The sequence below is a fragment of the Hydractinia symbiolongicarpus genome, chromosome 14, assembly GCF_029227915.1.
Source record: "Hydractinia symbiolongicarpus strain clone_291-10 chromosome 14, HSymV2.1, whole genome shotgun sequence".
Taxonomy (NCBI): Eukaryota; Metazoa; Cnidaria; class Hydrozoa; order Anthoathecata; family Hydractiniidae; genus Hydractinia; species Hydractinia symbiolongicarpus.
The window spans coordinates 10,716,476-10,788,564 of NC_079888.1; the positions used below are offsets into that span (position 1 = coordinate 10,716,476).

Genomic DNA, 72,089 nt, shown 5'->3' on the forward strand with positions numbered 1-72,089 from the left:
ATATTTAAAATGTTTCAGCATAAAGCAATGTGTTTCTAAAAAATGTTAAAACATTGGATTACCACCAACTTGGGATCTTTATACTCCAAAGGTTTATCTCAAACTTTTTTTAATAACTTTTTATGTGTTTATAGTTACACCTTCAAATTTGGTGACTTTTCCTAACTTTTATTTAGCTTTATTTTCCAAAACATTTTTTAGAATTATGCTGAAGTGTTGCCATGGCAACACTTTTTTATGTTGAGTAAAATTCTAAAAAAAATTTTTTTGCTAAAAAATGTTTTTACATATTTTTAAAAGCTTTATATGACTTCTTAGTTTATATTGTTATCAGCTCCTCCCCAGCATTCCTCAATGGCCCCTAAAAGGCCCAGCAGGAATAGGGTTAAACGTCAATAGTTCTTGAAAAACGGATCTTTTTACCTTTATTGTTAAAATATAAAACTTTTGCACAAATATGACGTCATTTTTTATCCTAATGATGTCATTTAAATTTATTTTCTTACCTGAAATCAATTTTTTTTGATTCAGTGAATAAATCTATAAAGATATAAGGCCGTATCATTAGTAATGCTTGAGAAATTTAAATTTATTTTAAAATTTGGAAAATGGCTTATCTTAGGCACATGTGACGTCAAATCTGACCCCAAATGCAACCAACTGGTCCTTTTACAACAAAATTTATTGAAATTTATGCCAAGGACTCAAAATCTCAGTGACTTGGAATGGTTTTTTTGAACTGATAATTGACTTTCCCCTTCACAGTTCGAACTTATCGAGATCCAAGAAATAAAACTAAAATTAATTACAATCATAAGGAAACCAAAATTAAATCCTTCTTGCTTAAGGTATAAAACGTTTGAACAATCTTTTAGGCTTTTGGTAGGGATTTTCAAGAAAAAAACAATCACAAGCATTCAAAGAACAATTCCTTTCACTTTTGAAAGAAGTTACAAGCTTTTAAACGGATTTCAAACGAAACCGTAGCGTAGAAAAAAAACAGTTTTTTTATATCTTACGAAATTAAACTTGTAAAATACCTTTGACCTCAGGTGACTGCTGAGAGTGACACACAAGACGCGCTTTTATTATACTCCCCGCGGTCAGTTATTACAGCCTATAGTGCGCAACACTCGATATATAAAAGCGCGTTTTGGCAATTTCGCAGTACATGAAACGCGGGAAACAACTTCTTTTTGCGTCTTGCAACTTTGTTAAGATAGTAAACCTAAACACATCAACACCTAAGGCTGCAATGACGATGTCATTATTTACTACACGAACTTTTTGGGGTCGTGCCTTTAGTCGCCTGAGATGTTATATTTATTTAAAGAATATAGGTTTGCTAAGAATATACAACGTTTGTGTTATTTGTTTTTACCTGTTGCTGATTGAAGTTTTAATAAGAAATAAGAAAAATCAAAAATGGACAAAATCTTTAATTTTGGCTCACAGATAGGCGTACGGTGACCATAGATGTAAAGAAATGAGCAGGCTCAAAATTCCAGATAGTGAAGTATTAAATGGTGAGCCGAATTACTCAGGGTACAGCCGCACATATAAGCGTGTAGAATATTCCGACAACTGGTCGAGTTAGTGACTACGCGATAACTGACTCTTCTCTGAACTAAATGTAATAAAACTAATAATATAAATTGAAACTGTTTGATCAATATTATTATTATACAAAGGTGAATCATTAAGCAAAAAGACGTGCCATATGTTTTTAATTGCTGAAGGATATTGTTATTAATATTATCATCGGTGTTTTAAAGTTTTTGTTTTACATTATAAAAACAAGTCTTCAAAAAGAAAAACATATTTTAATGAGTTTTCCAAATTGGCTTTCCAGTATATAGAAGTATTATATAATCATTCGTTCGCTTAAGGAAAATTCGCAGAGGATTGGCCGTCGTATTAGTATTACTATTTTGTGCATCTTTGCCTGCCTGTCAAAACGAAGGGATAAAATTTACTTAGACCGGTGTTATTATTACGATATTATTGGCTCACAGACAGACAGAAAGCGAGTATCTCCATATTAATAATAGCCGTGTTTTGTCTGTTTGTCTGTCTGTCCGCAGAAGAAACGCAGTGTTACGGAAACACGTAATCCAATATATAAACAATACGGGCGACCCCGTGGTTTTTTTCACGGGTGACTGACTAGTTATGATATAGACTAGTCGTTAACCCGTACAAATATCCAAGAAAATCATTAAACAATATAGCACTTGCTAATTCGGCCAAAACACGACATTAACACGACATTACCCCGTGAGAGAAACAGACAAAGGGTATAGAGAGATATAAATATAAATAAATGTTAAAAAAATGTATATAAGAATCTGTAAAACGTTGTTTTACGAACTTCTAATGTTTTAAATTTTCTAACACTTTATACTTTAATTTTTTATTACTTGTCCACTTTTTTTTCATTTTATCCGTTGACTTGCTAATTAGTTGACTTGCCCATCACTTCGTATGAACACCTGTGTACTCCCCTTCAAATTTGCATCGAGTTAAAATGTGAATATCAAATAATAGTAAAGCTCTTACCTTCGCGATTTATCAGCAGGAAATTCCCATTTGAAAAAGTTAAGAAAACCGATGTGATGCGAATGCTGCGAGTCTTCAGTTTTTAATCTATCATAAATATAACGTACGGTTGTTGCAATTCAAGCGATCGAACAGGAGTGTGGTAGAGATTAAGATCTCGGTTGCTCCAAGGTTGCTTTAATTTGTGAGTTAGAGCATCGTGGAATACTGCCATAGTCGAAAATTTGCTTTTGAATCAATACAGTGCCGTAGGAAACAGGAAAGCAAGGTGAAGCGGCTAAGCCCTATCTTCTTCTAATAATGTTTAAAATAAAAGTGTTGTTTTCCCTCCCATTTTGACATACTGTATTTACATACTATATTTTTTTGAATTTCAATGCGTTTTTGTGCAATATAGATCTGTTAATTTTCAGAATGCACTCGTGGGGTCACTAAATCTTCCACCAAAAATACACTATTGCTTCCTACGACATGAATAAATATCTGCTCTGGGGTGTATTGCAGAATGACGTCTATTGTTTGGAAATCTAGAGCTAGTACAGTAACATTTCAACCAGAAAATATAAATATTGGATCAGAAAAGCAAAAGTATGAAGAGAATTTGTTATTCCTTAGATAAAACATTTTTGGAAGATTATAAAACCTTGAAAGTTAGGATAAGTCGTCAAATCTAAAATGTTACAATCGAAGTGTGAATTTATTCGATGCGATTTAATTTGGTCAAGAACTTTAATTTCTTGGACATTGTAACTTATTGACATAATACGCTTGTTTTTTGCGCATGATTCACGATCATCAGTTTTTCTTGCTATTGCATGGATTTTAGTTGTATCCCACTGCTTTAAAGGGTAAATATTTCCTCTCACTTGATAAGAGCGGGACAGCAATTGCAATAAAAAAAGTGATAAGCATTGTGAATAACTTGTTATAGATAAAAAGATAAAAAGAAGGATGAAATAAAACGCCTATTCTTCGTCAGCTTCTTCTTTTTTTTTCTTATAAATACACAACTTTAACATGAAATAAAATTTATTTCTTTTCCACTGGTTTGTGTAAACGGTAGAAATACGCTGGAATGCTTTCGCGTCGCTGTTCTTGTCGCTGCTTGAGGTATGATTCCACCATTTCGTAATTGCGAATATCTTGAAGCAGGTTAAGCACACGGTCGGTAAGTGTATCCAAATATTCACCTGTGCTGCTCTCTATTAATATATAATATTAATTAATAAATTTGTATTTCACTGCAGGCCACCATATTGTATATCTGCGTGACCACTTTTTTTATTGTTAGCACTTAATTTTCGTAACGCAACATAAAAAAGAACCAAAATAATAATGAAGAAAAAATTTCAAATAATAATAAAAAAATTACCAATCCCAAACACACCATAAGAGAAAGGATTCTTTTAAAAAAATCACATGACTGGTTAATGTTTTATTAACATTTTTGATCTTAATTTTGATTTAATGGATGATATTGTTTTTGGCTGCAGTTAGATAAACAGTGACATCTGTATATTGCGTGAGAGTACAAATACAATATTGCGTTGAGCTCCTTAGCCTAGAAAAACATTTGAATATTATTTCACGAATTGAGCATCAATTTTTGCAACTAAAAATAGTAACAGTTTGACCACACCTTGGTTTCATTTAAATCGATCAAAAACAACTTGCTCTTGTTTTTGTAAAAAATATTATTTTACTTACCGTAGGGTGGTTTCGCAAATATACCTGCAAAAAACAAAAAAAAATAAATAGATCAACAAACAAAAACAAAACAAACAAAAACAAACAAAACAAACAAACAATTAAGAAAACAAAATCAATAAAAAAACAATAAGGAATGTCCTCAACAAGCTAACAAGCAATATTTCACTTGAACTTACCGCAAATCAAACCAACAAAAATCGTGACCAGAATCAATTTTTCCATCATAAAAACTTAGTTCTTTGGGTGTTATAGTGTTGATATTTCTACTAATGTGAAATGAACTGTAACTAAAAACAAATTGAGCTGGACCCGTTTTTATAATCACCACGCTCCTTCACCGTGCTTTTATAATATTGCATGATAAAACTAAAACTATTTTTACGGAAGAGAACGGATAATATATTGCATGAAATATACAACAACGAAAAAGTCTGTAAAAACTAAATTAAAAATTAAGAGTTGATATATATTCTATTTTTAACGGTTTTCCGTTGTGTTTTTTATTGTGTTGAGCTTAATTAAAAATATTCTTCCCCTTTCATATCTGTATACTTCAAAGCAAATTTCCTCTAAATAAATTTTATTTCTTTTTCATATTTCCTTATTTTATTATATATATTGATCCGTTCTGGCACACCTTTTTGCCAAATTTTATGTTTAAATCGCATCTCAGCTTGTTAACATATATTTTGAACTCAATTTGTCAATTTGCGAATCGATTGTCATGAATTCCTTAAAAGCAAAAGCATGGTTTTGTCTTATCGCTAATGATTAGCTTTGAGATTTTATCAAGTTGAAGGAAAGAGACTTTCTTTGAAAAGAATATGACGGGTTGTAGTAAATTAATTTAAAAAAAGATTTGGATTGCATTGGCATAGCAGCTCTTTTCCATTTAAACGACGGTTGTCTTTATTTTTATTTATTAAGATTATTAACCCTGGTGAGCATCTTCCATTCTTATTATTAGCAAAGTTTTGTGTAGTCTAATCTTGATGGTAAGAATAAAAGAAATAGAAAGCCTTAAAGGAGAAGGCTTTACTGCGTCTGTTTTGTAAGGCAGAGTACATTATAGAAACAATCAGTACGTCCAAGGTTTTAAATACAGTGCAAGAATCTTATGAAAATTAAAATAAATAAATAAATAAATACAAAAAGGGGTTAGGAAAAGAACTTGAAATTTTGGACCAATATTTTCTTTTACAACTATATTCTATTTATTTGTATCAACAAAGTGTTAAATTCACTTTAATAATACTTGGTATCTGGAAGCCAATTCGAAAACCGGAGGTTTTGCAATCCAAAACGTTATTACAATCGCACCTATAATCATAGCAATAACCCCCGCCCAAGTAAATTTTATTACTTTGTGCTAAAAGCGGGTAAGGATGCACGAAAGAACGATTCGGTTAACATGTACGACGGGTGATCCCCTGTGACATTTCCACGCGCTAACAACCAGTTAAGGGATTAGGTTTTACGATGCATATAAATAAAAACGAAAAGAATTAATTAAATACGATATTTTAATTCCGTAACCAATAACAAAAGTAGATTCTAAAAACATATTTATCGTCAAAAAAATAAATAATTTTTCATTTTTTTTTTTGATATACATAAAAAAGTAGCTACGTTTCTAATTAAACATATATGAAAAAATTTAATAAAAAAATCACCGAAACGCAATTATTTATTAAATAAAAAAAATTATAACAAAATTTCAATACAAAAATATTCCTTTGCTTAAAATAACAACCCAGTTGCTGAAGTGTGGTACATTCTAACCAGAGAATGCACAATACAATAACATATATTATTAACCAATAAAAATATAAAAGATACCTTTACAATTAAATTATTACTTAAAAAATGTAAAAAAAAGTTCCTTTCATTGTGTTTCATTTTATTTTCGTTTTTTAACCATAATACGAATAATACGAAGGACGGGTTCGTCGAGGTTTGTAGTGGTTGCAGTTACAGTTGCAGCCAGAATAATCACCCTTGCGACATCCGCATCCTGCATTCCACGAATTATAATTTCCATAGTACGTATGACCACGGGCACATTTGCATTTACAATGACACTCGCATCGTTTCGGATTGGTGTACCAAGCTTTTTCTTTTTCTAAGGACGCCTTCTTCTTTTGTAAAGACGTTATCCAAGTTTGGAGAGTGAGGACATGCTTGTCACAAGTACAGAATCCCTTGAGCAATTTCATCACCGGATATTGCTTCTTGCATTCTGTCACGTGCGACTTGATTTTGTTGCTGCATGCGATATATCCTTGTTTCATCTTCAAGATCGCATTGATTTTACCTTGAACGTACTCAATAGCCTTTTGTAGTTTCACCACAATGGAATGTCCTATTTGTAAAATCAAATATATATAAAAATACAGAATTTAAATAGAATTTTTAAACAGAATTTTACACCAAAATTGCCAATCTAGGGATATATATCTAAGTAGGAAAAACGACTTACCAGAAAATTTATATTTGATATTTGTCAATGTCCACTGCAAGCATGGGTAGTTCAATGTTTTCAGATTACATGTGCATAATGGATCTAAAGAGAGATCATTTCGTTAGAAAAAATGCATTTATGGCAGAACAAGATATTTCTTATGAAGAGACTTTGTGTCGAAATATTTAACAACAACGCCTCGATTTTAATACTAGTTACTCTTTATAAGACAATGTTAAAACTTCATATCGGAATAAGTTAATAGGTTTGTAGAGAATCTATATTGTAATATACAAGTAAGAAATAATTATGCTAAAGCTTACCTGGCTTAACTATTATGGTTACTCTTGCATTCGGTTTGGATGATAATACTGGCAGTCCTTTGTCACTTGCTTTCACAATCAAGGTGTAGGTTTTGACAACGTCAGTGTGTATTACCTTTTTGAGTGAAACTTTACCAGTGATTGGGTTAACTTCGAACAAGCTCGTGTCACCACTGACTATCTTGTACACTATCATGCCAGCTCGTCCAGCGTCTTTGTCTGTAGCTTTTACTGTTACCAGTTGTGTTGTAACGGATGCGCCACTAGAGATTGTAACACTATACATACATGGCTTAAAAACTGGTCGATGTTCGTTGATGTTACAGATTTCGATCTTGGCATGTACGACAGCTTTATGCTTTCCATCAGAAACGATTACATCAAACGTGTATGTTGTTTTCTTTTCAAAGTCAATGGCACCAGACAGTTTGATGTGTCCTGAGTTATCAATTGAAAATGGGAAGTTTGAACCAGTTCCAGATAGGCTATAGCTCAGAGTACTATTAAGGTCAGCATCAAATGCAGTTATAGAAATGACAACTTTTCCTTGTTTTGCATTTTCACACACAACTCCAACTTCTGGCTGCACGACAGTTGGACCGTTATCGTTTTCATCTTCAACGCACACACTGATACTTGCTGAAACAACAAATGTTCCATCAGATACTTTAATTTCAAAACTGTAGTTATCGATGTTTTCACGATCAAACGAAGCTTTGGTTTTGACTTCTCCTGTGTTTGGATTGATACTAAATGGGACCGTATTAGGTGCAAGAGAGTAAGTAAGTGGATCGTTATCTTTGTCAACTGCATGAGCAGTAAAAACGTGTGTTCCAGCTGGTAGATTTTCCTTTACGCATAATTTAACTGGCATATCTGAGAACTCTGGTTTGGATACGGGTGTTACGTTGATTATGATGGATCCAATCGTGCTAAGAGAAGGTGTTCCTTTATCCGTGACGGTGATAATCAGAGTATATACATTTTGAACTGCAGCACTCAATCTCGATGACAACGTGATCTTTCCAGTATTCTAAATGTAAAATTTAACATGACATGAATTTCATGTGTCTATATGCATAAAAAAATTACTTTCTTAACAGATACCATACCATGTCTATGGAAAAGGCTTCATTAGTATTTCCACCGGTGATGGCATACATGATGACACCGTTATCGCCTTCGTCTGAATCACTGGCTATCACAGTGGTGATGGTATTACCCATAGCTGTATCATCACGTACAGAAATTGGATTCTGAGGTGTAATAGATGGAGGGTGGTTTGATGGAATAACATTGATGATGAAATTTTCAGTATCAGATAATGATGGATTTCCTTTATCGCTGACTTTAACTTTGAGTACATATTGAATTGTGGTTGCAGTGGTCAAGGCGGATTTAACGTAGATTTTCCCATCATTCTAAAGAAGTAAGTTGATTTAGAAACTTTGATTTTGTTAAAGCAAACATTTAAGTCGCAACAACATAATAAACTGAATAAAAACCTACCATGTCAATTCTAAACTCGTCACTTGACTCCGTCAATGCATACATGATCTGTCCATTTGTACCAATATCAGGATCAGAAGCAACAACATTCAGGACTACGTCATCAATCGGTGTGTTGTCCAAAATATCCTTTGCAGGTGCTTGTGTAATGACAGGCGATTGGTTGACATCATTAACAGTTATTTTAACGAAAATATCTGTAGATTTAGCTGGTTGACCTTTATCAGTAGCAGTAACAATTAAATTGTACATGTTAATGTCGGTGACGTCTAGCTTATCTGCAACTTTAATTTCACCGCTTGTCTAAAAATTTTAACAACAAAATTAATAAATAAAACCTAACATTGTATGATGTTTCTTAGATTGAATGATATTTTTTTTGATTGTGTATGGATTTTTATACGTCATAAAGTTAATTGTTCTTACCATATCAATAGTGAAGTCTAAAGCGCCATTTCCACTTTTAATGGTGTACATGATCATACCATTTGAACCTGAATCCTTATCTGTAGCTTCAACTGTCACAATGACAGTTTCGATAGGTGTTGTCTCTGGGATGTTGATAACGTAGCTTTCCTTTACGAATACAGGAGAGTTATCGTTATCGTCTTGGAGTGTGATTTTAACAATAGCATCTGGATTTGAATGTCTTGACGGTTGACCCTTGTCAGTTGCACGAACTGTTAGTGTATATGACGTTTGAGTTTCAAAATCCACTCTTTCCTTGACTGTAACCTTTCCGGTTTCCTAAAAGAACACGATTATTTCGATAAATACGCAAAATAATTGTCTTGATATCTCAATTGCATGCTTTGAACACTTACCATTTCGACATAGAACTTTGTAGCGTCTCCCGATATTATTTCGTACATGATTTCACCATTTTGACCGCTGTCTGTATCAGTTGCTTTGACTTTAGTTACCTCAGTACCAACCGCAACAGATTCTGAGAAAGTTGCGGCGTACATAATTGGTTCAAAAATAGGATCATTATCATTGACGTCAGTGACATAAATCTTAACGTCGACGACGGAATATTTTGCAGGTGTTCCTTTGTCTGTCGCTTTTACTTTTAGTGAATAAGAAGTTGTTGTTTCGAAATCAAGAGGGTTGATTAAATAAATCATACCACTGGTCTAAACAAAAACAAATAGGCTATCAGAAAATTATTAAAAAGAAAGTAATTGGAAATAGGGATGTCTTAAAAAGAGAGTTGTATATTTTTATGTTTATGTTCACTTACCATATCGATTTCAAATTTGCCTTCTTCGTTTCCAGCCGTAATTCTGTACATAATTTCCCTATTTTGTCCTTCGTCAGCATCACTAGCCTCCACACTAACTACAACTTGATTTGTTAAAGTATTTTCTGGAAGTGTTTCCTCGTACGAAAGGCTAGGGAATATTGGAGCGTTATCATTCTCATCGGTAACAGTGACGACAAATGTTGTAGTAACAGCAACCATTCCATCGTTAACTGAGACAGTTAGAGTGTAGGATGGTTTCATTTCACGATCAAGGTGTCCATTTGTTGATAAAACACCGGTTGATGGATTGATTTCAAATGGAACACTTGTTGTAATTAAAGAGAAAGTTAGCTTGTCACCGTCTGGATCAGTAGCTGTTATTGTTTTGACGGCTGTATCTTTACCGACACCTTCCGATACTTTCTCATCAAATGGCTCATTAGTGAATCTTGGTGGCACGTTAACATTGGTGACATATATGGTTACAATTGTGTTTGGTGACGATTGAAGTCCTTTAATATCGGTTGCTTTCACTTCCAATACATATTTTGGTGTACTTGCATCCAGGGGACTGGCAACAATTATATCGCCATTCTAAAAAGAAAATTTGTATTAAAGCACGCTTTTTATTGATTTGTTTTCAGAGAAAACAGATAAACTTTTGAATGACATACCTCGTCAATTCGGAAGTCAGGAATACCATCGCTGGTAGCATCAAGGTTTCCGCTCACAATCATGTATTTAAACAAGCTATTGTCACCGGAATCAGCGTCGTTAGCACTGACAGAAACCACGATTGTTGCTAAGGCCGTTGTTTCTGGTATTGTTTGTTTGTAACTCTGCTCAACAAAAACTGGTGCATTATCGTTGATATCAAGTATATTGACTGTAACTTGGATAGATGTTGATCGTGGTGGTTGACCTTTGTCCGAAATAGTAACTGTAAGTATGTATTGCTTTGTAGTTTCGTAATCTAATGTATTCTTGACTGTTATTTCTCCAGTGTTCTGAATAAAATAAATGTTTGTTATAGTAATTTTGCAGGTTACTTCTTAGCATGAACAATATGAAGTATTTAAAAACATACTTAGAATGTAAAAAATTCCTCTAATAATGCTAACGTTGCATAAAGTATCACAGGCCTACCTCATCGATGACGAATTTATCTTCTGTATTTCCTTTGGTAATCATAAACATCAACTCTTTATTAACACCTGAGTCGTCATCTGACGCAGTGACTTGAGTAACTTCCCCTCCTGGAGCAGGTCTGTTCTCAGGTATGGTAACAGTGATGTCTTGTGCTTCCGGGTCGTTGTCATTGACATCTTTGACATGAGCAAAAACTATACAGGTGGTGTGTAATGATGGTGTTCCCTTGTCAGTTACTTTGACAGTTAAAGTATAGGACGTCGTGTTTTCAAAATCTAATTCCTCAATCAAAGTTACTACACCACTTCCCTAGAATACGGAAGGTAACATGTTATAGTTTCAAGCCGAAAGATTAGTATTCACACTTTTGATATTTAAAAACAAGGCAGATTATTCTTACCATATTCATAGCGAACTTATTATCTTCATTTCCTGTCGTAAATTCATACATTAATTCAGCGTTGACTCCAGCATCTTCATCTTTAGCTTTGAGAGTAGCAAGAATTTCGCCTACTGCGCGATTCTCTGGAACGTCTTCAGAAACGTTACCACATACAGGAGCATTGTCATTTTTATCCTTGATAGTTATCATCACGACAGTCACTACTGTGTGTTTCCCGTCAGAAACAGCGACAGTAATGGTATATTTAGCGGTAGCTTCACGATCAATATCACCATTCGTCGTTATAACACCGGTTTCTTCATTAATAACAAATGGTACATTAGGAGTTGTTATGCTATATGTTAGTTTGTCATTGTCAGAGTCTGTGGCTATGATCGCTGTCACCACAGTGCCTTCGTTAACGTTTTCATAAATATCCGGATTGTATGGTTCTTCCTTTATTTTTGGTGCATTGTCATTAGCGTTGGTTACGGCGATTTTGACTGTTGCATCCGGATTTGAGTGCTTGGTTAGAGCACCTTTATCGGTAGCACGAACAGTAAGTTCGTAATAGGTCTTGCTTTCAAAATCTAGCGAATTCTTCAGCGTTACAACACCGTTTGTCTAAAATTATTAGAAGCACGGTACAAGTATGTAGGTTTACAATTCTAAGACGCAATCTAGGCCTTAACGGTGCTTTTACATCAATTATAAATCTGACTTAAACAAATTGAAGTACCTCTTCAATTGCAAATTTGTCGTCTTCATTACCAGCCGTGATGGTGTACATGATCATTCCGTTGGAACCACTATCAGTATCTGTAGCTTTTACTGTATCCACAACAAATCCAGATTCTTCACTTTCTGATACAGACTTTTCATACATTATCGGATTAAATACCGGAGCGTTATCATTCATGTCAGTAATCGTAATTGTAACAACTGCATCCGGATTAGAACTCTTTGGTTCATCTCCTTTGTCAGTTGCTTTAATTGTAAGGATGTATTGTGTTTTTTCTTCGTAATCTACTGTATTTTTGAAAGTAATTTCACCAGTCGTCTAAATAAAGGCAGGGAGAGAAATTTTAAACTGTGCTCAAAATCAATAAGTATTAATGGGAACTCACACCTTTTATACTCTTAAATAAAAAATAATAATATTTTGTCTAATTACCATATCAATTTCAAATTTATCGTCTGCATTTCCGTTGATAATGGTATACATGATTTGACCATTACTGGTACTGTCTTTGTCTGTGGCTGTCACTGTAACAACAGGTGTTCCTTTAGTAACATCTTCTGGGAAAATCTTGCTGTAAGTAGCAGGTTTAAAAACTGGCAGGTTGTCATTTATATCTGTAACAGTAATGTATACTTTTACATATGATGATTGTGGGGGGTTGCCTTTGTCGATAGCCATTACGGTCAGTTCATAAGATTGTGTTGTTTCGAAATCTAAAGCCTTGATCAACTTGATTTCGCCGTTTATCTAAGAGAAGTCAAAATAAAGATAATAACTCAATTTTCAAGCAATAACTGACGGAGAAAAGTGAAAAAATTAAGTCTAACGAACCATATCAATCTCAAATTTTTCTTCTTCGTTACCACCTGTGATACTAAACATAAATAATTTGTTATCGCCAATGTCTATATCTTTCGCTTCCACAGTAACTACAACTTGATCGGTAAGGGTGTCTTCAGGAAGTATTTTCTTGTAAGTAGGTTTCGTAAACATGGGTGCATTATCGTTAGCATCTTTTATTGTAAATACAACTGTCGTTGTTACGGTAGCCTCGCTGTCTGTTACGCTAACTGTGAAAGTATAAGAATCTGTTGTTTCTCGATCCAGTGGTTGAGAAACAGAGATTTCACCAGTAGTTGGGTTAATGTTAAAAGGAAGGTTAGGTGTTGTAATGGCGTATGTTAATGGTTGATCGTCAGCATCAGTTGCAGTAGCTGTTTGAACAACAGTGTTAACTGGCGTATTCTCCATTACGTCTTTATCGTATGGTAAGTTAATAAACTTTGGTGGAACATTAACGTTAGTGATCATGATAGTGACAGTGGCATGGGGCATTGATGTTAAGGAATTTGATCCTTTATCAGTAGCCGATATCTCTAAGACATATTTTGGCGTGTTGGCGTCAAGTTTACTTACGACCTTTATTTCCCCAGTGGTCTAAAATATGGAAAACAATAAGTTAGTACTAATACTATAGTCATAATGTTTATGCTTATGTTGAAAAGAAAATTTTTTGCAACTTACAGCGTCAATGGCAAAGTCATCCACATTATCATTGGTAGCATCTTTATTGCCACCCACAATTGCATACATTATCATACCATTTAAGCCGGAGTCTGCATCTTCAGCCTTGACTGTCACAACAACATCACTAATTGGGAACGTTTCTTGAATAGTTTGCATGTAAGTTGCTGGAACGAACATTGGCTTGTTATCGTTCTTGTCTTCTACGTCAACAGTAACAGTTATTGTAGTAGATTGGGATGGCGATCCTTTGTCTGTTATTTTTACAGTCAGTCTGTATTGTTTCACAGTTTCATAGTCGAGTTCTTTCACAACGATTATTTCGCCAGTTGTCTGAAAGTCAAACAAATATGAATAATAATATAAATTTATAAAAGAAAATACATTTTTTTTCTGTTTAGAAGTCCGTTCAAGTTCCTAAAGTTATACAGTGTAAAAACATAAAATTACTTACCATATTAATTTGGAAATGTCCATCATCGCCATTTGTGATTTCGTACATGATTTCAGCGTTGACACCTGAATCTTTATCAGAACCTGTTACGGTTGTGATTACTTCACCAGTTTTAATATCTTCTGGAACAGACTTAGTGAGATCTTCAGCTTCTGGTTTGTTATCATTTTCGTCTTTGACATTAATTGTTACTTTGCTGATCGTATCTTTTGGATTATTCCCTTTATCAGTTGTTTTAATCGTAAGAGTATAAGAGGTTGTTGTTTCAAAGTCAAGTTCTTTAAGTAAAGTAACTTCTCCGGTAACCTAGGAGGTAACGTAAATTAAACGTTTAAAACATATTGTAATTTTAGATAAGTTAACAAAGAATTGACAAGAAAAATGTCCTACCATGTTGATTGAAAATACTTCGTCTTCATTTCCTGCAATAATTTCGTACATAACCTCGCTGTTTACTCCAGCGTCTTCATCTGTAGCTTCAACGGTTACTACAACAGATTGCTTGGGTTGTCCTTCTGAAATAATTTTTGTAATATCTGGTACTACAGGTGCATTGTCATTTTCATCTTTAATTGTAACTGTGACAGTTGTTTCATCAGTGTTTTTGCCATCAGTTATAACCACTGTAAATGTATAGCTCTCTTTATGCTCTCTATCGATCATTGCTGTGGTGGTAACAACGCCTGTTTCGTGGTCGATTGTAAATGGAACATTCGGTGTTGTAATGTTAAAGTATAAAGTGTCACTATCGGCGTCGGTAGCTACGACAGTTATCACGGTGGTCCCTACTGGCACATTTTCTACAATTTCAGGTGCGTACGGCTCATTTTTAATTTCTGGTGTGTTATCGTTGCTATTTGTCACTGTAATTTTGATTGTCGCATCAGGATTGGAATATTGAGCTGGCATACCTTTGTCAGTAGCACGTACTTTGATTGTGTACATTTTTGTTGTCTCGAAGTCCAGTCGATTTTTCAAAGAAATCACTCCACTAATCTAAAACAACAACCAAAACGCAAATATTATTTCTGTGCAGAATATTTTTAAGTTAATCTTATGATTTTTTGTGCATATATCACAATGTGAAAATAGATTCATACTTGCACGGCATGTATGTAAATATATGGAACACTTAGATTTGCTACAATACCTCGTCAATTGTAAATTTGTCGTCTTCATTACCAGCTGTGATGGTGAACATAATCATTCCGTTTGTTCCACTATCAGCATCTGTCGCTTTTACTATATCTACAACAAATCCAGATTCTTCACTTTCTGATACAGACTTTTCATACATCATTGGATTAAATACCGGAGCGTTATCGTTCTCATCCGTGATTGTAATTTTTACAATAGCGTCTGGGTTTGAACTTCTTGGTTCCTTTCCTTTGTCTGTTGCTTTCACGATTAGCGTATACATTTGGGTAACTTCAAAGTCAACAGTATCGATAAATGTAATCACACCTGTGTTCTACAATTCAAAACACAATGTGTATTACTTTTCTAATAAACATACCATGCTTAATAATAATTTAAACGTACAATAAACCACTGTCATTATTTTATTATATAAGCTTACCATATCAATAGTAAATTTGTTTTCTTGGTTGCCACCAACAATAGTGTACATTATGTCTTTATTCTCACCATCATCAGCATCGGTAGCGACCACGGTGGCGCATACAGTTCCATTGATCACATTCTCGGAGAATGTGGCATTGTATACAGCTGGGTCAAAAACAGGATCATTATCGTTCACGTCCGTCACATAGATGTAGACATTGATGTCAGTCGATAATGGCGAAGCACCTTTGTCTGTCGCTGTTACAATTAGATTGTAGGATTTTGTTGTCTCGTAATCCAATTGGTTTCTTAGTGAAATTTCTCCGCTATTCTAAATGGCGAAAATGTCAAAATTATTACATCCGTGGTAAAATTGTGACCGTTAAAAAGGTACTACAGTGTTTATACTAACCATATTAATTTCAAATTTGTTTTCTGTGTTTCCGCCTGTAATTGTGTACATAATTTTGGAATTTTCGTTTTCATCGATATCAGTAGCTTCTACGGTTAAGAATACTTGATTCGTTAAATAATCCTCTGGCAAAGTTTTCTCATATGACGGCTGATTGAAGACGGGTTCATTATCATTAAAATCCAAAACACGAATAACGAATGTGTTACCAACGGTAGCTTCGCCGTCATTTACATTTACTGTAAGGGTATATTCAGGGTTATTTTCTCTGTCCAATGGTCCAGATGTTGTAAGTATTCCTGTTTCAGGATCAATGACAAATGGAGTACCCAACGTAGCCAATGTGAATGTTAGCTTGTCACCATCGATATCAGAAGCTGTGATGGTATTCACGACAGTCTTCGAGGGAGTATTTTCTGGAATAGCTTTATCAAATGGCGTGTTTGTAAAGTATGGAGGAATGTTCACGTTTGTGATCATAATTGTAACGAAGGCATTTACTTGCGATGTTTTGCCTGGAGTACCTGAGTCCATAGCGGCAATTTCAAGTATATATTTTGGAGTGCTAGCGTCAAGTGGACCGGCAACACTGATTTCACCTGTTACCTATGAGGAAAACACATGTATATTATAATACCCAATTTTTAGTCTGTGATCTAAGACGATAGCCGCGGGTAGGGACAGGAAACCACTCGTCAATTGCTCCAAAGGGTAACGACTAATTGTTTAAATTTTCATCTAAATGTATTAAAAAATCCAATGAGGGGAATAGAGAGAAATAAAAATACTTACTGGATTGATAACAAAGTCGTCGTTTCCATCATCGGTCGCATCCTTGTTTCCACTCACAATCTTGTACATTATGACAGCATTTGATCCAGAATCTTTATCGGTCGCTTTTACAGTTTCCACGATAGAATCTTTGGCTGTTGTTTCTAAGATAGTTTGCATGTAGGCGTCTGGATTAAATTTGGGGTAATTGTCATTGACATCTTCGATGTTTATTGTTACAGTACATGTTGTGGATTGCTGGGGATTTCCCTTATCAGAAACTGCTATTGTAAGAATATATTGTGTTGTCGTTTCATAATCGAGTGCCATTGCAACGGTGATTAATCCAGACGTCTAAACAAAAATATTGGTTAATTATTTTAATAAATCCGTCTTACATCTTATCACATCTTATTAATCCAAATAAATCTCTGATAGCGCTAACCTACCTCATGAATTACAAATTTGCCTTGACCCCCATTAGTAATAGAAAACATTACTTCTCCATTACTACCAGAGTCCGCATCTGTAGCCGTTACGGTAGTCACAACACCGTTTGGAGCTGTTCTATCTTCTGGAATAGATACTGTTTGATCGACACAGATGGGAGAATTGTCATTGACGTCAGTGATCGCAATATCCACTTTGCTTTTTGTAACCCTTGATGGGGTGCCTTTGTCAGCTGTGGTAATTTCAAGGGAATAGTGTTTCATGTTTTCAAAATCAAAAGGTGCAATTAATTTGATATTTCCATTGTTCTAAAGAAAATATATGTCAATACGTAAAAACAATTATTTTTATTACCTTTAGAATTAAATTTAAATCATGAATTGAACAATAAACATTACCATGTCTATTTCAAAGACTTTATCGTCATTTCCATTTGTTATACTGTACATGACTTGTCCATTCAAACCAGCATCTTTATCGGTTCCAACTACAGTTACAAGCATAGTGTTAACCGCTTGATCTTCTGGGAAAGATTCAGAAATGTCGGAAACTTCAGGAGAGTTGTCATTTTCATCATTAATTGTCACCATTACTACTGTTTCATCAGTGTTTTTACCATCGGATGCAACCACAGCAATAGAATATTTGTCTTTTGTTTCGCGGTCAATGTCACCAGTTGTGGTGATTTTACCAGTAGCAGTATCAATTGTAAATGGAACATTTGTTGATGTGATCGAAAAAACAATGTCATCACCATCAGTATCAGTTGCTACAATAGTTGTCACTGACTCTCCAATTGCGACATTTTCATTAATAGATGGATTGTAGGGTTCGTTTTGTATGACTGGTGGATGGTCGTTTGCGTTAGTTACGGACACTTTGACAGTTGCATCAGTGATTGAATGCCTAGCCGGTTGGCCTTTGTCTGTTGCACGTACTGTTAAGGTATGCATGGTTTGTGTTTCAAAATCAACTTGCTTGGCAAGCGAAATTAATCCGGTTGTCTGTGAGTAAAAAGATAGAAGAATATAAACATTAAATTTATTACATTAATATTTATAAATTAAACTATTTCTCTGCTATTAATATATTAAATATCTTGTTACCATGTATTATAATTAAAATAATGAACTAACCATGTCAATTGCAAATATCTCATTTTCATTCCCACTTGTAATGGAATACATAATCTGACCATTGCTTCCAGAGTCAATATCGGTGGCTGTAACAGTTACAGCTGCGTACCCAACATTCGCACTCTCCGAAATAGTAGTTGGGTACTTGACGGGATCAAATATTGGGTTGTTATCGTTAACATCGATAACATTTATAATAACAGTAACACTTGATGAAAGAGATGGATCGCCTTTATCTGTTGCTTCTACGTAAAGTGTATATTTTGTAACTGTTTCGTAGTCTAGAGTGCCGATCAGAATTATTTCTCCACTTGTCTGAAAATAAAATATTAGTTTTAAGACAATATTTAACTATTATTTCTAAGATAAATCTCAAGAGTATACGATGGAAGCAAAACTTATTTTTTGAGTCATTATTAAACAAAGATACGTACCATATCAATACCAAACTTTTTCTCTGCTCCACTCGCTATGCTGTACATAATCTTTGAATTATCGCCAATGTCTGCGTCTGTGGCTGTGACAGTCACAACTGTGGTCCCACTGGCAGTATCCTCTTTAATCGATTCCTCATATTGGTCAGGTTGGAAGACAGGATGGTTGTCATTTTCATCAGAAATTTTTACAACCACTGTTCCAGTTGTTAATCTTGGATTTTCGCCTTTATCAGTTACCTTTACAGTCAATGTGTAGGAGTCTTTTGTTTCACGATCCAGTGGTTTTGCCACGCTGATAACGCCTGTATCCTACACAAAAGAAAATTGGGTTTGACTAATCGAAAAACTAGGCGAGACAAAAGCTCTTTAATTTTTAATGCATCAAATATTATAAGAGAGCGACTTACCATGTTAATACTGAACTCTTCAGCATTGTTTCCATCTTCAATTGTGAACATAAATTTTCCATTGTCCCCAGAATCAGCATCGGTTGCTACTACGGTGACCACATCAGACCCAGTAGTACTTCCCTCGGATATCGTCTTCATGTAGTCACTTGGGTTTAATATTGGATCATTATCATTAATATCTGTAACCATAATATTGACAACGGCGTCGTTGGGTTCAGATGTTAAAGCCGGCGTACCTTTATCGGTAGCTCGAATAACAAGCTTGTATATTTTCACCATTTCAAAATCTAACGTTCCAATTAAAGATAATTCTCCAGTAGCCTAAAAACATTTCAGCTTCGTTATTCACCAAATTTTGAAATTAAAAAGAAAATGTATAAAAATATCCATACCATATCTAAGGAAAATTTCCCTTCTTCGTTTCCGAGTACAAAGGTGTACATAACATTTCCATTTTCACCAGAATCAGCATCTTTGGCATGAACAGTGGTTATTACTTTAGGTGTAGCATCTTCAGGAAGAGTTATATCATCTACTGGGTCAAAAATAGGTTTGTTGTCATTCACATCTGTCACAGTAATGGTCACAGTGGCTTTCTCGCTCATAGGTTCTGGACCCTTATCAGTTGCTTTTACCACAAGGGTATACTGAGTTGTTGTTTCAAAATCCAGATTGTTACGTATTGAGATAACACCAGTATTCTAAAACATAATAGAATAAATTAGGCAAGAGTAACACATCCTGATTGTAGATATACATTTATAGATGAAGTATTGAATTTTTGTTAGATAGTGCTAGCGTTATATACCTCATTAATTTTAAATTTCTCTTCAGCGTTGCCGTTCACTAACGAATACATAATCATTGAATTGCTACCAATATCACCATCTGTAGCTTTCACTGTTGTAATTTCCTCATTAACTGGCTTGTCCTCTGCAACAGTGACTTTGACATCCTTTACAGTAAACACTGGCGCATTATCATTGATGTCAGTAACAGTTACTGTTAATTCTTCTTGATCAGTTAACTTTCCATCTGATGCAGTAACGGTTATGGTGTAAGATGCAACATCCTCTCTATCCAGTCTCTTCGTTGTTGTGATCATGCCAGTTAAAGGTTCAATCAAAAATGGTCCATCTGAAATGGAGAAGACTATTGTGTCACCTGTGTCTCTGTCCGTGGCTTCTACTTTAAACACGTTGTATCCAGGAGCTTTTCCTTCTGGAATATTCACCATAGTTGGGAGGTTGGTAATGACTGGCGCGTGCTCATTTACATTCGATACTGTAATGGTAACAGTAGCGTTGGGATTGGATTGTAGTGATGGACTTCCTTTATCTGTTGCAAGTACTGTTAAGGTGTAAGACGAAGTACTTTCAAAGTCAAGATTTTGCGCCAAAAATATTTCGCCGGTTGTCTATAAACACAAAATATAGCTTTTATTCAATAGGTATTGTAAGAGTATTTCTTTATTGCTACGTATTATCCTTTTAGGACCATGTGTTCTGTTTTTTGACTGGCTAAGACACTATGTTCAAATTTTTCCCTCATTCAATATCACCACGCAAGTAAAACGTGGTAAAAGAAACAAGCCTTGGCGATAATCTTTTTTTCGTTATAGCGTCTTTTCACAACATGTGTTACTTTAGGCACCTGACAGGTGATTCGGGGGAACCAATCAAAATGCATGTTTCTTTTTCCCCTTAGATACAACAAGAAATAATATAGGAAATTAATTCACTACTTACAACATCGATTTCAAATATACTATTTATGTTTCCATCAACGATACTGTACACTATCTCTGCATTACTGCCTGTATCACCATCTGTTGCTGAAACTTTGATAATCAGTTCATTAACAAGAGTTGACTCAGATACTGTCTTTGTATATTGTTCTGGATTAAAAATAGGAGCATTGTTGTTATCATCAGTCAAAGTGATGACAACTGTGGCATCCATAGGTGAAGAATCTTGAACTGGGGTTCCTTTATCAGTTGCTCGTACTGTCAAGGTATATGATGATTTTGTGTTAAAGTCCAATGTTTTTGCAACTGTAATTTTACCTGTTACCTGAAACAATGTAACAAAATCAATTATACATCTTCACATTAAAAGTGTGAAAATTATCAAGAAGTATGTTTCTATTCCAATTGGTGTCAGGAAAATAACTTACTTCATCAACACTAAAATCTCCATTGTCGTCTCCAGATATAATAGAGTATACGATCATGCCAGCGTCTCCATTATCAGGGTCAGTAGCTGTAACAGTAACTACTTCACTTAAGACAGTGGTTAATTCTGGAATTACACTTGAGTATTCTTTTGGATCAAATACAGGTTTTTCATTGACATCAATAACGTTGATGGTAACAGTAGCATCATTCCCAGTTGTATCTAAACTAGGTGTTCCTTTGTCTGATGCTCGCACAGTGATGATATATTGTTTAACATTTTCAAAGTCTAATAGATTTTTCAAGGTGATTAATCCAGTAGTCTGAAACATAAGAACAAGATTTACATTGGCAACCGATCAACGAAGTTAATAATTAGTTATTGAGTTAAAGTTCGTCTTTTTTCTATTTTCTTATTAATTAACAGCTATACTTACAGTATCAATTGTGAACTTATCGCCATTGTTACCACTAACAATAGAATATTCGATCATTTTGTTAAGACCCGAATCGGGATCATTGGCAGTGACCATTATAACAGGTGATGAAGTTTTAGCATTTTCTGGAATGTCTTCTGTGAATGAAACGTGAGGAAAGACTGGCTTTTCATTGACATCAATAACATTAATTGTGACTTGGCCATGTGTTCCACTGGTGGTAAATCTTTTTGGTGTTCCTTTATCTGTTGCTCGTATGGTCAAAACATACTGTGGTGTTGTTTCGAAATTTAATGCCTTTACCAAGCTTATATCCCCAGTTTCCTGAGAGCAGAAATAATTTGTATTACTCACATGGCAGGTTTTATGTATTTACATAGTCCACAGAAAAAAAAGGCAAAATGTAGTAATGTAAAGAAAAAAAACACACCTGATTAATTTGGAATTTTTCTTCCAAGTTTCCATCAATTATTTCATATGTTACCATACCATTCAATCCGGAGTCTGGGTCAGACGCTGATACAGTAGCTACAATCGAATTAACTTCTTCATCTTCGGATACGTCGACAACTTTTGATGGAACAACAAAAGTTGGTGTATTGTCATTTACATCAAGAACGTTAACTATAACAGCAGCTGTGGAAGATCTACCACCATTATCAGTTGCAGTGATGTAAAACTCGTATTTTGTTTGAGTTTCATAATCTAACGGTAATTGACCAGGGTTTAGAGATTTTAATGTCAATTCACCATTTTGATCAATAGCAAATGGTAAGCCACTTGGAATCGAATACGTGACAACAGAGTCTGCGTCAGCGTCTGTAGCAGATACAGTAAGGACATGAAACGCTTCCTGTTGAGTTTCCAATACATTCTCTTCATAGGAAGCTGGATTGAACACAGGATCGTGTTCATTAACATTGGTTATTCCAATTTCAACCGACGTTTCGGAATAAAGTGATGGGATACCTTTGTCTGTTGCACGAATTTGTAAAGAATAATCTAGGTCTGTTTCAAAATCTAGTTGTTTGGCAATTTTTAATTCTCCGGTTACCTAAAAGAAAACATAGACAAATTTCGAAATTTCAAATAACACATTTTGCTGGTCAACTTAATTTTTGATGTTCTTACAAATGTAAATACCTTGTCAATTGTGAATACATCTATTCCACTACCCCCACTGATGGAGTACTCGACTAAATTATTGGGAGAAGTTCTGTCTCCATCAGTAGCCTCATATACTCCAAGTAAACTTCCAATCGGTTTATCTTCTTTAAGAAGTGGGAATGAACTCGGACCGGTGATAAACAGTGGTGATACATCATTAAGATCGTTGATATTTATGGTAATAGTAGTTTCAGCAAATAGCAAACCACGATCGGTGACTCTGGCTTTTAGCATGTACACAAACTGGGCCTCTGAATCAAAGGCCAGCTTTGAAGTGATAGTTCCAGTGGAGTCGATGGCAAATAAGTCATTGTGGTTGGTTAGTGAGAATACTAAAGCATCATCAGAATCACTATCTTCCACCTGTAACTTCACTATGTGAGCACTTGCAATATTCTCATCAATGTTGATAACATGTGGCCCTCCCACAAACTTTGGTGCGTGCAAGTTGACAAGAGCAACATTGATTTTGACATTGATTTCCTTATATAATGATCCAGGAAGTATTCCACGATCTTCAACTCTGATTACCATGTCGTAAACACTTTTTAGATTTGCATCGAGCGATGTCTTAACAGTTAAGATACCCGTTTTCTAAAGATAAAGAATATATTAGAGTACTGTATTATATCTAATTTCTAAACAAGTTTGCTATGGAGTGTATAAACTTACAGAGTCAATGGCAAACGCCCCTCCGTTGTTTCCAGACTGAATTGTGATGTCAAATACATTGTTTGGTGCTGTTTTATCTCCATCGTTTGCCTGTAATTGAGCGACGGCGTATCCAACAGCTACATCGTCATTAACATTGAACTCATATGGACCCGCAAGCACAAAATCGGGCTGCACATCATTTATGTCAGTCAATTTTATTTCCACGTTCGCTGTCACTTTGTGTTTGCCATCGCTTACTGTTACTTGAAACGTATGTTTTTCTTGTGTCTCGATATCGAGCTCTTTAGACACGTAGATTTGACCTAAATTTTTTTAATTTTAAATGTCAATCTCTATACATTTTGGGCTTTTAGCTAATAAAATAAAATTCTGATTATAACTTTCATTTTTACCTGAAGCAGAGTTGATACTAAACGAGAGACCAGCTGGAACTGAATAAGTCAGTGATTCTCCATCAGCATCGGTTGCCCGCACTTGCAATACACCTACGTTTAGAGCTGTTCCCTCTGAAATTGTCTGTGAATAAAATGATGAAGTAAAAACTGGTGAGTTGTCATTGACATTCCCTACGGAAACAGTCACTGTCGTAATGCCTTGAAGCGACGGTGTCCCTTCATCAATAACTTTTAGGAAAAGGGTGAAACTAGCTTCTTGCTCGAAGTCGATATCGGATGGATTATTAACAGAAATAACGCCGGTGGCCTAAAATATATATATAAAGTATTTTAAAGTTAGCGCAATAAAAAATGGCAGAAAAGTTAGCATATGATATGTACCAAAGACAAGTTAATAACCAGTTCAAAATGCTATTATTGTTTAATCTTACCGAATCAATTTTAAAAGCATCTTTATGATTCTGTAAAAATACAAATTTGACTTGATTGTTTGGCGATGTTGCATCTTCATCTTCGGCTTCTATTGAATTTTGGAGGACCAAAGTGTCACCTAATGCGGCATCCTCGCTTATGGAGGCTGAATACTGCGTTTGAGTAAACTTTGGAACCTTGTCGTTAACATCGGTAACAGTAATAGTTACTGTTGTGCTTACAGTATGTGCTCCTGCAGTTGCCTTTATTGTCAGAACATAAATAAATTGTGGACCTTCCCTGTCTATTGTACCAGTAAGGACCATTTGACCTGACGAGGCTCCAATAAAGAATGGCGATTCTTCTTCAATCTTGAAAGTAATAGCTTCACCATCGGGATCAGAAGCAGTAACAGTTAAAAAATTAAGCCCTTTTTGGAAGTTTTCAGGCATTTGATAAGAATACGGTCCGTTGATTGTCAGCTCCTCGTCGACATTGGTGATAGCAATGTTTATTGTAAGATAAGCGTACTGTTTTACGACACCTGAGTCGGTTGCTTTAATTTTCAAAGTGTAACTAGTCGTGGATTCGAAGTCAAATGAACTGATCAGGCTGATGTAACCAGTAGTCTAGAAAAATATTTCATCAAAAAATAGAGACTTGTTTTAACATTACTACAGAAAATTTACTGAAGAAAAGTAACTTACTTCATCAATGTCAAATTTATTTTCTTCATTACCAGAAAATATTGTGTATTTGATGATACTGTTTGATCCATCATCGATATCTGTCGCAATCGCATGATAAAGATTTCCTAAAGCTTGGTTTTCTGGAAAGTCGAGATTAATATCACTTTGTGGGAAAGCAGGTGGGTTATCATTTACGTCTAAAACGATGATGGTAATCTTAATATCGGCTGATACCTTTGGAGTTGGGCCTTTATCTGAAGCGAAAGCAATGAGTTCGTACTCAGCCGTTGTTTCTCTGTCAAGCTGAGCAATAAGATACAATCCACCAGAGTTCTCTAGCCGGAATCTGCCTTCGCTATTTCCTGACTTGATTGTGAACGCCAGCTTACCGTTGTCCCCGGAATCAGCGTCAGAAACTAATACATCAAGTACTTTAGTTGCGGGACTAAATACTTCATCTTCGCGAACTCTTATCAAGTATTCAACTTGTGTAGCAATAGGAGCATTGTCGTTAATGTCTGTAATGTTAACAGTAACTTTTATATCCTGAAAAAAGCCAGGAATAACGGTGTCTGTCAGACGAACCAAGAAAACATACTGTTGTACTAGTTCAAAATCTAAGGTTTGAGTGGTAGTGATTTTGCCATCAGAAGTTCCAACAGCAAATGGTACGTTAGTGTTTGGAGCCATAGTAAAGACAGGGACATTTAATTCCTCTGCTTCGAATGGAATAGTGTGGATATAGGTGCCAATTGGTGTGTCTTCTGGGATCGAGGTTTCAGTATCTTGAACTTTTGGTGCATTGACAGTGACAACTAAGTAAAGGGAAGGCAAATTATAAGTACATTTATTATTTGACTACACCTAATTTACACTGTTTACTGGCATTACACTGTTTACTGGTATAGACCAAGCAATGAAGTCAAAAAAAATTTCCCTTTTTTAAGGATTTTAGTGCTAAAAAATTTTTTCTGTGCTTTCTTAAGAAAAATTATATAAACTATCGAAGTCAATTTTGTGTCTGAGGGTCTATTGGAAAGTACGAAAAAAGGCGTCGTCTAATTCCAAGCTTCCAAGAAGTAAGCTTTGCTAGTAGAAGTTACTTGAGATATATAGTACTTGAGTTTTTTTACAAACAGGCTTTATACGTTTTGTTAAAATCAAAGAATTACCTTCGCAAACAGATTCTGTGACTTTTTCCAAAAACGTTGTGTCATTTAATGATGTGTATTTAGGTATGTAGTAATACAATTCTGGTGATGAAGCAAGTCCGGAAGATTCCACGTTGTTGGGTGGCGCTACATCTGCTTCAATACCAATGCTTACTACGCTGATGTTCAGTGCGTGAATTCTGTCTGCTTCAGCTTGCGGGGGGCTTCCTCTATTTGCTGGTCCGTCATTAGTGACAACAATCAATTTGACGGCATTTTCTCTAGCCCCTCGGCTTGTATCAAACAACATATCCTTTGCCACGATTAAACCAGCCTCGATGTTTGTAAGCTCTTCGGTGTCTCTACCAAACTGTATTGCCTTGGCTTTAAAGTTTTCAAAGCCAAAAACATCTAAGTTGCTTTCGCGCTTGGCAGTTGTTGCGTAACTGGCAACACCAAAACGTACTTGATCCTCGCTAATGTTAAAAGTTGCAGCAAGGTGGAGAGCAAAACCAATCAAAAAAGGGTAGTCCGCATCACCGACGGAACCTGATCGATCAAGTAATAACACAACGTCTGCTTCTCCTTTGCAGACTTGAATATCTGTCGAAGTAGCTAAAAAAAGAATACGAGAAGAAATGTCTAAAACAGATACAAAATGTCAAGAAATTTGCATTGGTGTGAAACTGCTATGCGGATGCACAGAGATGTGTTCCCTAAATTTTCGATGACTAGTTAAAAATGATATCAAAATTCAGTGGCACGCAAAATGCTTTAAATTTTAGATGAAGATTATTATGTTTTTGATTTGATTTGAAATGATATGTTGGAATAAAATAGATTACTTTTTAAAAAGATTTATCCTAAGCGCATTGGTGTAATTGCTTTGATCACTAATAATTAGTTACATGGATAGAAATAATAGACTTAATTAAATGGCACTCGTTTTAAATTAACACTAATTTTTCCTCTTGTTAAAGAATTGTGATTTCCTCTCTATTAATAGCCACTTTAATGAGAGATGAAATAAGTTTTTTATTATGACGCGTAAAGGGTGTTGTGGCAATGTCATGAGAGGTACCTTCAGAGGGTGTAAAAGGTTGTGGAGTTCAGGTTATTTTGGAAATTTGTATTTATTTTTCAAAGTACTATTAAAAATCTTGTTGGAATTTAATGCAATCATGTTGAGATTGGTCACACTTTCTGGTTATTGCTGTTTTTATTTTTCGAATCTTAAACAACAACAAAAAAAGAAACACTCAAAAGTTTGTTCATCTCGTTTAAAATCGGTAATCTTTCTTCTCTGTTGATATTTGCAGACGCGATATTGTATAACAAATTCCTTTAAGGTAATTAGGGGAATTTGTAAGCCACAAAAGACGAAAAACAACTTGTTAATTTTTTAAGTGATTGTGAAAGAATTACGAAATTTAATATTGAATGAGCCTGACTTGTCCCTTCTACATATCGCATTTGATGAAAATTATCAAAACGTCTGGATAGGAAAAAAGCATATTGTGCTTCAAGGTGAGAGCTAGCTATTTTTATCGCGTGTTGTGTTAAGCAAATTATAACTATAGTTTTGGCCTTGTAAGAATTTAGTAAAAACATTGAAGAATGGAAATTTAAATTAAGTAAATTAAATTAAATTAAGTAAAAACCAGTGACTCTAAATTGGTAAAAAGTACGTGAATAAATAAGTAACCCAAAAATGAAATATAGAATGCATCATATACAAGTCTATAACAAGAGTTATCCCAACACCCACCCACCCCTGCCTCCCCCAAAATAAAAAGACACTTACGAAAATTCGCCACTTGGTTGGCAGTGACTGTTCCAACCACCAACACCAGTTGGACATACATGAACATCGTCATACTCTCTAACTACGATCAGACATGCAAAAATTATCTTTTCCTTTTTTATTAAACTTTATATTTGTTGTAGAAACAACAGTCTCTTCTAAACAAGGACTTTTTATGAAGTGTACAGGTAAGATTTCCACACTCCTATATATACTAAGCGATCAGTTTGTTTCTAAGGAAGATAATGCAATTAAGACGGCTGATTATGACAAATTACACAACAGATGTAATTAGTTTTCTACAGTCTAATATAACGCAGTACGCCTTCGCATGAAGATATATTTTAAATTCAGCTTGTTTGTTTCGTAACGCATCCTCAATGACGCACCATTAAGGGGTCATAAAACTCCAGTTCTTTGTGCGCCTTTTAATAATTACCCCAGTGTTTTGTTGTTTTTCTATAGGTATAGTCACGAAGCAAATATGTGTTGTTATTTTTTGTGCTACATACGGAATAACACTAGTTTTTTGGCGGGGAATATTAATTTCCAGTATCTTAACAAATTTTTTCCGTTGTAAACAATTTCAGGTAGTTCTAACTACAAAGAGGAATGATGGTGCAGACTGTAGGAGCCTTCAGTGGGATGCTACCAGGATGATTTCTGGGGAAGTCTGCATTATGAAAATATGAAAAATACAGAAACATAACCTTTAAGTGAAACTAGCACCTACGATGAGGATTATGTTTAGCAAAGGATTTTATTTCGATGAACGCATTATGTAGATTTAATTTTCTTTTCTGATATATTATCTATTCAAGGTTATGCTCGTGATTTTTGTTTGGCCTAGGAACTGTACAAACAGCAAATATGATCTTATCTGTGATATAAGTTAAGCCATCAATCAAAACATTAATATCCGCCAAAAAGAACGTGTAAAATACACTTCACTGTAGATTACTTTCCTTTTGGGATGTGACTTCTCCTAAAATCACATCCCCTCATTATCTCTAATGTTTACTAAATATTCTAATTATGAACTACAAAGCGATGCGAACGACGCTAATTAACGCTGTTACGATTTCCCTTGTAAGTATTTTTTTAACAAACTGAATACAAACAAGAAAAACTTGTTGAACTTACTGAGCCCATTGTACGGTTTAATTCTCCTTCATGGGTTTTAATAGCAGCATAAGGGGTTGGTTCTTCGCTCAGAAACACTAAGTGTGCTCGCTAATTCCCTTTAATCCTTTCCTGCGGATATAAAAATGTTTGTCAAGTTAGATCATGCATTAAAATTTATTGTTATTTATTATTTTTATATATACTTTATCAAAATTCAATACATAAAACATTTGAATTTGGCAGATTTGTTGCCTTTAGAACCTCAAACACTTTGTTATCTAAGCTAGTTAAATTCTAAAGAGATTGGGCTAGTGACGCAAGGCAAAGGCGTTAGGCACTCAATTGTGACTAACTAGGTAGGAGGTAGCCCTTCATAAATCACCCGCTGCTAACGAAGGGAAAGGCTTTAATTAATCTCTCCTGGATACCACCTATAAGACAATTACCCTGAACTTCCATCATTAATACACAGGCAGTTGAAGTTATATTTGACAGCACTTTTTGTTCACAGGAAATACTTGTATTGCTAATTGACATCTTGAGTTCGCATTTTTACTCTACTGATACTGGTCGCTGATATTTCGGACACATTTTAAATGTGTTTTTTTGGTCTTTGAATACATTCTTTTTTCTTCGTTTGTTTAATTAGGTTGTTGCTTTTTTATCTCGTTTTTCACAGTGCCACGTACAGTTAATACAAAAACATACTTTTGTTAAACTTGTGTTAAGGTAATTAGGCAGTTTTTGTATACAAGGATTAGGGTACACAATTCGTGCCATTTAACATGAAGTCTATCACAGATTGTTTACGTTTTTGCGGATACTGTTATTTCACTTATTAATTATTTGGCTAACATTTTTAACGTCAATTTCTTTTAACTTGTGAAATATTTTACCTTTAACCTGACATAACAAAATTTCCCTGTAGATGTACGTTTTATAACAGATGGAATTTTATGGAATTTTTAAATGCATGCTCATACTAAATGTCTGGCAATCAAGGTAATTTATCGTAAACAAAAAATCAAGGCAGAGAGATAGTAAGATAGGCAATTGTATTTAAAAGAAGTTCATCAACACAGAACCAAAGGCTTCGTAGTTTAGATTGAGAACGAATTTTGGAAAGGACAAAAAAATAACTTCAAGGCTCGCAAATTCGCAATTTTTAAAAAAAATATTGAGTTTGTATGTTCACGAATCGATGCAACGTTCGATTCTATTACATTGATAGATACTTAAAGTCTTAAAGTTTTTCAAAAAATTTGTTAGCGCATGCGCACTTCGACAAAATTTGAAACTTGAGATCTAGTCAAATATAAACGAGGCTTTAAAGATTTTATGGAAAAATACAAATAAATAAATTGGAATAAAAGGGAGTTGCTTTTGGCTACTGTTAATGTCTATTGTTGAAAGGTCGTGGGCATAGCATTTCGCATCGGGAACGAAACGATTCACCCGAACCAAGACTGCATTGAAAATTCGTCATGCTTAAATACAATTTTTAATATCGACTGCACATGCGGCATAACGTTCTACACATGCGCAAAAGCTTTTTTTTACGCATGCGAACAGTTTATTTCGGCGAAAATCGAGCTTACATGAACAATATAAGGGTGGGGGGATTTTATTTAGGACATTTTGGCTGACATAAGGCAGACCCTGTAATGACTTGCCTTCCACTCCAGAATATGTAAACTGATTTAGAGGTTTAAAGGGAGACTAAAATAAAATATTAAACACTTATGCAAGGAGCTTCATGTAAACTGCTTCTAAGTGTTTCTTTAATCATACAGCAAAGTATTTCTTCGCTGTTTGATCGAATTAACCAGCAATACTTTTTCTTCATATCCAACGCAAATTATTACACATGTTATCATGACAATGAAGTAATTACGACCAATATCAAAAGTCATCACCTCTCTCACAAGGGCGAACATCGTGCAAAAAAGTAAAAAACAAACAATTTTTTTATTGCTAAATGTTTTTTCATTTTTTATTGCTATTGCAAACCGCTGACGTTGTGTCTTTAGAATTTTGTTGCAGCCAATCAATTTGCACAGAAACAATATATATTTCTTACATAAAGAAGCTTGAAATAGAACGAAATGTGCAGATCGTAAAACGTATTCTTTAAAACTTTTTTCCTGCCCTGCTTGTCAGTTTTTTTCTAAAAAATAACTTTTTCTTAATTTTTGAATTATGAAGCTTAGCTAATGAGTTTTCATATATTTACCTGACAGATTTTTAGATCCCTTACCCTACAGAGGAAAATAGCTGCTACTTGAAACTCTTTATGTTTCAGTAAATACATTAAGACTAGTCGTTGCCCGTGGAAAAATCCACGGGTTTGCCCGTCGTTTATATTTACCCGCCGCAACAAAGTGGATAAAATATGTCGCATTTGATATTCGTGTTTCCGTAACATCATTTTCTAACTCGGCTGGGGGTCCGCGCAGAGACAGACAGACGACGGCTATTATTATAGAGACTAGTCGTTAGCCCGTGGAAAAATCCACGGGCTCACCCGTCCTTTAAATTCACCTGTCGCAACAAAGAGGACAAAAATATATCGCATTTGGTATTGATGTGCATTATAAAAATTTCGTGATTCCGTTACGGGACGCCGCTTTCGCGGACACACAGACAGACGACAGCTATTATTAAAGAGACGATGATTAAATTTCGAAATTTACACAATAACTTTATTCATCATCAAGAGGTTAATTGTTATTAAAAATTTTGAAACGTGACTATCCCGATTTCCAAATCTCTAAGGATTTTACCCGAGAATTGGAAAAAATCGAATTTCGGGGAACAAATTGAGTTTCTTGCATTATTTTTAGTGGATTATACACACCATAAGAAATATGAAAGGACAATTATATAATATTTATTTGGCGGTTAAAAATTAAAAGAGATTTTTAAAACTCGTTCTCGAACTGAAAAAGCTGACAATCAAAGTCAAATTCCAAGCTTCTGATGACATCACAAAAAAACAAAAATTAATTGCTACTATTTTGTTCCTTTAAGGCCTAGCTATGGGTGTGCCCCGCGCTTATAACATCTAATCTATACTAATCTATACTAATAATCTATACTAATCTTCAAACATCTCTAGAGCGAATAGAAGTTAAATTAGCACAGCCTCATCCCCGGAGCCTTTTCCCACTCTCCTATATCTAAAAAGGTCCCGGGAACGAAGTTAAATTTAACAGTATAAAAAAAGTCATGCCGCTCAATTTAATGTGAGAATTTTTGAAACTGCGTGTTTTTTTATTCCATGCCAAAGTAAAAGGCTACGCAATAAGTGCATCATGACTTCGAAATTAAAGATACAAATTCTAGCTTAACCCTATTCGGTCCGGGGGGGGGCGGATTCCGCCCCCCCTGACGGTTTTTTTTTAATAACTCCTGATTGCTTTGTTATATGGCTATGATACTTACTGAGTTTCAACATTTATCTATTAGACACCTGCATGCTAATTCTTTAGGTCCCATACCATTCAGAGGCTTTGATATTGGCCATTACTCGAAACTACCCCTAAAAATCTCTATGAAATCCTTATAATGGGGAAAATATAATAACTCCTGTTAGGAATATCCTTAGAACTTGAAACTTGCAACACAACTTTGTTTCATCAAGAAGAATCATTTTGAATAATTTGAACACGTGACTAATCCGATTTCCCGATTTTGTCGGATTTTACCCGAAAATCGGAAAAAAACGGATTTTCGGGCAATTTTTAGCAATTTTTCATCCGATCCATGTCAAACCGGAAGATATGTTAAATAACTTTTATTTAGCTTTCAGAAACTTCAAACAGATTGTAAAAATTCGCTCTAGAACAAAAGTAATTATATTTTAAGCAGAAAGTGGCATTTTTAACAATTTTCAAGCTTTTGATGACGTCACAGAAAATGTGCTGACGCAAGCAAATTTTTTTTTGGCGCCATTTTGTTCCTTTTATGACGTACTATAAGTGTGCCTAGTTTGATTCAATTTGAACAACCCTATGAAAAGTTATTGAGGGGGGGCGGAATCCGCCCCCCCCCCCCCCCCGGTCATAGTATGTTCGAAAAACCCCGGACCGAATAGGGTTAAAGCACGCAAAAGTGTAAGAGAAATTAAATGATTACAGATTGATGTTTTGAAATAGGAGTTTTTGTACGGCATTGTGGACACTGATTGAGAGTGAAGCTGTACACCAAATAAGACTTATTAACTCTACTCAGCATACAAGAAACCTAAAATTAGAATAGCAGATTCCCTTTAAAAGTATTGATAACAGACGGAAAGACAACGAAACGATAGAGGGAGACAGGGATTCCAGCTCTCTAAACTCGAAAAACACAATTGTTTTGCTAGGAGGTGCCGTGTTGCAAAGAAATGTGTTCTATTTGTATGAATTTATAGAAATAGGAATTATCCTCGTTGTGAATTTCTCTATGTAGTGTATTGTAAAGTGGTACCTAGTTCATAGAAGAGACGGAAGCAAGATAAAGGTAAAAAAATTAAAAAAAGGAAATTATTTTTATATGCACATAATTATCGAAAAAACGCTAACGTCAGAGAAATGTTCTGTACATTATTGAACTAAAGATGCAACAAAAGTCCTTGAAATAAAATTATTTATCTCTAAATTTTTATTCAATAGCTGTGTGTATATAAAGATGGCTACGTTTTACGTTTTAACAACAGGCTTGTGAATAAGGGATGATGTTTTCGTTAAGCAGCAGGTGAACAATATGTTACTGTGTTTATCAAATTCTGATTAATTACGTCATTAATTATGTTAAGGATCTTCGAAAATAAAAATTTGAATACTTTATGTGAGTGTTTCGGAAGTTTCATGTTAAAGATTTTAAGATGAGTCATGATTTTGATGTGGTTTTCTTTGCAAACCACATTTGAACAAGCATAATAACTCTGCACTATTAGCCCATAGACTTCAAGGGACAAGGGGTAACGGCATGCAGTCTAATAGCCATAAGTCGTGATCACTTGACCTACCCAAGATACCAAAAATGAAATATGACAATGCATTAAACTATCCATCTCGCAATATTGATGTTAACCAATGTTGAGTCAGGCCGTCAGATATCAGGCTTAAGAACGAAAAATGATTGGCGAAAAATATTGGAAATTTTAGGTTTTGGGAAAACGACTGCAGAATCTATGAGTTAACGTAATTTGCAGAACCTAATAATAATCACAACATTTAATCCTGAAAAAATGTTCAAACGTTGTCGCCAAAACTAATCAAAACGCAAAGGAATAATCTAATTAGGCATTTATAATTTCCTATTTAATATGTATTTTCTGGACTATTTCGAGCGAAAAATAATACTGGTGTGCTCATTTGTGTCGACAACAAAGTATTAACGTATTTGCGAAAAATTTGAACGCGAAAAGTATGCTTGCTAAATACTTTCTTTGTTCTTTTATGAAACGAAGCGCATTAGGATCTATCATGGGACAAAATGGTACCAGTTGTAAAAGCATTAAAACTTGATACAACGGCCTATGTTGATTATCACAAGAAATGTGTCAATGACTGTTTTCACAGTAGTGTAACTGGGTTAATTTAACAGTAGAAAAAAACAATAAATTCGCATATTTACATATAAATAACGGAATTGTAATTATAGGAAAAGAATGTGCCGCTCATTTTTGTACATGCTTATGTTGGCTGCAGATAAAAAAACAAAAGTAATAATTGAATTACGATTCGCTGAAGCGGATATTTGCGAGACAAAATGTTTTTGTTGAATTGTAGATATTTTTCCAAGAGGACGGTTTTGCGCTTTTCATATTTTATTTAATCTCCCCATTGTCTATGTATGAGCATCGATTGATTAAGAAAGACGTGATTTCTTGTTAATTTAGAGAAGGACGAAGATTCTGTATGAAAAAACAATAGACAGTTATTTTTTGTGACCGTCTGTAGGTTCTGGCCACACCGTAGCCTTCCAATGACTATCATCGTGGATAAATCTGATTTTTTATTCTTGTGTTAGATAATGCGTAGATTTTTTTGAATCATTGTGGCAGATGGGTTAACCGGATACTGCAATACGGATACTACTTTAGTTTTTGTAAAAAAAGAATAGCGAAGAAGTTAATAAATGGTGAAAAATATCAGCTAGCTATGTCTGCCTTGAAGAGGTTAATCACCAACATGGCTAACATCGACTGCAAGGCTTGTTCAGTTCAAATATGGCCTGCTTTGTTAACGGATAAAGGGTTATAGTTTATTTTTAAAAACCTATAAACTTTGCGTGTTCTAATGGTGACAGGGTGAAATAGATGAAGTGGATGAAGATTAATCACGTAGCTATTAATTACCGACGTTAGTTATTTCTGTTTTATCCAATCCCAAAAATGCGGATATCACAAGTTTTACCTAAAACGAGAATGTTTCAACGTCGTCCAGATTAATTGTTCTTTGAAAACATTTATGGAAGCTCATTAAGAAAAATGTGTTACATTGTTATTCATCTTGTTGCATAACGAAATAATCTGCCTGGAGTAAGGTTTAAAAATACTCGTTATTTTGTCAAAAGATTCGCTTGTCATTTCCTCCTCTGTAACTAACTATGTTTAACAATGATGACACGAAGTAATTGTTAGGTAGACTATAGGTAGCTAATAACCAAAGCAAATTAATTTTAGATTTCGTGACATTGCGATTAATTACTCCTTGCAACCCTTCTCCAGAAAAAAATAACAAGTGAAAGAAGAATTTGACCTTTGTTTGTTCAACCCAACAGTATATATCTCTTTGTGTTTTTATTTATGCTTGTAGAATGACAACATGATGACAATGAGCTACCCAAATAATTAAGAAATATAAATGCTAAGTCATTGTTTACGACTGCATAATTGCGTTACTCTTAACATTTCAGAGATCGTTAAAAAATAGGTAATATTGTTATTCTTAAAAGTTTTAGGTGGTCCATTTTGCATTGCTTTTTTTGTTTCATGATTGCGTGACTTTACTTAGCCTTAATGCGCTAGTGTTAATAGCACTTTAAAACAGCATGGACGAGAGAGCGCAAATACATGTAAGCCGAGTTCTTGAAATTCCAGGACGGAATGGTCTAGCAAATAATAATAATTTTTTATGTAAACTTTTTTTGTAAGAAACTGCCTGTATATCTTGCATATCGCAAACAAATATATACATAGCATCTCTCTAAAATATTCAGTATAAAAATTTCGAGTGAGTATTTTTTTGCTTTCAAAATATTTACATGTTTCCTGTTGAACAAAGAACTGTTTCTGTCCTGCAATTTGAAATACCTTTGCTTAAGAAGTATTTGCTCTAAACAGAAACAGCCTTATAGTTAACTACCTAAATATTTCCAATACTTTAGGAATTACGACTAGAACGCAAATAAGTTTGCATAACGTCATTTAAATCACATGATTTGGCATAGGTCACCAGGAAGCATTAAGCAAAATGAGTATCATTTTCTGCTTTTAATTTGCAGTAGATATAGATAATAAATTGAACATATTTCTTATTACAGTAGCGATTATGGAAACGTTAAGAGGTTTTTATGAATAATAAGTACAACACGAAGACATCAATAAAAAAATTTATAATATCAGAAATATTTGCTATTATTCATGATTTTTTAACTGATTTTATTTGGGTTTTTTTTAACACAGAAATGGTGCGTTGTGGAAATTAAATATGATGCGTATTTGTAAAGAATTGGAAAAGTATGAGATTGTTGTGAGAAGAGAATAATTAGAACAGAATGCTGCTATGGAAATTATGCTTACGCTGAAAATAACAAATGGTGTTCGTATTCATTAACAGGAAATCAGATAGCTTTTATAAGTTTCTCGAAACAAGAACTAAATTTTAGAAAAAATGGCTATATTATTTATTCCTCCGACACATGTCTTACAAGAGATTGTCTAGGTGGATTTTCGTATGTATGTAAAGTGATTATGATAATTTGCTCGATGCAGGAAATGAAATATTGAAAGTCATTTAGACACGATAAATACTTGGTTTCATAAATTTTGATCGAATGTACGTTTAACGTATTGGTAAGTTGATAGAAAAATCAATACATGCTTTTCATTTTAGATGCTAAGTCACAAAAAGACCATTTCATTGCCTGCAATGTTAATATTCTGTTACAAATATTGTTTAGATTATCAAATCTAATTAAAATTAGCATCAGGATCATTACGAAGGACATTAGGGAAGCCATAGAGTTGAAGATAATTTAGTTCGACTGTGTACACTGTTTAAATTATTGCCATCGCGGAAAGTTGAAAAGTTTTAATTTTCATGTTGATAACCTTTGAATAATAAAAAATTCTCATTGTATTAACGGATAATTTAAAATATATTCAGACTTGACTCATGTGAAGTCATTGAGCTGTACGTTACGTAAACCCATCCTTTCACACGTGGTAAAGGTATTATGCTGGAACTTCCGAGAACACCATAGCCTTATATTTCCACGGGCAATGACATCAGCAAAAGTTTCAAAATGTTGATATTAATCTGTTTATGGAAGAAAAAACATTAGTGAACAAACATAGTAAAGTTTTTTCTTATTTTTTTTTTGATTTTTGCTGGCAAACTTCAGTCCTTAGACCATACAAGCTAATATGGTTGGTTTTTTGTCACTTCTTAGTAAGAGCTTTAGTGTTGACCAAGACGGTCAAAACCTTCTTTTATTTTAGTTGTTCTGATTTGATTCTGCCATTACTTCTGTGACAAGTTTTTTATGGAATTGTATTAAAATTAGCTATAAATCTAATTAAATGAACCGCATGTTTTTACTTGAAAAAAATAGAAAAAAAAAGGAGTAATTAAATGCTCTCGTAGTGCAGTCATTCATTGGTTCTGTCTACATACCTCTCAACTGCAACGATATTCGGTCATTTGTTCATTTATTTATCTATTTTTTTGTTTATTTTTGTTGTTATTTTTAAAAGGAACTAAGGTTGAAATGTTTTAAATTACATTTGATAGCAAACACTTTGGACTGAATTTCATGCAAAAACCTGAAGTGCAAAAAAATTTTGCGGACAGGTTTATCAACGCAAAAGAAAAAGGCGAAAAATTGGCCTGGGAAAGAGATTGTATAAATTCCGGATATAATTCTTTTTTTTCACAATTGCCTCCTATATGTTTGACTTAACACTATTTTTATAAAAAAACGTGAAACAAAACTAACTGCTAATGTTAAATAAACATTCTTATCCTTGCAACATGATCGATTAGTAAAAAGAAAAAGGAAAGTAGGAAATGTAAGATGTTTGAAAACAACAAAACTGACTCTGCCTTTGAACCGAAAGTAGAAAAATTGTAAATATAATTTTTATTTTTGTTGTGCTGAATTATATTTGTATTTCTATCTTTTTTTACCCGGATTTTCAGTCATTTTTGTCATGATCTGCAATTCCAAAAGCTATCCTCATTTATCCCCTTTTCGCCCCGAATTTTAATCTCATCCTTTTTTCAAGAACACTAATTAATCTTTGTGATTAAAACCTTATATGAACATGAGCAACTGATTAACCGTGGTTGCAATTAACAATAATTTGTCAAACTTTAATTACTGCTTTTGCTATCAGAAGGCAATTAAAAGTTTTTTTCTAATTTATTTAGGTAGCTGAACTTATTTAGGGATAGCTGAACTGAATTTCTTATCAGACGTGTTTCATGTTTTATTTCAATTGTTGCTAATTTCCATGTCGATGCATCGGCCGAGTATATTAACCTCCTTTCTAGTGCATTTTGCCTTCTCGATATGTCTGTAGCAGTGGTTCAAGGGGCAAGAAACCCTGGCGATTGGTTATGAGGTTCGTTTCGTAATTACGAGGTTGATGGTTCAGTCTACAGTCTGTTTAGCAGGTTTAGCAAGAATGCTGGACTTACATTAATAACAGTGTCTCCAACATCGAGGTGTATACAAGTATTTTTTTATAAGCAACTTGACTTTTGGGGTATCTCAAAATTGATAGTACATTTGCTTAACGGTTGCTTAGAAGAAAATTGAATAATATTGAAAATGCAACCCCGCTAAGAGTTACCTAAATTCGCTACCAATTTTATCATTCGAATCGAGCAAATTTCGATTTTACATTTATTTGGGACCACTTTTATATATACATAAAGCTTTTGACGGAATTAACACCCACGTCAAATAAACGCCCATAATGTAACCTAAGCTAAAGTAAAACCTAGTTAATCCACTAAACATTCAGAGGTATTCGATACTATTAAACACCAATGGATGTTTCTTAAAAAATTAATAAATATTAGCGCAAAAAAGATTTTTTAACTATATTTGATAAAAAATAACATTATATTTGATAAAAGATAAATCGTATTCTCACTTCTAACACAGAAATGCAGCCCTTCCAAGTAAACACCCATACTCAACTAGTCCTTCAGGTAAATTCTTGACTTTTATAAATAAAAGTGATAGTTCTAATTACGTTCTGGTTCTTATTATCCAACCTTTCGCCGGAGTTTTTGTTGAAGTTGAAAGTCTCTTCTAATTGTGCTCATCGCTTCTTGTGGCACTAACTAGTTATCTAAAATATAAATATTTTTCCGAAATATTTTCTTGTCCACTTGTAGAAGAGAAGTCTGTTCCTCTTCTAAAAGTCATTTAAGGAAGAATAAATAACTAAAAATTAAAAATTGCTCAAACGAGTCTCTGGACTAAATTTCGTTCAGATGGTTAAATAAACATTTTCAGTTTTCCAGATTTGCTGTTAAAGTACAAAAGTGATCAAAACGAGGTATTGTTTTCAACTCATTTTAATAAGGCCAGAGGAAGTAAAAGAGAGGCCCGATGTGGAAAAGTTTCGCTCTACTGCACTGATGATAGAATTTGACTACAATCTTGATCAAAATATATTAAGACATAACTGCTAATTTTAAAGTTTATCGTCACAAGTAATCGCATTGACTTAAATCTCTATCAGACTCACGTAGTTTGGACTTGTCAAAAATCACTTTTTAGATGTTTAGAGTGGACTTAGGACTTATTATCTTGTTCAATCATTTTCCGCCGATTTGGGAACCTTTGTAGGTCCCTACGTGTATATATTATTTCGTTGTGCGAGCGTGCTAGAAAACTTTACCAGCCAAAATTAAACGCTGTCCACCTGACCTACGCGTGTGCAAATGTAGCGATTGTGTATCCTGCAAGCTGCAGAGCATTGGCCATTTAACACCTTTGTCCATATTTGAAAAATGACAAAAAACAGTCCTGGCTTCAAAGTTTTTGTCCAAGATTAATGTATTGTTAAAAAAAATTGTTGTCTGCTATAACTTCTTCTCTCCCATAAAAAACTTTTAAACCGATCTTTAAAAATCTATCGACCCTAGCAACGTATTCGTTTCCATTTAAATGATAATTACTTTAATAACTTTGAATAGGAATGATGTTTATACATCTGAACATTAAATAAATGCTCGAGTGGGAAAAAAATTGAAAGAGATTCCCGTGATAGAGTAATAAATAAGAGTAGAATTAGCATCATAAAAAGTACTCGCTTTTTTAGTTTTGTATGTCGTAGTATATTGAACTAGCTTGTTGTTTTTTTGTTGTCTGGTTTTAAAAGTATTTGAATTCTCTGAGCATACACGCTGAAAAAAATAATAAAGTAAGTGAAAGTTTAGGCCATATATAGGAAGTTTCGTTAGCGATTTGTAAAAAAGTGAAACGGAAACATGGTACCTTGTCACTTCATGCAGGCTAGTGATATGAGCCTTTTTGTTCTCTCTGAAAACATCTTACAACCTCTCTAGTTTTCCAAAAAATAGTTGTAAATGCTGCATTTAAAATATGTGTAACATCTTTAATCAATGCTAACTTTTAGAATGGGAAATCAGTCATCCAATTTCATCACCTGTCCTAACTGTAACGTCGCATCCTTTGATATCAAACGCTTGCCAACCGAGACCATTGTCAATCACATCAATCAATGCTATCGTGTCAAATGTCCGTACTGTCCTGTACACAACAGCGAGGGTTTTTCATCAGGGTTGGATTTGGTGAATCATGTCAAGTATTACCATAATGGAGAATACGAACAACATCAAGCAATGCTTGGATGTCCTAAATGTTTTCAAGGCTTATCAAACGAGACAGATCTGATAAACCATCACATTCAATATCATCTACAGAGAGAGGACGAATCGTTTGCCCCGTCTGTAACACTGCTGGATTCAAGAATGGTATTTCTCTTTTAAAACATGTTGAGCTGATCCACTCTGTCATCTTACCAGTGATGGATCATGATAAAATTAACATTATTGATGAAGGTGTTGCCAAAAAGCTACCAAAGGTTGGTGACCGTATCATAGCAATGTGGGGACAATCTCGATGGCAGTATTTCACCGCAACCATAAAAAGGCTAGTCATTTAGAACATCAAGTCATACCTCTTGAATTATAGAAATCTATGTTTATGACGCTCTATTTAATGATGTAACTATATGTTTGCTTAAATGATGTTAATTTTTGTTGAAGTAATTTTTGTTTGATGATTTTGTTGAGATTTGCTCATTAAAATGACGTTTTATTCGTTTAAATAAAGTTAAAATAGGGTTGCATTCGTTCAAATGAAGTAAAAATGAGGGTGTGTTCGTAAAAATTAGTTTTGCGGTTCGTAATAAACCGATTTCTTAGTGCATGTTCGGTGGGAAAAGAAACATGCGATTTATTCAAAAACATTATGAATTTTATTCGATAAAAACACACAGATAAACACAAAGAAAATAAATAATTATTAAGACAAAAACACTTACTATTTTTGAAATAACGTGGATTACCGCCATGCTCAACTATCCAGACTTTTTTTTCACTTGCTAAGAACTTTGAACATCGGAATGTTTCTGATCGGTCGCGATATTTTTTCTTTCAGTCCTCACTGGTAGGCCTCTTCACAGAAACTGTTGACAGTAGTTAATTTTACTCTTATCAGCGGCATGGTTCAGTGAAGCATAGCGATAATTGCCAAAGAACTAAAATATCTATCTAAAATACGCTCAAACAAAATACAATATACAGTACACTCAAGGGACCGAGAAGTATACTGTATAAGGATTCTGTATAAGGAAGTCTTCTTCACGGAGTCTCTCCGTCGCAACAGTGTATCTTAATTTGATGGTTGACTCCAAGTCCCACATTTCTATTTCGCAGTTTCAAGGACCGCTTTGCGAAACCAGCCAAATTCAATCATTAAACAAGAATCTCCAGGATATTTGATTTCCGCCGCGTAAGGCGGAATCTTTAAAATCGCCTTGGAAGATAGAGAGATAGGGACCACCTATAGCCTGTGTTCAGAATAAAGTATTTTACCCTGGGCCTGGAAATTGTTTAATTTCTTAAAAACCAATAAAAATGCGTTATTTGATTATTTGACAATAGGATCTCAGATTGTCAGAATCTGATTTCGTGGCTTCCTGTAATGCTTTGTCTCGAAGTTCTTCGTGTTCCAGGTCCCACAGGCCAAAGTTTCTTGCCTAAAACAATCGGTTACCGTTCCTCTTGATATGTTTGAAACTCCAAATCAATGTTTTGCAAAACAGGATGTTTGGTCGATGAGACTTCTCAGGTAAAAAATGATGTATATCTTAAACTAGCTAGTTTCTTACTTAGCTATGTTAAAGTGATTTACATTTGCGATTCTTCGGAGTGTTAAAAGCTCTTATTTAAGCTACGCATTTCCCTAGCATTTCTGTCCAACTATAAAATGGCCTTCCTTATACGTAGTTAGGGATCAAACGCATTACCTGACTTAACAGTTTGGGAACCAAAACTGATGATTAATAGCCTAAAAGGTGCAGTAGTTTTCAGGAAAGTTTGACCGATTTAAGCTACATTTGCATGTCATGTAGCTAGCTAGCTACAGACTGTATTGCATATCAAGTTTCACATAAAAAACGTAAAATAATTGTTTTCTTATATTTAACACGACCATCGTTAAAATGCAGCATCAGCAGCAGATCAGAATTACAAACTTTGACAGGCAAATCTACAGTGCAATTTTCTGATAATATTCTTCATGAACTTTATGAAAAGGGCTGTGTACTTTTGTATTAAGATAACAAGTCCTTTATTAATCGCTATTTTGTTTTGTACACAAAAATTCAAAAAACATTTTTTTCAAATTTGAATCCTAAATCGAACATTTTTTCTTATATATTTTAGCCTATGAACCGTTACATTGTGGTACAAGCAAAACATTTTGCTCCATAAAAAACCTGACATTCGAGCTTAATTTGTATGTAAGTGTGTCGTAACTTACATAAATGGGGTTATAAATAAAAATTCTCCCTGATGTGCACAAAAACATGTGAATGTAGCTTTAAGAAAGCATCAAGTATACTGTACATATTTACCCTATTATCCAGCTTCCCTGTTATTCCCACCTCAAGTAATCGTACCTTTTTTGCCATGGATTGTAAAAAATATTTTCAAAATTAGCATACACTATATGTGGAAGAAATTTTTGTGGAACTTTTTTTTGCAGAGCTTTGGGCCAAATCTGCAAAAATCTTTCAAAGAAATTGTAGAAATCAGTCAAACATCGGTCAAAAAGATTATTCTGCAAAATTTTCCATTCCAGCTCGCCGCAACAATTATAAATATTTTTATTTCTTCATACTTTGATTTCTTTAGGATCTAAGTTATTAAGTTCTATGTTGCTTATTTGTAAATGCCCTAACTTCTAAATACTATGTTAAACAAAATACTGATTTTGCCTCTGCTAAAATAACTGAACTTTAGGCACCCAAAAATTAATACTGCACATTTCGCATATATTCTGCAAATTGCAGCATTTTTGTGTACCACTCATCCACAAAAATAAGTTTCAGGAAAATTTATTGTGCAAATAATTTGTACTCTTGGCACGTTAGGCTCTTACAACAATTTTGAATGCATATTAAAATTGAAAAAAAAAAGTTATAAAGGTAGTTGCATTGCTTATAGCCTGGAAAAGATTTGAGGTAGGTAATTATACTTGTTATGCTTCATATTTCCAAACTTTTTTAAAAACTTGCGAAGTTTTGCTAAAAACAATACTACACTCAGGGTTTTTTACCCAAAAATAAAGCCACATATCCAGCCTATATATCCTGCAATATAGGATTCCTGCTAAACCTTTATTTGTAGGTTAAAACACTAATACAGTGGTGGAGTAATAATAGACTAGAGTAAATATGGTATTCTTGGTCACTGTTGAATATAACATTTTAGGAACTTCCATAAAATTAAATATTTATGAAACTGCCAAAATTTGTTTTTGCACATGCAGGTATTCTTCTTGGAAAGACAGACATCACAAATATTTGCCGTTTCACAGTATCACCTGATTTTTTTATCAAAACTTCATAAAATGGTGAAAAATGTTATTTTATCTAGCATTTATACATGTCATCTTTAAATATATAGGGCACAGAACAATATCACATTAATGTGCTAAGATTATTTTTGAGTTCTTCATATATGTTTTTTTAGTATTTTTCTTTCTTTTTTAGGTCAGCCATAATCTAACACAGCCATCACATCAATCACTAAAACTAATGTATATTTATATAATTTATTTAGTCTAATTTTGCTTAATAATATTTACTTCACATTATTTTTCTGGGAAACTAGACGTCTATGGTTTACTTCGTCAATTTTACAGAATTTGTATCACGAAATTTTTAGAACTTTTTAGGTAGATCCCAGTTTTTATACCTTTTTAGAACTATGTGTAAATCTGTATATTTTTGTTATTTATTCAGATGTAACTAAATTGAAGTATATATAATTTGCGCTATTTGTCGCCCATATTTAATACTTTTCAGACCAGGCTTCTGTAACCCCTTTTTTATATAAGAACAATGTTATAAGAATATAAACCTAAGACTCAAAACCCCAGACTCAAATCATTGTTTTTACGACTAAAACTACTCAAGAAATGGAATAGTCAAAAAGCCTCAAAAGCGGTTAAGTCACATAGTTTTGCGCAATTATTCAATCATTTATCCTGTTTTTAAATTGGAAATCTCAGCCTTGGGTCGACCATTGAACGTTTTGCTCTGTGGAAAGTTTTCAGTTTACGACACCTAATTTATTTCTTTTTTTCTCATAGAATCCCAGTTTTCAATTATCAATCTTAATGGCTTGTAGACAGGTTAGGCTTAGATCAGTAATGAAATGCTCTACATGCTGTAATTATATATATGACTGATTTTAATTTTTTCTGATACGACTACCCGGTTTTATAAAATTGTAAAATGTGAATACCGTTTGATTGGCGGAAGTGTTATTGTACAACGTATTTTATCAATATCGATAAAAGGAAAATATTTTTTTGATTTATTGAAAAAAAAATAGATTTTTAGGAAGTTATCAGAACCGTGAAAATCTTAATTCGAAAATAATCCCAACAACACAAATCACTCTCAAATTCATGTTATTGCTATTACTAGTATTTTTATTCTGATTGATATATCGCCTGTAAGATCGCAAATTAGGGGATATTTTATTGAGAAAGATTTTTACTGCTTTCCTTTATGCGGCCTATAGCCTTCTCTTGAGACACTGATTATTGAGAAACATTTTACATAATTTTAAACTACTGCTGTTTTTGGTAAAACCAGAGTGAAATCTCCACGGTATATACGTTTTTTAATCAGAACCCAGTTTATAGGAATGTTGAATCTGACATTTTGCCAAGAATTTTTTTTAAAGATTATAAGAACAAAATCAAGCGAATCTACATTTACTGCTAAGAAACAATTTTCTTTTTACAGTAGGTGCCGCTTAACTCGAATATGGGCTATTTAAACTTTTTTTGATTTCCTAAGGGTTTTGCTTATCAAACTCTTTATAATTACGCCGGATAACTCGAATACAGTTTAACTCAATCTATATTCTTTGTCTCTTAATAACTCGATAACTACAAAAAATAATGTAAAAATAAAGCAAAAAGCACAATTTACTGCTTTTAAAACAACTAAAAAACACATTGTTCGTTCTTCTTTAAGATTGTCTTGTGCACTCTATCTCCAAAGAAATAAAATTTAATAAGATTAAACTTTTTGGGCATAGTGTTAATATGAGTATTTTAATATTGTAGGGTCGCAGAAAGAGAGCCAAAATCGATCATAATGAAGTGGCAGTGGCTCATGTAACGAAAGGTGTAGATCAGGACGGGCTGAGAAAATATTACATAAATAAAGAAATAGGTATGCTGAGTATTACAAAAAACCACACATTCTTAAATGCCAAAAACAATTATCTTATGTGCACAAATTATTTGAGGAATAAATTTTTGCGAACCATATTTTTGCGGATGAGTAGTCCCCAAATACTTCATTTTGCGGAGTATATTTTTGCGGAATTAATTTTTGCGGAATTAATTTTTGTGAAGTACGAAGAAATTAAAAGAAAAATGGTGTAGAAGTTTTTGCGGATGGAAGTTTACCAACGAAAGAAAATTAGTCACTACGCATTTCTTGTATTAATAATATAACCTTTATTTTTGGGAGATAGAATTTTCAAGGAATTAGTAGAAGAGGTATTTTAAAGTTAGCAGAAGCAAAATACAATGGAATACAATATCTCGGCGGACGAAAAATTCAGGGAAGAAAAATTATCCAGCAATTTTAAGAAATTTTGCAAAATAATCTCCCCATTAATTTTCCCCTTTTTAGAACACGTGACCTCTTTGTCCTTAATTGCAAAGTGAAATAAACCTAAATGGGGCAACAGCAAAAGTACAATAAAATTTCATAGTTTGGGTGGTTTTTAAAGTTTTCGGGGCATTTAATTTCGTGGATGATCAACACGTGTTTTCGCTGTGCTTAATTTGACAAGTTCAATAAAAATTACGTAATTTGAAAAATATAATTCTAAGTCAATTCAAATGCTTAATAACATATCCTTTACCTCATGAACACTGCAGTTTGCGCACAGTTGTAACTGTTTATACAAATTTTGTCCTTAATAGAATGATTATGAGATACTATTGAAACGACGCCCTTTATAAGTACAAATTAATCCGTAACTCCTTTAGAGTGCAATTTATGAAATTGAGCTGCTTATGAAGCGTTAAAGCAGTAAAGAGTTAATATGTTTTCAATCGTGAAAATTTACTTTTTTATTGTTAAGACATATTGTCTATGGTTACTTGATTTATTTTTTTAGCTATTGTGCTGCTTGCAAATCATAGACGATCACTAGACGATTTTTATGACGATCGTCATAAATACTGGAATTTGATTGGTTTGGTCGCGATTGTCGTCATGACAAAAAGTTGAATTGGTTTCTACTTTTTGTCGCAAAAATCGTCGCAAATATCACCCAGTGGAGACATATCTTTTGAATCATTCTATTAGCAGTTCAGTGTTTAATCATTACCTCTTAATTGCCGGAAAATGCCTTAAATTTAGATAAAATTGGTGTGTTTTAAAGAGATTATGAAATAATATAGTTATTTTTTATGTTCCTTTTTAAAAAAACGTGTTTTAAAAAAATGCCCCTGCGACACTGGATTTAACGTGGCACAGAGGACATTTATTACCCTGTTTTCTTTTATTTCGTTCGCTTTTATAAACTACTAACTAAAAATTAATCGCGAATTGCACTCTGTTTAGTAAATGTAGTTTTGCTTTACTACCAGGCAGCAAGTTCGCAATGTACAAAGTAGCTAATTAAGTTAAAATAATTTTTTAGGTTTTGGGGTTTTCGCAGAAAAGAATTTTACGAAGGGGGAGTTCTTATTGGAGTATCCTGGGGAACTTATTAGCGCCGAGGAAGAAGAAAAAAAGCAGCAACGCTATAACGCTAAATTTGGTTCATTCTTGTTTTTTTTCAACAAATGTTGGTAAGTATTAGCCAGATATACCTTATCGGTAAAAAAAGTCAGTAAGAATTTTTTGGTCGGCAAAAATGTTGTTCACTTGCACAAAATTTAGTCACTTTTTGCCGACTTTTTTTTCGTTAAACTAGAATTTGGAAAAATTTTCATGCGAGAATAATAGATGTACATCATTCTCTCGTTTCTACTCTCACATTTTTTTTTGATTATATTATTGACAGAACCTTCTCAGAGCGGTTAGGTAAATACGTCAACGATAGCGCAGTGGCGTTTTGTAATTCGAAAATGCGCCCTATAGAAGTTAATGGCAGAGTCCATTTCTGTCTGTTCGTTCTTGTTAACGAAATAGTGGCCGGAACCGAATTAAGATATTCCTATGGTGACAGCAATCTTCCTTGGAGAACAGTTAGTTAGTTAGTTAGTTAGTTATAAAGAAAGAAACAACAAATTATAACATTTTTGTAATATTCTTATAAAATTCATCTTAGAATAAAAACACCAAGATGCCTATTACGATTGCACCAAAAGTCTCTACGGTAAGTTAAAATGCTTTAGTCTTGTCCTGTATGTTTTTTACCCTGTAAAAAAAGTCATGACAATACGCCCATGGTACATGTAGTAAGTAAGTGCGTTATTTAGCGCGACCCTGGCCACACAATGTAATATATACTTCCTCCAATGAATAAAGTTTTCTAAAAGTGTTTCTTTCACAATTATCATTAATGTCCGAAACTATAAAAATTTTACTTTCTTTTTACTTCAAAGAAGTGCTTCTTGTGTACACTTACATCTGCAACAGTCAAGGGAAGATATTTTTTTAAACAAACAAAACAAGTTTATAAAGAAAATTAAAATATTGCGTACTTCTTTTTCTAATTTTTCTATTGTTGTACGTTCTCTATTGTTGTTTGTTGTGTAATAAAAGGGTTGGTGTGATGATTTTCACAGTAGTAAAATATTGTGTGAGGTCTGGGAAGTGTAGAAACAAAAACATGGCTGTCAAATGACAAGACTATAAATGTGCCATTATTAGACTCCATCGCATATGCTTGTTTTGACGTTCAAAGTACCTGAAACGCAAAATGTCTTAAAGCAAACAAAAATTTAAAACAGGCTGTATAGTTTTATAGTTTCATACTCCTACCGGTCTGACAGAAACTTGTTCCCTTTCTTGGCCAAAGTTTCACAGTTTTCGCAGCCAATTTACAAACATCTTGAAAGGTGTTATGTCTACATCGGCAACTTTTAAAACTATATTGTACAATATTATTATTATTATCATTGTCACACACTATAATGAGATTGATTACTTTATAAGTAAAAAATAGGGAGGGTTGAGTCGGGAGCGTGGTCCAGAGAAACGAAGGGAAAATAAAAAACAAGTCTTTTACGAAAAGTCCTTTTATGTAAAGGACTTTTCGTAGGACTTTTATGGCAGAAATTCTTTTTGGGCTGACTTCTTATAATTCGAATTTAATTTATTTGGAACATTCCGTTATCGAATTCACGAAGTTGTAAAATCTACTTTACTGAGCGCTTAAAAATTTGATTTAAATTTTAAAGAGGGCGTTTAAAGGCAGATTTTCTTTGCGCCTCGGTTCGACTTTGAGTATGCACCGTCTTGTTAATGTAACCCTCTTGATTTCAATAGCTGTGTGTTGGCCCTGAATTCAAATGAATAAAGAGTCTAATGTATAGTGGTTGAGCCAAGAACTTCTAACCTGTATAAACGTTTATTTTGTAGAAGATAAATTATGAGGTTCGTCACTTTTAATGAAAACTGTACTTGCACCCGTTTTATCATTTTCAATGTCGTTAAAGTAGCTCATTGGAAAATCAGCACCAAAAGACTTTCTAGGTTGGTTCTTATAATCATGATTTATGCTCATCGTTTTAGCAGGTTATTTATATATATATGTTTGCTTTGTGAACTTAAAAATTTCTCTATCAAGTTTTTAGAAATTCAAGTATCACATTCTCCCAGTGACTAAAAAGCTTCAGGAAATGTCTAATAATTTTAGGCTTTGTTTTCTGATATAAATTTTATAGTGTTGACCGGTAGTTATTTTGAAAGTTTAGATAGTTTAAGTTTATTAAACGCACAGAACATTTGCATCTCACTAGTTATATTAAAAGGACGTTTGTTCCCAAAAAGTTAAATTAAATAGTTGTTCGAGAGGGAACTAAAACGGGTGTTTTACTAAATATATTATTACCAGATCAAACTGTACTGTATTAAGTTATTTTTTATTTTTAAAAACATAGTTGTAAATGAAAAAATTCTTTTAAGATTAAATACCAAATGAAAACTGTAAATGGTGTATTAATGTGTTATTTTATATTTCATTTTTTGGAAAAGCTAATTGCTTCAACCCTCACGATACTTACGCTTTATATGAAGTTAAAGATCGCACGTGTATTCAAACTAGTTTTTGTTAATTTTTTCTTATAGCAGTATTATTCTTAGAGTTCATTTCTAATTGTGCGAAGTTTCCAAAAATCGCGAAAACCGCAAAAGTTTTTTTTGCAAACACTTTCTTCCCTCAAAGTATCAAGGACAGCGCTCAAAAGTCCTGGCAAAACAATGGGATACTCCTCAACTTTCCGAGTCCCGGAGAAAAAAAATAAAGGTTGATTAACTTTTATTGTTCCCGTAAAAAACATTGTTTAATTAAAAACTTTAACGTAATTAAAGTAGAGCCACTTTTAGAATTGTCAACACAATGACTGGCAGTAAGCGGAATTGGGTCAGCCGTCCCAGAACTCAGAGCCGCAGACAAACTAATTACACTGCTTGTGTCAATATGTTAACAACACCCACGTTGGCGTTTCTCATGAATGCTTGTCATGGAAATTCCAGCCAAGACAAGCATTCATGAGAATTGTTTACTACGATCGAACCATCCATCATGACGGCCGAGTATTATTGGTGTAATGTAATTGAAGTAAAGCTACTTCGTGTATTGCTAACATACTGTCTGTCAGTGAACGGGATTCAATCCATGGTCCCCAGAACAAACTTGATGCATCGCGACAGATATAAGAAAGCTATAATCATGGGAAACAATATTTGTCCCCACAAGGCACTTTAAAACTTCACAACCTTGACATGTGGCCCACAAGGCGCTTTCCAACTTTTTTGTGAACCATGCGAAAATCTGTTTAAAAAACCGTTTTATTATTATTGAGTAGGTAAGATTATATGTTTAGGAGCTATAAAACCAATTATATATAACAACCTCATGTAGAAAGATATTTTTCATTTTTATTTTTTTACTTTCGCGTTTGGCTGGGAAGGCGCTTTCTAACTTTGGTCCCCAGAAGGCGCAGATGTGGGTATGTGTGTGTGTGTGTGTGTGTGTGTGTGTGAAGCGAATACCATTTAATACATGTTGTCCTCTTTATAAGAGTGCCAGTCTGGAATTTCAGGTTAAAACAATAGGTCTATTGTTTAGAACAATACTATATCAGAATAATAACAAGCCTGCCTAAAATTTTAATATTCCTAGACAAAAATTGTGTAAATGCATTGGTTTGTACTACGCGTAATTAGATTTTGTAAATAGGGGCACGAGAAACAAATTTCGAATGGGGTCGTTTTTATTGGAGTTGTAGAATTTATAATTGTTAAAACTTGTGGATAAATTCCCTTACAGAAACCTTGTAAAAGTTTTTACCTGTAAATTTGTAATTTTAATCAGCAAACAGTTAAATTCATTCTTTCGCAACCCTCCTAGTGCAAACAAAATGATAACATGTTTCAATGTTTCACATCAATATATAAAAGGTAATTACATCCTCTGTGGTTTTAGAAGCCATATTTTAAGAACAGCGAATCTAAGTTTTCGAATGCAATTTCTTCTTTTGATGATATTTCTTACCATTTCTTTACAACAAAGCAATGCTATTTTCATACGTGACTTTTCATCCTCCAAACCCTCCTTGTTCAAACATTTTTCGTTTAAATGTAATGATATGTTAGGAAATAAGTGACAAATTTTTTATGATTTTCCAATTACTCACAATTGCTGTCACTATGTGCTTATCCTTACCTACTTTCCACACAAAGATGGTAGCTGCGAGCACCGACGGTAGAATCTCGGTAGACATTTCTAGGAGCTTAAAACTTCTCTTGCATATTGTTTGTTAGGCTTTCGCATATTATTCTAGTTATAATGGCCGCCACACAAAAACATCTGCAGATGGCAAATTTACCACCTATAAAGATTATGATTTCAACTTTACAGGACTATCAAGACATGATTTCAGATTGGGACCAAATGCATTTGATGTAATCGGTATGAAAATACATTTCTTGCCACAAAACAACATTGCATTTATTTACTGAATTATCTTATTCGTCTATATTGTCCCTTTCTACAGTTGTGGTTAACTCAGTCACAATATGATATTATTACACTATGTCTTCTAAACCAACGTAGAACTTTCACACAACAATTTAGTAATAGATAGATAGCTTAAAATTTAGGAATCTGTATGTTTTTGTTTTACTTAGAATAAGGAATTACATAAAATAGATAACCCCTTCACCTTGAGTTCTTTTCCGTCCATCTACAAATTAAACAAGCAAAGGACAAATTAGGATTAATGACAGATTAACTTAATTATACTTAATTATATTTGTATATGAGTCCAAGGAATTGAGAATAAAAGTACTACATATGTCTCCTAATGTTTTAACCCTATTCACCTTGGGGTCTAAGTAACCCAGCCAAATAGGGGATGTGGGCAAGAGTGGCCTACAACTGTAACTTTTGAACCTTAGCCTTTAATTTGTGAGTTACTTGGCAGATATAACACAAAGAGCGGAATTGGTGCAACTACTGGAAACGCAATTTTATTTCATTACTTTGTTAGTCAATGGAGGTAGAACTGATAATTTTAGACCTCCGTGGCCAATGTCGTTTAGATTAAAGCACAGCTAATGGAAGTACCATCCCTCCCCCCTCGTCCCACTCCCCTCCCCCCCCCGAAAAAAATGAAGAAAAACCCACCAGCCTGAATAGGGTTAAAAGCCCTCCTATAATACCACCACATATGTCTGCTGGTTAATATGTAATGTTTTTTAAAAATTTTTTTTTCTTACATTTTATTGTAGATGATGCAGAAGCAAATGAAGAAGGTGAAGAAACAGATATTTATCTTTCGTATTCACTCACATATAGTTACAAATCATTTAAAAATCACGAGTTTAAGCATAGTCTTCCTCCTGCGTCTTATGTGCAAAAGTACAGAAACATATGCGACCCTGCTGATATCGAGGACTTTCTGCGATCGCAAGGCTTTAGCGTTGCCAGGCCTAACCGTTCCCAAAATCAAGATTTAAAACAGGTAGCAGGTTTAATCAAGAAAGCAAATGTTTTTATCGCCTGCATCAGTGATCAGTATGTTGGGGCAGAGAGCTGCAGAATGGAATTCCAGTATGCTAAGACCTCCCTGAAAAAACCTGTAATTCCTTTAGTTGTTGGTGATGGGTCATTTAATTGGACTACTTCGGTGGTGGGTATGCTGATAGCCGGTGAATTGTTCATACACTATTCTGGAAAAGGAATGGAGTGTGCCAAGAACGCAGAGACGCTATCGAGCATAAAGAAATTATTGTCTTCAAAAAGCCCAATAAAAGAAAGAAACAAAACAACTGAAGGAGAAGAGAATACCCCTGCACCTGATGTCTTTTTATCTTATTGTTGGAGGAATTCACAAAAAGCCAAAGAGGCTAACCAAGTCAAAGACGTAAATGGCAGTATGTATTCCGACCCTCGGCTGCTCAAAGATAAAATTAGCGATCTGGGGTACAATGTTTGGTTGGATATTGAGCAGTTGACTTCCGCAAATGCTGACGCTGGATTGTTTGGTCAAATCATGCAAGGATTAAAGGCAGCTACAGTTGTCGTGCCTTGCATAAGTGATGACTATGCAAAAAGTCAAAATTGCCGCATGGAATTTCAGTTTGCATTAAAGTCGTTAAATAAGCCAGTTGTACCCATAATTGTCGGAAAGGGCGACGAATGGAAACGGTCGGTTGTCGGAGCTTTGATTGTTACTCACAACGATGAACCCATCAGCCTTCAAGGCACGTGTAGTGAAACGGATTTTGAAAAGAAGTTTGGGGAAATTAAAATTTCCATAAATTCCCAGATGTGTAGATGCTTTCCAATACATACAAAGCTTTTTGCTGATGCAAGCCGATTGGAAACAAAACCACCACAACTGCATAGTCGAGCTCCACGTCCTGGCGATCATGTCATTAGCCACCATTTCAAATAGGCATATTATATGGCAACAGTCATAAGCTATGACGTAAAATCAATGACTTACAGAATAGAATGGGATGATGGCGACCCATCAGGGCGTTTACAACCTTTCAATCAGGTGGCGAAAGATATTCCTCCCGAGGTGGATGATTTAGGGGTAGGGTCTATCGTTTTCTTCCGGCAGGGAGGTTATGGAGGTACGGAAGGGAATAACACTGGTGGCAACAGATACCATGAAGGAGTTGTAACAAATGTCAAGAAGTTTCAGGGTGAAACTGTGTTAGTGACGGGCCATCATACAAAGGGCGAAGAGGATGGTAAATGGGTGACCTATAGAGCATATTCTTATGAATTTCATGATATCCAGTTATCAGAGATTCGTCTGGCACCAACTGCATTGGAAGCTATGTCGATATAAAAAAAACAACCAGACGCGTTGAAACAACATAATGATGATGTTATCTAACTCCTCACTGTCTCTCAACTTCTTTGAACATTCATCATTTTCCATTTTGTAATTATATAAACTTTTAATAAAACTACCTTTATAATCACAGTAACGATTGATCTGATGCGTCTCGCCAGAATATCTTAGACGCATAAAAGCCCTGGGGACGAAGTTGGATCTGATGATTATTTCATATGACTTATACTTATTTGCATTAAATCTAAAAAACTTTCGTTTCGTTCCCTTCCTCCTGAAATTTTCCTGAAATGGGATTGTTTCTTTTATCGGCGTTAATTGGGTAGTAGTATGGTAAACAAAAGAATAATCAACAGATAGCCTATCAAAATTTTAACGGTTATTTTTTAATTCGTTTTGCTCAACCGAAAATAAACTTATTTACTCCATACAGGACAATAATAACACGATATTTAGCAGAGTAGAGTAGTCTTAGTTATATTCCTAAAAGTAGGGGCGAAAGGATTTTTCAGGGGCCTAAACTTTCATAAAAAGAGAATTTATTATATACTAATGTCGTCTTGGTCTTATTCTTATACGTTCGTTTTTTCTTAAAGATGTTATGTCTCTAAAAATATATCTTCTTCTTTTATTTTCTAACGGATATGGATATAATTTTGTGGTAGTTTTACTGATCAATACCCAAGCTCCATCACGATAAATATCTGTTTTGCTTTTTTAATTAAAAACTCTCAGATGTGTTTTATTAAAAAATCAAATCAAAAAGACGTAAATGTGCAAGTTCTTCATAGCGCAGAAATCCGGATATTGTATTGATGGTTTATAGAATTTATAAGGTATTAAAACAGATAACTGATCGTATAATTTAGATAAAAATTCTACTGTCATTGGCCGTTTCTTGTTAACATTACGATCAATCATGCTTTGGCGGCTTCAAACATGTTCTTAACGATTATTGTTTGACATGGGTCATTAAAACATACTGTTTAATGAAAAAAATTTATGGCATAATAACAGCTTTCTATAATCAGTAGGGAACGATTCTGTTGTGTTAAGTTCAATAAAAAAAACGAAACATGGAAAGGATCTGCTGGAAACTCTTGTACCTTATTCCAATTTTAAAATATTGTTCTTCTCTACATTTTGCATACATTTCCGGGAATACTTCAACTAATTCTATCAGATTATCTTGTCGTGAAAATATTGTGACCAGGTGGTTTCTGATAAAGTCTAAAGTTTTAAAGCAATAAATATTATTATTATTGTTATTGTTATTGTTATTGTTATTGTTATTGTTATTGTTATTGTTATTGTTATTGTTATTGTTATTGTTATTGTTATTGTTATTGTTATTGTTATTGTATTATTATTATTGAGATGACACACTAACTAAGATGACACACTACTAGTCGAAGTTCTTTGAGTCTTCCCTGTCGCAGAAATAAGAAAATAAAAAAGGTTATTTTCGGTTGAGCGCAGCGAATTAGAAAATAATTCTAACAACTTGTAAATGTACAGTGTCAATATTGGAGCAGATGATTGAATTGAGCCTATAAGGGTGGACTGTTCCTTACCACCAACTACCTAGCTATAAACTCCGATTTTTCAACACTCAATGGTCTTTTATAACCGAAAAAAAATTTGTTTTGACGATCCACTAGCAGAAGCCAAAAACCTGCGGAAGGCACTACATTGTGATAATGACATATGTAAATCTATCCCCAAACTTTTTTAAAAATCAAGGAATCACACTTTCAAATAATTATGATCCAGACAATAACTTATTCGACAATCACAAAATTAAAAAATGTATTGATACTCCTTACTTTGAACTGACTGGACTTAGTTCGAATCCTGACCTAACCAAAATAACTTTTTCTACACTATATTTAAACATTAGAAGCATGCAAAAAATTTTTGAATCCTTCAAACATTTTATTTCGCAAAATAAACAGACGTTCAGCTCACCGAGACATGGTTAACAAACGAAACACAAATAAAACAGGTGGTGGTACATGTATATTTGTGCATAACTCTCTGTCATTTAAAATTCCTAATGATCTTTCTGTTTCTAATCCTGACAATGAGATTCTTACAATAGAAATAGAAAATAAATGTGGTAAAAATAACGTTAGTGTTACGTACCAGCCGCCGGTACGTCACACTGATAACGTTATAATCTTTGTTATCATCTTGGATGACGAAGGGATTAATTAAATCATCAAAATTAAAACAGAAACTGTATGTAAAGTACCTAAAATCTAAATCACTTAGAGATAAAGAAACGTATTTAAATTATAAAAACTTATTCGAGCGACTAAAAAAAAATATCCAAAAAACAGCACTACAATAGTGCATTAACACAATATAAAAAAGACGCAAAAAGAACTTGGCAAATAATAAAAGAAGTTGTAAGTAAAAAACAAAATGTTCAACATTGTCTTGCAGACAGGATCACATATGACAACAATATTATTGAAAACGATACTGAGGTAGGTAACACATTTAACGAATTTTTTGTAAATGTAAGACCAAATCTGGCTTCAAAGATTACAAGCAATGTGAACTATAAAAACTATATACCGAAATGTAAATTTAAAATACCAAATGATGAACTTCAATTAGAGGAATTAAAAAATGCATTTAAAGGTCTAAAAAGGGTAAGACTACAGGTTACGACGATATTAGTAGTGATATAGTAATAAATTCCTTCACATCGATTAAACACAATATATATCATATTTTTAAACTATCATTTTCACAAGGCATATTTTCAGAGCTACTTAAAACTGCTAAAGTAATTCCAATACAGTCCCTCAGGGCTCTATATTTGGGCCTCTCCTGTTTTTGATTTACACTAATCTTAATTATTCCACTCAAGTTCTAAATCTCATTATGTTTGCAGATGATACTAACCTTTTCTATTCTCATGAAGATCTTAAAACACTCTACAGAACTGTAAACAACGAACTTATAGAACTAACAGACTGGTTTAAGGCAAATAAATTATCTCTAAAAAATATTATCTGTTATTATCTGCTAAAAAGACCAAATATACATTATTTCACCGAGCGCATAAAAGAAACAGACTACCAACAATATTAACGGAATTAAAAATTGGAGATTTCACAATCTCACGTGAAACAGAAACGACGTTCCTGGGGGTTATACTAGATGAGAATCTTACATGGCAAAAACGCATTGAAACTGTAAGTATAAAACTTTCAAAATCTATTGGTGTTCTTTATAAAGCTCGACACCTCCTAAATAAACATTGTCTAATAAATTTATATTTTAGCTAGAGTAGTACACCCTCATGAGTACAGTTTAGGTTTTCGACGGTCAAACCCCTATTAAAAAACGCTGCTTTTAGACCCCCTAAAAAATCTGTGACGTCACAGATTTCATCATGCCTCAAATGCGTAAACAAGTCACGTGATATCCAACAAATTTGCTGACATCATCAAAAATGACGGCACTCGACAAAACTGCTGACATCAACAAACGCGCATGCGCAAATCTGTTTCAATAGAATGGGAAAGTCCCTACTCAAATTGCGACCGCTGTTGAAGTCTGAATGTACTTATAATAAAGAGAAATGACTTGGTTCAAGAATGCAATCTTGGAACTTGCAGCTAAATATGGTCACATAGAGATTGTTAAGCTGTGCAAAGAGTGGGGTGAGACAGAATTTGATTTGCCGATGGCACTTGCAGCTCTCAATGGTCACATCGAGATTGTTAAGCTGTGCAAAGAGTGGGGTGCGACAGACTTTAATTGGGCTCTACGAAATGCAGCTGAAAATGGTCACATCGAGATTGTTAAGTTGTGCAAAGAGTGGGGTGCAACGAACTTGCAGCTGAAAATGGTCACATCGAGATGGTTAAGCTGTGCAAAGAGTGGGGTGCGACGAACTTTAATTGGGCTCTACGAAATGCAGCTCTCAATGGTCACATCGAGATTGTTAAGCTGTGCAAAGAGTGGGGTGCGACGAACTTTAATTTGGCTCTAGAAATTGCAGCTCTCAATGGTCACATCGAGATTGTTAAGCTGTGCAAAGAGTGGGGTGCGACGAACTTTAATTGGGCTCTACGAAATGCAGCTCTCAATGGTCACATCAAGATTGTTAAGCTGTGCAAAGAGTGGGGTGCGACGAACTTTAATGGGGTCATGGGACTTGCAGCTGAAAATGGTCACATCGAGATGGTTAAGCTGTGCAAAGAGTGGGGTGCGACGAACTTTAATTGGGCTCTACGAAATGCAGCTCTCAATGGTCACATCGAGATTGTTAAGCTGTGCAAAGAGTGGGGTGCGACGAACTTTAATTTGGCTCTAGAAATTGCAGCTCTCAATGGTCACATCGAGATTGTTAAGCTGTGCAAAGAGTGGGGTGCGACGAACTTTAATTGGGTCATGGGACTTGCAGCTGAAAATGGTCACATCGAGATTGTTGTATTGCTGCGTGGTTTTGATGTCATTCATGATGAATTGCTGCGGCATCATCACAAGCGTAATTTTTATGCAAAACAATGGAATGAGGTACTGCCAGTGGCGTGGCATCCGGATCGATATTGGAATTGGTGTGTAGATGAGGAAGAAAAGCGCGAGATCTCTAAATTATGGAAGTAATGTCCAGTATTTTGATCCTGGTTGAGGTTTAAAAAATCTATAATAAAGAGATGCCTTTCCTATCTGCAGAACAATTTGATGCCTTGAAATCAGAACACAAGAGCATTATGAAGTGGCGTGATGTTCCCACTGGAATCATATTCAAAATTGAGTATGTTGAAGAGATCAAGACCAAAAAAGGTGATGCAACTGTCATCACATTGATCGATTGTGATGGTGAACGATTTCAAGCATGGGCAACGAGTGTACTGAGAGAAGCTTTGATAGGTCGAACAGGTCAGATGTTCATCAAATCACTAGGGAAGAAACAATCTACGAAGAATCCTGGTCAATTTTACTATGATTACGACCTTGTGGAAGTGGAAGACTAAAAAAGTAATCTTTTGTGACTGGAGACAGTCACAAAAATAACGAAAGCCTGGCGCTGTTCACATAAACAAATGGACAAACTGCGACAAGAAGCTAAAGCCTTAGGTCTCAAAGGGTACTCTACGCTGAAGCGAATAGACCTTATTGAGGCCATACGCAAAGTCAAGTATAAGGATGCGTCGACACAAACGGACGGACCGCACTGCGAGCCTTGTGTTAAAATTGCATGGGAGAAAAATCTTGAACAATATTTGAGGGATCTCGCTCAGCGACGTGTCGTACATGATGGCGACTTGCTCATAGATCAAGATACGGGAGAAGTGATCGTCTAGTATGTTGACCAACATATTAGACTCTGTAAGCGGGTGGAGACTCTAAGTAGCGCTGGCATACTGCGCAGATTGAAGTTTTTCAAAATTTCATCTTTGGCTTCTTGCCTGCCTTGTGCCACCAACTCTGCGCGTTCATTCTCGTTGATGGAATTCACAGCTTTTTTCGTTCGTTGTCGAATCTGCTCCTTCAGCAACATGTAGCGTTGCTTCTCCTGCATGATCCATGTAAACTCGTAGTCTGAAATTGTACCATCTTGGATCGCTCTGGAAATCTTATCGTATACAGTGTCTAGCTTATACTGTATCCGTTTGGAAGCATTCTTCAAACCTACTTGGCCTATGCCTACTGCAAGAGCCGCGGCTTCAAGACCAATTGCTATAGCGGCTCCGAATCCGGTTGCAAGCGTGGCAATACCTGCTGCGGAGGTGATGACAGTAACAGCAACCATGCCATGATCAGCATAGCGAAGCCCCATCCCCCAAAGCTTGAACTTTTTGTAGAGTTTTTCTCTCTCTTTGATCTCAGACCGCAGGTACTGCTCAATTTCTTCGATCTTTTTTAGTCTGTAGACCTGACTTTCTTGCTCCTGCGGAGCCGCCAGGCGATCAGGCTCCTGCTCAGGCGCACTTGGCGGCAAAGTTGGGTAAAGCTTCATTGTATCAGCCATTTATTCTATGAGTAAATGCATCGTAATTCCGACGAACGAAACATTTTTTTCATGATGATGCTCGTCCGTCAGCATGAACTCCAGTCTGTCTGTTGAGCCTTTCAAAGGAAGGTAGATTGGAGTGTCAAAATTCCATGTAAGCATGTCTCCCCATGCGTTTAACTCTTTGCTGGGAAGCAAAGCAAGAATTTTTGATTTCTTCCCCTCCAGTAGGCAATCGTCTTCATCCAGCTGAGGGCAAACGAGTCTTAATCTTTGGTACACGTCAGTTTTGTAGTAGCTGTCATAGTCGCCTTTGGTAAAATACTTTTTTGCAGGGTCGTACGGTAGCCCCATAAGCTCCTGCAGTTTTCGATGAATTACCACAGTATACCCGTCACTAGCCCTAAGTCTGCAGAGTCTATTTTTCAGGACAAACAGCTTAATCTTGTCCTGTGCTTGACTGTGGACGATGGCCGCGATATCCTCGATCTTGTATAGACCGTTCATAATTTCAATTCGGGTAAAAGTCTGATCAGGTCCTACTTTGCGTATTGTAAAATCGTTGTTACTGTAGAGGTTCAGCCATACGGGCCTGATACTTATTGATTTCAGGGCAATTCTCGTGTCCTGCCCTAGGTAATCGTCAAAAATCGTAGGCTTCTCTATATCCGTGACATACAGCTGTCTCATGTTTCTTTAAAGAAACATGAACATTTATAGCTACAACCACAAGGCAAAATACAAGTCCAATAGAGGCGAATGGCCTCTCGGTGTAATTAATCTAGAACATCAAGACCTCTACGTTTCTACAGAATCGCACATTCCCGTGACCTTCTCGATGTTCACGAAATACCCCATAAAAGTCCCCACTAACCTGTTGAACGACCCGGTAAGTGTAAATTGGACCGGTCAAGCCCTTGGCTACTGGAATATACAAGTTAATTTCGCTTGCCATTGCGCTAGCACCGCCCTGGGTATATCCGCCAAACACTTGAATGGCTCCGTGCCTCTCATTAACAGTATCTTTAAATTCCACGTCTATTACCACATGCGGCGTATCCTAGCGAGAATGAAGGTACCCATGCCATACGATGACGGCTTTTCTCAATACGAGAACCCCTACTCTACATCTGGATATGCCCAGATTTGTCGTGAATATGGTGCCGACCCCAATGCCCAATACAAGTTTAAAGCTCTCATGTCCTCGCTCACAAATGGTAGATGGTGGCCTCAAGTAGATGGTGATTGGGCCAAGTTTATCATGCCTACGAGCCAAGGCCTGACATCGGAAGGTCTGTCGAAGCTTAGCGAGAGTATTCGTGTTTACGTGATTTTACTACTAGGGTCCCAAGCTGATGCCAAGGCATCCCTTATAGGTTCGGATGCTGACAATTTTACAGCGAGACAGATACTACTACAGAAATTCAAAGCCATGGTACAACGTGAGGAGAACGTAGGCCACGATATCACCAAGTTTCAAAAGGTGCTTCAATATGCCAGGACCCCAGTGAATTTTGCCGTGATGCACCACGTGTACATGCTACCATCCGATATGAACCTGCGTATTGGTAAAATTGTGGGGTATAACAACAACATCTTGATCGCGCCGGCGAGTGCGATGATTGGCATAAGGCTAGACCTAAACAACAAGCCCATTACCACACAGCCTCGGGGTTTAAAACGAGTCAGGTCACCACCTGGGCAAGAAATATCGAGGGGTGGTGCCACCCTAACCCGGGGGTCTGAAAAGATACCTCAGTCAGGTCTAGGAAAACCGGGGTCTGAAAAGATACCTCAGTCAGGTCTAGGAGATGGAAACCCTCACGAGGACACCAAGGCCACCTTGGTTAGTGTGGGGGTAGGTCTCATCTTAGCATATCTATGGCTTAAATAAAGGTCTAATATGTTTTTTTGTCAACATACATCTACGATAGTTTGCCTCTCTTCCCAACATATGCCACAACAAAAGCGACGGCAGCAGCGATTGTCATGTAGAGGTGTTTGGCTGCGTATTCAACAACTTTTGCTGCTACTCTAAAAAAGAACGAGACAACCGTACCAATAATCCCTGGTAGCGCCGCACCTGTCTTACCTGCCAGGTATTTCAAAAATTTTTCAAGCCTTTCCAGCTGTTTTTGTATGAAACCCTTCCCTGCGGCACTTCCTGCCGCTGCAGCACCTCCACCACCTGTAACTGCGAGTACGATGGTGGAAATCAGTAGACCAACAGCCGCCACGATGCTAGCTATAGTAATCCCTTGCTCCTTGAACAAGATTCTAAGCTTTTCAGCTAGAGATTTATCGTCTTCTGTGATTTTCATCAGCGTCTCCTTAATAGCTTTCAGTTGGCTCTGGGTATCCGAGGAAAGTAAACCGTGTACTTCCCGTACTGCTTCCTTTTGATCTTGGAGTCGTTCTAGCTCTTCATTGGCCCTCGCGATATCCTCGTTCCAGATAGCTAGCTGCTCCTCGGATGCCCCAGGTGTAGCCTTCTTCGTCTCAAGCCTTTTCACCTTGGCTTCTGCTTTAGCGATCTCGCTGTCGTAGAAGATCATCTTGTTTTTCAAGTGCTTTAGGTTACCCTTTAGCGTTTGAAGCTCGAGGTTGAGCCCTCTTCTTTCACGCTCTGTGAAGCTGGCGCCAAAAGGAGTCTCTTCTATCAGGCTCTCCGTTTCATCAAGGACGTTCTCGAGCAGCGGCATCATTTCAATATCATCGCCTTCTGTTCAACATTAACAATCTCGTTAAGGAGTTTCTGTAGTAAGTACCTAACCTCCTCCGTATCTCGGCAACGCTCCTTATTTCACCATGCCTTTTCGTGATCTCTATGCCATCGAAAAGAAGCTGGTTTCCCCGTGCCTCAAACTCATTGTAATATCTCGCGATTGGCTGCCCCAGCTCCTCAGCAAGGTGTTCGTAAAGATCGGCGACCTTTGATTTTAGTAGCTCTTCCCTCTGCCTTGTCGTTGTGTCTCGTGCCGAGACGCTAGGCGATTGCTCCTGATCTTGCTGCTGATCTGGCGTTAGCGTGGAGCTGGCATCAGGCTGGAGCGTACTGAAATCCTCGTCTAAAATTTTTTCCTCTGGCGTAAAGTCGTCTCCTTCGTATATTGGATTAATCGGCATTGCATTTATTTGAAACGAATATCAGCTAATAATAAAGCATGAGTAACATATTCGGAACTAAGCTCGATCCCTACGCGGAGATTAAAACAATGATGGCTATAAAAGGTAAGAAGCAGCGTGTAAAAGTAAGTCATGTCCCTAGTACGATTAATCAGAACGAGGACTTGTATGTTGACATCCCCAACATGGGGCAGAACGATTTAATTTTTCCATCTAGTATCAAACTACTTCTTTTCGATCTGGAACTTACGGGAACAAACACGAAGCGCACTATCGTCAGCAATATAGGTAAATCCTTGGAGCAAAATCTTCGTATCACTTTGAATAGCAACGAGGTGCAAAATATTAGCGACTACAGGGTGCTCGCTACCTACAAGGACCTATGGCTGCCCAAGTTTGATCGGGAAAACAACTTGATCCTAGAGGGGATCAATCCCAACGACGGTACAATCCGCGCCCAACAGGTAAAAGCGACTGATCATGTAGGCACTGACGAGGAAAAAGCGATCGTCGCAGCCTATGGCAGCACGTTTTGCGTGCCCTTGGGAAAAATGTTTGAATTGACACGAGACTTGCCGTTCTACCAGCCAGGGCTACACGATAGGTTACAGTTTGTGATCCATTTTGCATCATATGGTGACGTTATAAAGGATGCCGGTACCCCAGCTGTTGGAAATACGGCAGCTAAGCCTGCAGACAGTGCGTACAAGATCACTAATATCGCACTAGAGTTTGACAAGGTTAATAACGAGGGTCTCGCGAGCGCTCTGATGTCACGGTATAGTCGTTTGGCGCTACCCTATGAAAGGGTACTTTGTAGCAAGGTTGTCACAATAAAAAAGGCTGATACCAGCTACAATTTGCAAATTGATACGCCTGCAAAAAGTTTAAAAGGCGTCTTATTATTGTTCGTAGATCCGGGGAAAGTGAAGGCTTACTCGGGTGCTAACGAGGTCTTCTACAACCCAAAGATCGAAAAAATCTCGATCACTGTCGAGGGTGAACCTAATGAGCTCTACACGCACGCGATGCTCCCGAAAGATCACCTCGAGCAGATCGTAAACTTATTCGGTAGCCACGATTCAAAGGTGACAATTGGGCAGTTCTTAACAGAGAGATACGCCCTGTTTGTTGATTTCCTACATCACCTGATCATAGTCTACACGGTTCCGGAAGGCCATTACAGAGATTGTCAGACGGTATAACCTTGCATATGACAAAGAAAGCAGACGGAACAACGGGGGATATTAAATGCTACGTTTTCCTACTTCAAGATGCTCAGCTGAACATCTTAGATGGGCGTTTTCACAGTGTCGAATATTAAAATAAAGATGGCAAGCATATTAGTACTCACGGGTGGGGCTATAATCAATGCCCTCGCGTTTAGCGGATCGAATTACTTAATCAGTAAGCTGTCAGACCATGGCGAGGCCGAGCGTAAAAGGCGTGATAAAGCAATTGAACAACTTCAAGCTGCTCAGCAACAGTGGGTAAGAGATCGGCAGACAAAGATCGATTGGTATAACCATCAACGAGAGCTGAAAAGGCAAGCTGGAGAGAGCTTGAAGAAGCTCGATTATTATTATTATTATTATTCCGAATATTTATACAGGATATAGCCACTTCAGTGTTTGAAACACTGTTATCAATGTGGGTCCTGTGTTCGGAATGTATACATTAAGTATACACCGGCATTACCTACCCAATTTCCCTCACATGGCATGGGTTGACCCGTAGCTGTAGTAAAGACACTTGCTAAACATGCCCGCGCTGTGGACCGAACCACGGACCTTGTGATTACGAAGCGAACTCCATAACCACAAGGCCACGCGCTATGAAGGCATGAGGGAGTACTATATCGCAACGATTGAGAAGGCTCCTAAGTTATCCGACTTCTACACGCCCAGCAAGCAGCAACAAGACGGTGAGCTAACGTTCATCGTTGGATCCTTAGCCCTCCTTGGTTTTGCAGTGTACAAGTTCTCCTAGCGTCTCCACAGGAGTTATATGTAAAATGTTTTCGACATGTAATAAACATGTCGAAACATATCATTATTCCAGAAGAAACGAAAAAATTAAGCAGTATTTACTATACCCCTGAAAATTTATGGACTGGTCGGAAGGCTGTTAAATTGCTCGCTGAGCACAGTGGACTACCTAAAAGGAAAGTCGTACACTGGCTATCTCGTCAGTTGCTCTGGCTTAGACATATTCGAGGACCTAAAAGGATTGATTACCCGCATTTTACAATCACAAGGCCTAATGAAATGCACCAATTTAATTTGCTCTACATGCCTCATGATCGCCTGTATGGCTCGAAATACAAATATATCCTCACAGGGATCGATGTAGCCTCGAGATACAAGGTAGCTAGACCATTGAGAACGAAGAAAGCCAGCGAAGTCGCTGACATGATCAAAGACATTTACGCGAAGCCCGGAGGCAAAGCAGGACCTTTACGCTATCCGAAGATCTTCCAGTGTGACAACGGTAGTGAGTTCAAGTCAGATGTGACGAAGCTGCTAGAGGGCAAAGGCGTCGAGATTAAGCGCGCAACTACCAAATATCATCATACCTTCACGGCCTTTGTCGAGTCCTATAACAAGGTGCTCGCTGAGAGACTTTTCAAACCTCAGGACGCGCAAGAGTTGGTCTCTGAAGAGACTAGTACCACATGGGTGAAAAACCTTTACACTATCGTGAAAAGCATGAACAATACCAAGACTGCCATGATCGGTATGAAACCCAACAAAGCAATCAAGCCAGATGAAGTCCTACTTACGAAAGACCCGCGGCCTGATCTTCTGGCGGCCGTGTCAGCGGAAGGGCGAAGCCCGTCTCCGCAGGAGCAAGAAAAGCCGTTACCTGAGGACGGTCTTTACTTGTACCTGCTACAACCGGGAGAAGAGCATGGTGATGCGAGAAGACGTGTTACTGACGCCTGGTGGAGCAAAAAGACGTATAGACTCGACCGCATCGAGGCGGGTAGCCGTCTGTTGTACTATCTTGCAGGTGGGCTCGAACGTAGTTTTGTGGCAGAGGAGCTCATGCTAATCCCAGAGGATGTTCAAGTACCTCCAGAGCATGTCAAGGAGTGGTAAATTTCTCGAGCCCGAGCCATTTCACAGGTTCCCCTGCTACGGGGGAACCGCTCAGTTGATACCCATAAGCGTAGTTTTTGTAATCTATCAGGGTTACAAAAAAAATCCTAGATCTCGGCAAGCTCCATCAATCTCTGATGTGTATAATTACGACCTAATCGAAAGTGCCTTGGACGTTCGAGATTTACTTCAATGTATCCACGCTCTCGGAGCCAGTTGTAATGTACAATGGCATTTGGGGTTTCTGCAAGAACGACGAGTTGACCTTTGGGATGATCTGTTAACTTGTTGCGAATCTTTTGCGCTACATAGCCTTGTTGCCCACATATAGCGACATACGGATATTCATCATCGTTATTCTTTTGGATTATAACCATTCCGTTATCCTTTCTAGGATCTTGCGCACATGGAACATGTCGCTGTCGTAGCTCTATGATTTCTTGCTCTTGTCCGGCTATCGATCGATCCTTGTAATTCAAGTCGTTGTTGCGCAGAACCAGCTCCGCTTTCTTTTTTTCAACAAACCAATCCAAAAATGGTTCTGCTTCAGGTCTACCACACCTCAAGAGGAAGCAATAAAGGCCTGGCTCTGTCAGTAACATCGTGTCTGGATGAAGGGGGTCGATATCGACCCCCTTGTCTTCTGCGGTACTTTTAACCTCCCAGGCCCGCCTTACATACTTCTCCGGTACATGTACCTGAATAGCTTTTCTACCATTACGATTATCGTTATAGCCGACAGCCCCCCACACGTCTTTGGCTATGAGGTATTGGCCTATGAGGCATTGGCCTCTTTCCTTAAGGCACAATGATTGGACTTGCTTTCCTTCAAAGTAATCAACCACAAGAGACATCTTTCTTATACACGCCAAGGCTCAACCACAGTTTTTTTTGTGATTCGAGAAAAGTCACAAAATTACAAGGTCCAATAACCAACACTAAGCTGAGGATGCCATGGATATTTTATGCATAACTCTTCAATATCCCGAGTTGTGTTTACCAGTTTGCTGTCATCGTCATCATCCACTGCAACTATTAGTCTGGAATGGGCTCTCAAAAGAGCTTGATACACAGCTTTAATTACGCTCTCATTATCCATCTTTTCTTATATGTAAAACTGTATCTGGCTGGGTGTGGACAGATCTGTCCACACCTTGGAGCTCAACAACAACGTCACCTTTCCGTATTTTGTACCTGCTCCTGCGAAGCCCGTCTAGGCGATCTTGTAACTTCTAGGATGCTCCAGTCTTACGTACAAGCAAGCATGCTTGGACTTCTTGAGCTGAGCCTTAATAATGGAAATTTCTTCCCTACTTGAAATTACATCGTTCTCTTCATGAATGAGCTCAAACTCCTTCCGATTCTTCGGATACCAGACAAAAAGCTGTTTCATTTGATCCCTTACTGTTATTGGGATCTTCTTATATCTTTGTGTTAGTAGCCAGAGACTGTGTTTGCGTTGTCTACCCGAAACAGCTAGTTCTAGCAACGCACCACGAGTTTTGTCGAGACTCTCGTCGGCTATCATATCGTCAACGATAAACAACGTCTCTTCCCCCGCCAGCAATGACGACAGTTTTTGGATCCATTCGAACAGCTGCTCCTTTGGATCCACCAGAAACACGTAGTCATCCCTCCATAGCGAGGATCTCTCTTGATAGGTCTTGTTCCAGCGGATTGTAGGGCAGAGAATGACAATGTTGTCGAAATGCTGCCTATACTCGTTTTCAAGCAAATCCAGGACACGCTGCGTCTTGCCACACGAGGTGGGTCCAGTAAAGATTGCTGTATGCGGGTCTTTGACAATGTCTAGAGTCATTTTATTTTAGGTCCTTCGGGTCACTCGTGTTTGCCTTTGGCAGACACAAACCTTGTAGGGCGCTTACTTAGAGATGAAGCGGTTACCTTTTCTAATGTTCTCGCTTGCCCACATTGGTTGGGTATTTGTATAGTGTAGTCTTCTCGTTGGTCAACTATTTTGGAGGCATCATGGAACGCTTATACCACCCTTGTTTTATCGCGTAATCGTCGAATAATATCCCTCCTGTCATATAGCCAGCGAGTTTCAAGCCGTCCTCCATGTCCATCTTGGCCCCCGGTCTAGAAACTCCCAGAGCCTTTTTCACGCCTAGCGCCAAGACAATAGCATAGGATACTAGTCTGACAGATTCCCACAAGGAATCGACGACTTCTTTCTGATACTCTTTGCTGCTCATTTATTAAGGTTATCGCATCTTGAAAATGTCAATATGACGCCCTTCCGCTGACACGGTCGCCAGGCGATCGCGTTGCTTTTGCGTGGGTTGAGACGGCCCTTGCTCATGCTGAGCCGGCAGGCGATCCGCTGGCGCACCTGTGGAGACGGTTTCAGCAGGCTTCTTACGTATGCAATAGACTGCCACGCAAACAGCAAGTACGGCAGCTAGACCTCCAGCGACATAGAGACTGTCTGGGAACTTGTGAGGACTTGCGACAGGTTCCTGATCCTCTTGCGAAGTACTTTTGCCCAAGTTCTTCTGTAAGTCAGTCTTGTTCTTGCGATTCCATTCAGCAAGTCTCTTGCCAGCAGCAACACAACCCTCATTCTTCTTGGTTATGACTCGGTTAGATTGTTCTTCACTCATTTATTTAGACTTGCCCTTGGAAAAATAGTAGATGAAAAGAGGTTTTTATCCGAAGTGCCCAGATCGGGGGTAGAGGTGACTGTCGATTCAACAGGGACCTATAATGAAGGAAAAGCCATCTACATTAATGAATCGGGGGGTTTATAATTTGATATTTGGAAGCAGCCGAAGCAAGTCAAAAAGAGCTACAAATGCTCGCTTAAAGATGCGTGTGAGGTGGCACAGGATTCCTGTGCCACCCCCACCCCCTTACAACGACGGCAAAGCTGTGCAAGTCTTTATCTGAAGTGTCCAGATCGGGGGTGGTAGGTGGGGGTGGTGGGGCACGTTTCATACCCCACCTACAACGAAGGTAAAGCCATCGTTTTAAACGACCAAAAGCACGCTTGGGCTAAAAATTTTGTAAAGAGCTTTACAAAATTTCCTTGTAGTGACGAATCAGTGAATTTTCGACTTTTCTAGTAGAGCCAAGTTTTGCTCAAAATTCTCCCATACCTTCACCAAAGACCTACAGACCATCGTGTAAAGTAACGATGGTCTCTCTTCAAACCTTTTAACAGCCTGAATGTAATGGCGCCTGCCGCGTTTGTGGAACGAGCTAAGCAAAACTGGAAAGAGACTCATTCCACTCTCCACAAGTACGTGGGAAATAACGAGCCTACATAGCCTCCCGTTCCCATCTTCGAATGGATGGATATTAATCAAGTCCATAAACAGCCTCACCGCGTTCCATATCGGATCGTCAGTCTCTGTAGAGTAGTATCGATCCAGGGCGTCTATCACTAACCTTGGGATTGCAGAAACAGGGGCAAATTCGTGAAAACCAACGAATACCTTAGTCGTCCTGTATTTCCCCGTCAGCACGGGTTTGCCGCCCCTGTGTTTTTCCCCGCGCATCATGATTTCATGGATAGTTTGGATTTTTTCAGGCGTGAGACGTCCGCAGCCCTTCATCCATCTTAGAGCGCACATAAAGTTTATCATCTGCCTTTTGAAACTTTTCGTCTTGCCGTCAAGATGTGCGTCTTCAGGATCTTTCAGTAGGCTCCAAGTATCAGATGCTGAAAAGTTGGAGTCTACCTCCCCTTCGGATGTGTAGGTTCCGTACGCGAACAGGGCTTCCCACCCTTTTAGAAATTCCTCTACGTATGCGTGGTTTTTCCGCCTTTGCGAGAGTTCGGCTAGCGTCGCAGTTTTATTTAGAACATTTCGGTACTCGTCTTCGTCTGCCATCCAATACTGCATTTTCAATTTTTCATTTTGTTAAATATCTGACTGCTCCCCATCTTCTTCTTGCTGTTCGTGATCTCGCTCTTTATCTGTCTTATGCTTCACGGAGAGCTGAGTGTGATTAATTGTATGAGCAACAACCAATATTGGCGCTAGAAATTTTCCAAAGGCAGAGTACACAACGATCCCCAAATCTGCCATGGAGTCCTTGATAAACGGATCTTCCTCGATGTCTTTTTTCAGACCCTCCGCACTATCGAGTTGAACAACATTACCTACGGCCTTCGCGTACATGCCAATCGCATGTGAAGAGAGTGCCTTGGCGGTCTTTTCTCCCTTCTCGTGAATTTCACGTTGAACGAATTCCGCATACGCTTTTTCGATCACCTCATCTGATGCCTTGTCAGCAAAGCTTTCAGTACATTTCTTCGGCAAGAGATGCTGTTTGCCTTTGCGTATAGCTTCTTTCAAAGCTTGACGTTTGTCGATAGGTTTTTCTTTGGGTTGAAAGGCTTCCGCAGGTGTGTCTACAACATCAAGTATAGCTGTAATCTCGCTCATCTTTATTAGAAGCCTTCTATAGCGCAAAAAGCAGAGCACGATCAAGACGTATGGAAGAATTATTGCTATAGTGAGGCTTATGTCGTTCATCATTTTTATTTTTCAAAACAAAACCCTCGCAAGGGAACCCTCTGGGTTTTTGTTGTTGTTTTTGTTGTTGTTGTTTGAACCCAGAGGGTTTTTGATTCTGTGAGTATACCACTCAGAGGTTCACCATATCCAAGGTGTTTTTTCAGTGCTGTCCTGCTTTGCAGGCTTAGCGTGCTTGCTCTTTATACTCTATACAGAATGTTTATACAGAATGTCGTGCTTGTACTACGCATTAACGAAACCCACCTTTTTAAGTGAGCACTTTCAGAGGCCGTTCCTTGCACTGACATTTAACCGGCATTTTGGCGCAATTTTCCCCGACTGGCACATTGTGTGGGAGAAACCGGGGCGAGACGGCCGCTTCCAGCTAGGACGTGCTCTCGCCCGCGCACTCCTACCCTTCCGCCAGGATCTAAACCTGCTCCCACAATTTTACTATAATTCGAGCTTCGTATATAGGTTATTCAGTATCACCTTGAGTACTACCTGTGTGAAAATTCACGCATCACTGGCTAGCTCGTTTGCTGGTGATGCAGAAAA

At 36.2% G+C, this 72,089-nt stretch overlaps 4 protein-coding genes and 2 long non-coding RNA genes across 8 annotated transcripts; 3 read left to right on the forward strand and 3 right to left on the reverse strand.

The window, feature by feature from the left end:
- Positions 1 to 5,129: 5,129 nt before the first annotated feature.
- LOC130625146 (protocadherin Fat 4-like) lies at positions 5,130 to 27,365 on the reverse strand. Its single transcript, XM_057440213.1, has 38 exons — positions 26,358 to 27,365; positions 25,177 to 26,000; positions 24,427 to 25,125; positions 24,083 to 24,392; positions 23,688 to 23,992; positions 22,992 to 23,609; positions 22,234 to 22,902; positions 21,849 to 22,199; positions 21,414 to 21,734; positions 20,987 to 21,310; positions 20,047 to 20,655; positions 19,631 to 19,939; positions 19,236 to 19,559; positions 18,826 to 19,137; positions 18,392 to 18,706; positions 17,654 to 18,259; positions 17,255 to 17,563; positions 16,827 to 17,159; positions 16,017 to 16,640; positions 15,639 to 15,953; positions 15,210 to 15,530; positions 14,450 to 15,055; positions 14,060 to 14,365; positions 13,606 to 13,938; positions 12,913 to 13,518; positions 12,478 to 12,828; positions 12,079 to 12,399; positions 11,358 to 11,963; positions 10,955 to 11,266; positions 10,483 to 10,815; positions 9,806 to 10,402; positions 9,387 to 9,698; positions 8,989 to 9,309; positions 8,563 to 8,865; positions 8,166 to 8,474; positions 7,054 to 8,086; positions 6,749 to 6,832; positions 5,130 to 6,631 (listed from the first exon to the last, which is right to left on the reverse strand). The coding sequence occupies exons 1-38, from the start codon at positions 26,644 to 26,646 to the stop codon at positions 6,183 to 6,185; spliced, it is 16,269 nt and encodes a 5,422-aa protein (XP_057296196.1). The 5' UTR covers positions 26,647 to 27,365; the 3' UTR covers positions 5,130 to 6,182.
- Positions 21,315 to 21,863, reverse strand: LOC130625278 (protocadherin gamma-A4-like). The gene has a single exon (XM_057440330.1). It carries the CDS (start codon positions 21,741 to 21,743, stop codon positions 21,330 to 21,332), a length of 414 nt encoding a protein of 137 aa, XP_057296313.1. The 5' UTR covers positions 21,744 to 21,863; the 3' UTR covers positions 21,315 to 21,329.
- A 1,106-nt stretch (positions 27,366 to 28,471) lies between the features above and the next one.
- Positions 28,472 to 42,310, reverse strand: LOC130625279 (uncharacterized). The gene is made up of 3 exons (XR_008981693.1): positions 42,068 to 42,310; positions 39,641 to 39,841; positions 28,472 to 29,394 (listed from the first exon to the last, which is right to left on the reverse strand). It is a non-coding gene; the product is annotated as an uncharacterized LOC130625279 (long non-coding RNA).
- LOC130625276 (uncharacterized) lies at positions 38,520 to 41,792 on the forward strand. 3 transcript variants are annotated; one of them, XM_057440327.1, is made up of 2 exons: positions 38,520 to 38,606; positions 41,138 to 41,792. In XM_057440327.1, the coding sequence occupies exons 1-2, from the start codon at positions 38,554 to 38,556 to the stop codon at positions 41,508 to 41,510; spliced, it is 426 nt and encodes a 141-aa protein (XP_057296310.1). In that variant the 5' UTR covers positions 38,520 to 38,553; the 3' UTR covers positions 41,511 to 41,792. The 3 variants fall into 3 exon arrangements, with proteins under 3 accessions (XP_057296310.1, XP_057296312.1, XP_057296311.1); XM_057440329.1 differs by lacking the exon at positions 38,520 to 38,606 and adding an exon at positions 40,152 to 40,803; XM_057440328.1 differs by lacking the exon at positions 38,520 to 38,606 and adding an exon at positions 40,689 to 40,921.
- Positions 42,311 to 44,359: 2,049 nt separating the features above from the next.
- On the forward strand, positions 44,360 to 50,454 carry LOC130625929 (uncharacterized). The gene is made up of 2 exons (XR_008981781.1): positions 44,360 to 48,144; positions 48,627 to 50,454. It is a non-coding gene; the product is annotated as an uncharacterized LOC130625929 (long non-coding RNA).
- Positions 50,455 to 58,351: 7,897 nt separating this feature from the next.
- Positions 58,352 to 59,688, forward strand: LOC130625754 (ankyrin repeat domain-containing protein 50-like). The gene is made up of 2 exons (XM_057440856.1): positions 58,352 to 58,681; positions 58,738 to 59,688. The coding sequence occupies exons 1-2, from the start codon at positions 58,436 to 58,438 to the stop codon at positions 59,464 to 59,466; spliced, it is 975 nt and encodes a 324-aa protein (XP_057296839.1). The 5' UTR covers positions 58,352 to 58,435; the 3' UTR covers positions 59,467 to 59,688.
- Positions 59,689 to 72,089: the final 12,401 nt, after the last annotated feature.

Excerpts from the sequence above, each read along its gene's own strand:
- LOC130625278 (XM_057440330.1), bottom strand. The coding sequence starts at position 21,743 with ATGTTTCAGACTACTGGATTAATCACCTTGAAAAATCTATTAGACTTT.
- LOC130625276 (XM_057440327.1), top strand. The coding sequence starts at position 38,554 with ATGTTTGAAAACAACAAAACTGACTCTGCCTTTGAACCGAAAGTAGAA. Across the intron at positions 38,607-41,137 it reads GAACCGAAAGTAGAAAAATT|AATGGGAAATCAGTCATCCA; the intron begins GTAAATATAATT and ends GCTAACTTTTAG.
- LOC130625146 (XM_057440213.1), bottom strand. The coding sequence starts at position 26,646 with ATGTTGTTTGATACAAGCCGAGGGGCTAGAGAAAATGCCGTCAAATTG. Across the intron at positions 12,400-12,477 it reads TTATTATTTTTTATTTAAGA|ACGACTGGTGAAATTACTTT; the intron begins GTATAAAAGGTG and ends GCCTTTATTTAG. Across the intron at positions 10,403-10,482 it reads CTGACTTCCGAATTGACGAG|AATGGCGATATAATTGTTGC; the intron begins GTATGTCATTCA and ends TTTTCTTTTTAG.
- LOC130625754 (XM_057440856.1), top strand. The coding sequence starts at position 58,436 with ATGACTTGGTTCAAGAATGCAATCTTGGAACTTGCAGCTAAATATGGT. Across the intron at positions 58,682-58,737 it reads AGTTGTGCAAAGAGTGGGGT|TGGGGTGCGACGAACTTTAA; the intron begins GCAACGAACTTG and ends CTGTGCAAAGAG.